General features: G+C 42.5%; 1 protein-coding gene across 2 annotated transcripts; it reads right to left on the bottom strand.

The window, feature by feature from the left end:
* Window positions 1–19,802: 19,802 nt before the first annotated feature.
* KBTBD11 (kelch repeat and BTB domain containing 11) lies at window positions 19,803–57,119 on the bottom strand. 2 transcript variants are annotated; one of them, XM_068281342.1, is made up of 2 exons: window positions 56,417–57,119; window positions 19,803–26,225 (listed from the first exon to the last, which is right to left on the bottom strand). In XM_068281342.1, the coding sequence occupies exon 2, from the start codon at window positions 25,441–25,443 to the stop codon at window positions 23,524–23,526; it is 1,920 nt and encodes a 639-aa protein (XP_068137443.1). In that variant the 5' UTR covers window positions 25,444–26,225; window positions 56,417–57,119; the 3' UTR covers window positions 19,803–23,523. The 2 variants fall into 2 exon arrangements, with proteins under 2 accessions (XP_068137443.1, XP_068137444.1); XM_068281343.1 differs by lacking the exon at window positions 56,417–57,119 and adding an exon at window positions 36,764–36,784.
* Window positions 57,120–72,089: the final 14,970 nt, after the last annotated feature.

Below are 72,089 nucleotides of genomic sequence, written 5' to 3'. Positions count from 1 at the left end.
TATACAATGATACAAGGATGACAGACATAACAAGGTTATACAACATAGAACAAAGTTAAACATGCAAATTGTTCAAAATACATGATCATGCAATATGGGCTGGTTAGGTAGGCCCAGTAATACCAGTACAGGATGTCATAGGACAGGAGCACATGATCCTGTAGATTACACTAGGGAATGGCGGACCCTGCCAGAGGCTTACAATCTAAAGGGTGGGGTGGAAACACTAGGTGGGGCTGTTAAATACTCATTAAAGAGTTACTGTGCGGTAGGAGGTGGGTAGGCCATCCTAAAGAGGTAGGTTTTAAGGGCTTGCTTGAATGTGTTGAAAGAGGGAGCAAGTCTGATGGGTGGTGGAAGGGCATTCCAGAGGGTGGGGGCAGCCCTTGAGAAATCCTGCAGGCGGGCATGGGAGTGTGAAATGCGTGGGGTGGTGAGGCGAAGGTCGTTGGAGGATCGGAGGGGGCGACCTGGTGTATACCTGTGAACAAGCTCCGAGATGTAGGTAGGGCAGGTTTTGTGCACAGATTTATACGCCAGGCATAGAATCTTGAAAGTTATCCTGAAACGGATAGGGAGCCAGTGCAGGGATTCACAAAGGGGAGATGAGGATGGGGAGCGGTGCGAGGAATGGATGAGTCTTGCAGCCGCATTCATCACTGATTGAAGGGGGGCAGTGCGTTTCAGGGGGAGGCCAGAAAGGAGGGAGTTACAGTAATCAAGGCGGGAGATGATTAGGGCATGGATGAGCAGTTTGGTCGTGTCTGGGGTTAAGAAGGGGCGGATCTTGGAGATATTACAGAGGTGGAAATTGCAGGCTCTGGTGATGTTTTGGATGTGTGGGATGAAGGAGAGGTCAGAGTCCAAGGTGACACCCAGACAGCAGGCCTGGGAGGTAGGGCGAATAGTTGTGTTGTCGATTGTGAGGTGGAAATCTGGGAGGGGTGCAGCAGCATGCGGTGGAAAGATCAGGAGCTCAGTTTTGTCTAGGTTAAGCTTCAGGAACCTAGCTGACATCCAGGAGGAAATTGCTGAGAGACACAAGGAGACCTTGCTTATGGTGGTGGATAAGAGATCGGGGGTATGGAGATAAATCTGAGTGTCATCTGCATAAAGGTGGTAATTGAAGCCCAGGGAGGAGATAAGCTTGCCAATGGAGGAAGTGTATATGGAGAAAAGAAGGGGGCCTAGTACAGAGCCCTGGGGGACCCCAACTGCGAGGGGGGCAGGGGTTGAGGAGGAGCCATTGAAGGAAGTGGTGAAGGAGCGATTGGATAGGTAGGAGGAGATCCAGGCCAAGGCAAAGCCATGGATGCCCATGGACTGTAGTGATTGGAGGAGGAGGGGGTGGTCAACAGTGTCAAATGCGGCGGAGAGGTCAAGGAGGAGCAGGATGGAATAACTGCCTTTGGCCCTGGCAAGGATAAGGTCGTTGACCACCTTGGCAAGGGCTGTTTCAGTTGAGTGTGCAGGTCGGAATCCAGACTGTAGGGGGTCAAGTAGGGTATTGGTGTTGATGTATTGGGTAATGCGTTGGTGTACCAGACGTTCAAGGAGTTTAGAAGCATAGGGAAGGAGGGAGATTGGGCGGTAGTTTGAGGGTAGGGATGGGTTGAGTGAGGGTTTTTTCAGCAGGGGAAGTACAGTGGCCTGTTTGAATGGTTTGGGGAAGGTGCCTGTGGAAAGGGAGAGATTGAACAAGGAGGTGAGGACTGGGGCCAGGTCAGGGAAGTGGGGACGAAGAGTATTGGCAGGTACCGGGTTATAATGTGGGTTGTTGGCAGCTGGTAAGCCCCTCTTACCCTTCTGGGTGATGGACAACCATGAGATTATACACTATTGGAATTTCACTGTGGTGAAGTCAGGGCCCGTCCTAGACTTTTCACTGCCTGAGGCAAACTTGTGAGGATACCCCCCCCCCCCCACCCACACACACACACACACACACACACACATTTTGGAATGATTGCACAGCACCCGACAATTTACTCTGCTTCATTTAATGTTCTCACATGATATGCTGCAGCTCAACACAATAGCACAATGGCTAGCTGTGAGTCTGTGACAAGCAAACTGCTCACCCTCAGCCACTCCATTCCTACTCAGTCTGGACAGCAGTGCCACCTTCTCCCTTCTGCTGTGCAAGTCAAATGAAACACTGCTGCTCTCCTGCCTCCCCCCTCCTCACTCACTGTCAGACTCCTCACACAGCACAACAAGCTGCTTTTCCCCAATGATGACCTCCTCTTACTTCTCCTCCTACTCCGACTGCATGCTGTTAGTGTAAACACAGTACAAACATGCTGCTCCTGTAATCTCTGCCACCTGATGCAAATGTTTCACCTTGCTTCATGGGAGAACCACCAGCCCTGGGTGAAGTCCTACAGATTGTATATTATAGGATTTGCCTTATGATCTGAGCTGATTTCTTCTATTATTACAATGTAACATACTAGTGTTATAAATATAAAATATCCTGATAAAGGGTACCTGAAGCAAAAAAAAAAATGAAATCAAATACTTACCTCAGTAGTGGGAAGCCCCTGGATAATCTAAAGGCATCCCCTATCCTACCTGACTCCACCATTCCTGCAATGACGACCCTCTGAACATATTTGACAAGGGCTTGCTGGCCATGCTCCTGACAGTTTACTAAGAGGTCGCTCTTTTCCTCCATGCATAAGCTTTTTCTTTTGGCCTTTTTCCTCCATGCATGAGTGGATCTGAGTTCCTTACACCTGCACAGGCCATACTTGCACCTGCACAGATGGACTGCGCTTTTACACGAATGGGAGTGTGACCACAAAGATGAACAGGGTCCTGGCAAGCAGCGTTGGGATAAAAGAGGATCGGAAAAGCCTCTGGATCATCCCTCTACTGGGGTAAGTATCCAGCTTTTCCCTTTTTCCCCCCGCAGGTTTGCTTTAAATAATGCATTATCTGAACCTCTAAGATAGTCCCTTATTGAAAAAAAGCTATGCCAAATACAATTTCTTCCCTGTAATAGAAGATGCTTAAAAGGATTTAGCTACAAATGAGCAAGGATTTACCTCTGTGATGCATCTGTAGGTGAATATGCAAATATACAAAAAACATAGTTCAAATTACAGGCAGCTGTTTCAGGTTGTTTTGTCTTCATCATTGATGAGGTAGAGGCTTTACACAGTACCTAGATGAGTTATGAAGAATCAGAACCACTAACATTTTGCAGCGTACCAAATGAATTATAAAATCCCCTTGAAAAAGCTATGCTGACTACACTTTTACTTTCCTAAAAAAACATATTTGAAAACAATGAGCTTTGTAAGTAATTACCCTCATGATAGATCAATTTAGGTCAATGAATAAAAAATATCTTTTTCCCACATTTCTATCCCTGAAAAGTACTTATAGCCTATTTCAGGAGATAAGATAGGCAAGACTCCCTAACACTGCTACTGCCTATAGAGCGCGTCCTAGTGGCTGCAGCTCTGGCGCTTTGAGTCCGCCAGGAGAAAAGCGCGATATAAATGTTCTGTGTTTGTTTGTTTGTACAGTGGTGTGAAAAACTATTTGCCCCCTTCCTGTTTTCTTATTCTTTTGCATGTTTGTCACACTTACATGTTTCTGCTCATCAAAAACCATTAACTATTAGTCAAAGATAACATAATTGAACACAAAATGCAGTTTTAAATGATGGTTTTTATTATTTAGTGAGAAAAAAACCTCAAAACCTATATGGAGCTGTGTGAAAAAGAAATTGCCCCCTGAACCTAATAACTGGTTGGACCACCCTTAGCAGCAATAACTGCAATCAAGCGTTTGCGATAACTTGCAACAAGTCTTTTACAGCGCTCTGGAGGAATTTTGGCCCACTCATCTTTGCAGAATTGTTGTAAATCAGCTTTATTTGAGGGTTTTCTAGCATGAACCGCCTTTTTAAGGTCATGCCACAACATCTCAATAGGATTCAGGTCAGGACTTTGACTAGGCCACTCCAAAGTCTTCATTTTGTTTTTCTTCAGCCATTCAGAGGTGGATTTGCTGGTGTGTTTTGGGTCATTGTCCTGCTGCAGCACCCAAGATCGCTTCAGCTTGAGTTGACGAACAGATGGCCGGACATTCTCCTTCAGGATGTTTTGGTAGACAGTAGAATTCATGGTTCCATCTATCACAGCAAGCCTTCCAGGTCCTGAAGCAGCAAAACAACCCCAGACCATCACACTACCACCACCATATTTTACTGTTGGTATGATGTTCTTTTGCTGAAATGCTGTGTTACTTCTATGCCAGATGTAACGGGACAGGCACCTTCCAAAAAGTTCAACTTTTGTCTCGTTGGTCCACAAGGTATTTTCCCAAAAGTCTTGGCAATCATTGAAATGTTTTTTAGCAAAATTGAGACGAGCTTAATGTTCTTTTTGCTTAAAAGTGGTTTGCGCCTTGGATATCTGCCATGCAGGCCGTTTTTGCCCAGTCTTTTTCTTATGGTGGAGTCATGAACACTGACCTTAATTGAGGCAAGTAAGACCTGCAGTTATTTAGATGTTGTCCTGGTGTGTTTTGTGGCCTCTCGGATGAGTTTTCTCTGCGCTCTTGGGGTAATATTGGTCGACCGGCCACTCCTGGGAAGGTTCATCCCTGTTCTATGTTTTTGCCATTTTTGGATAATGGCTCTCACTGTGGTTCGCTGGAGTCCCAAAGCTTTAGAAATGGCTTTATAACCTTTACCAGACTGATGGATCTCAATTACAGTACTTTTGTTCTCATTTGTTCCTGAATTTCTTTGGATCTTGGCATGGTGTCTAGCTTTTGAGGTGCTTTTGGTCTACTTCTCTGTGTCAGATAGCTCCTATTTAAGTGATTTCTTGATTGAATCAGGTGTGGCAGTAAGCAGGTCTGGGGGTGACTACAGAAAATGAACTCGGGTGTGATAAACCACAGTTAAGTTATTTTTTAACAAGGAGGGGCAATCACTTTTTCACACAGGGCCATGTAGATTTGGAGGTTTTTTTTCTTACTAAATAATAAAAACCATCATTTAAAACTGCATTTTGTGTTCAATTATGTTATCTTTGACTAATAGTTAACGGTTTTTGATGAGCAGAAACATTTAAGTGTGACAAACATGCAAAAGAATAAGAAATCAGGAAGGGGGCAAATAGTTTTTCACACCACTGTAATTCAATATGCAGACAGACAGCTGTTTCAGGTTGTTTTGGTCTTCATCAGCACAAAATATAGATTAATATGGCTGGCTGGTTCTATGGCAGAACTTGTGATGTAAAGGTGTTACAGAGTGCTTAGTTAAGTACACACATAAATTACTCATACTAAAAGATACAAAGCATCATACAGGATTTTTTTAGACTAGTTGAAATTTTCCTTTAATTGTTAATTGTGTCGTTTCATTTGTGTGACATAATGTTTTGCTCATGTTACAGTAATATCAACTGATGCAACTGAGAAGGCCATGGACGAGAAACAAGTACGGAACATCAGGTATGTCCCTGTGGGAAAAAGTCCGTTGGGAGAACCAAGAGGGAACTTTATAAGCGGGTGGGCGAGCATTTTAATAATATAAAGAAGGGTTGGGAGGAACACCCACTATCTAAACATTAAAAGATGGCATGACCGCCAGTTAAAAGACATTATTTTCTTTGGGGTGGAAATAGTTTCTAGGGACCCGAGGGGAGGGGATTATATTGCCAGGATGTCCAGGGTGGAGAGTAAGTGGATATTCAATCTGGACACCCTGGCCCCCAAGGGCCTGAATGAAGAGATGGAACTTTTTGGATTTTTGAAATAGTCAACTGAGTGAGTGTGCAGCAATGAGGGGATATTTGGGGAAATTGCTGATGAGCAATGGAGCTGCTTCTGATGTAGAAATAAATTGTATTTTTTAACAATGTATAATAATGTTTTATTATATTTTTAATGTTTTAATTTTAGAAGTAAGTAGGCATATAACGACAACTGGATATATATAATGCAAAGAGAGGTCTACAGAAGTTTATGTATATATATATATATATATATATATATATATATATATATATATATATATATATATATATATATACACACAGTATATATATAGATAGATAGATAGATAGATAGATAGATAGATAGATCACTGTGAGGAGAAGTCTTTAATTTGGAGCGGAATTATATTGTATTGTGTGGAAAAAGAAGTGAATGATGGAAATGTCCAGGAGTGTTCTGTGACTTTAAGGAAGGAGCGAAGGGAGGAGTCTGTAAACTATAAAAATATGGTGATCATTGTTCTGAACCATTCCAATCATTCTGATGAAGACACCTGTGCGTGTTGAAACATGTCAATGTGATCACAGTGGGGCATCCCATAAGATCAATTGGAATACGTTGTCCCTTAGCACAACATTTTCAAGCAGGACCAGTGGATATCGTATGACTGGTGGCAGCTGGAAAGCAGGGAAACAGTGGTCAGATGCACGGAAGTGACGTCTCTGGTCAGAACTTTGAACCGGAAGTACTACTGGTGACTGCCGCGGAGAACGAAGAGTGACGAGCGGCTCTTAATCAGGACCGGCCACCACCGACTGGCGTATCCATCGCGGCGAGGGGAGACGGGTGTGTTACCCTGCAGCAGTCCCTCTCCCCTGCTTCATTTATATTGCCGCAGAAGTCATAGGTTGGTGCCGCAACTTGCACTGTATGAATGAGCCGACTCGGGGGAAACTCAACAGTAACCAGTAAGATCCCAGGACATTAAGGGCTGGTTCAGACGGACGTTTGTGCAGCGTCTACTGCCAGCGTTTGGGGCTTGGCGTTAAACGCTCCCATTCAAGTGAATGGGAGCATTTGTACCAAGCTTTTACGCGCGTTTACACGAACGCGGCGTTCGGGTCCCGATTTTCCCTGGCGTTCAAGGAGCCCCTGGAAGCTACATGTAGCTTCCAGGGGCGGTTAACCGCGACGGGTAATGTCCCCCTAGGGAAAGAAAAAACGCGACCGCATGCGAACGCAACGTGAACGAAACGCGAACGCTGCTGAAAGCCTGAACGCATCACGAACGCAACGCCAACGAACGCAACGCCTCTGAACGTCCGTCTGAACCAGCCCTAAGACCTCCTTGGATCTGCAAATTTAATAGGAATAAGTTAGGAAACTGACTTTAAGCTATAGGATAAGGTGCAATTGGAGATTCCTATATACCCTGGTTATTGTTAAAACTGAAAAGGCGATTGTTGAAACTGAAACAGGGATTGTCCAGTTTTTATGCATATACGCTCTTTTATTCATTGAAAGTTTTTTTATAAATATTCCTATTTTTTAGGTGCACACATTTTTGGAAAGCTCATCAGCATACTCCCAGGGCTGTGTATGGGTGGATGTATGAAAAGAGTGTGTGCGAATATCATATGAATTGCTCTTTTGGTATGCCAATTTTAATACAATTTGATTAAAAAAGGAATATCCTTTTGTGGAAACTACCAGCGCTTCTCACATAATGTGATATAAGGTTGTTTAGGTGAAGTTGGGGATAGGGGTACCCCAACACAGTGAGGTAGCAGCAGGTAAAAAGAGGAAATCCCTCCTTTCCGCCCTCCTTTGTCTGTTTTCCATAAGCGCCACCTAAAGTTTTGATAAAAGTACGGAACATCAAGCTACTTACCTTGCACTTAATTTATAGATACTGCATATTATTTAATGGAACCTGATTTTTTTGTTTGACTTTTTTGGTCTGGCTTTTAAGGTCAAATCTGATGTGAGCCAAGCTTGCTAATTATCTGTTAAAAACAGTGATCTTCTGGTCTTTTACATGTCTGTGTCCAATTCTTTACACTACACTCAAATGCCTGAAATGAGAGGGATATGCATTTCCTTTTAAACAATACCAGTTGCCTGGCATCCTGCTGATATTTCATGCATCAGTAGTGTCTGGTTCACACACCAGCATGCAGCAAAATCAGTCAAACCTCTGATCTGAATGCTTGTTCAGGATCTATGACAAAATATTGGAGGAAGAGAATCTGCAAGAAAGCCAGGCAATTTGCATTGTTAAAAATAAAACAAATATGGCAGCCTCCATATCCCTCTCACTTCAGGAGTCCTTTGAATGTAGTATGAAGAATTGGACACGGACATGGAAAAGCCCGGAAGATCACTGTTTTAACAGATATTGCGCAAGCTGAGCTCATGTCAGATTTGATGTTAACAGGCAAATTATCTTTTCTTACCTTTGTGTGTATTTCTACTTCTTCAGCATCATTCTTCCAGTGCCATGCACCTCCATACACTATAAGACATTAAATAATGTCCTTGAAGCCCGACTACACACAGAATAGTAGTGCATGATATTTCCATGATAGAGTTTCCTAAGCCATGACTCCAGACAGAAAATGAAATCTACACACAAGCAGCTTTAGATGGCTGTACTGTGCCTACACAAGGGTCGTTCACACCATACAGCATACAGCATTTTCTAGGAGTGTGCTGTCGCACATACTGTATGTACCATGGTGCTCTGTGGTTGCATTCAGCCTTAACTGAAAGGCACTTTGTATCACAACACATCAACATGCAGCATGCAGGATTTTTTTATTCTTACAATAGACTGCATTAAAGAGTAACTGTCAGGCTGCAGAAGCTAATTTAAACCTCTATTCTCCTGTGTTAAACAGTTTAGAAGGAAGCCCAAAAGCCATTAGTGAAGATAAAAATCTCAGTTACCTTTGATGTGTGCTTATCAGCAAGGCTGTTAAAACCCAAGAGGACGCAAGCCACATACTATACTGCAAAGCATTCTGGGGCCCTCCCCTCGGCTGCTAATGAGACGTTACAGCAGCTTGTAATCAGTCCAGCGCGTAGCACTGATAAATCTCCGGGCAGAGTACACTGCAGGAGTCAGCTATTGTTCCTAGCCACATGGCTCATTAATATTCACTGCACACTGTGTTGTTCAAGTAGGAGCTTTTCTGTGATCAGGAAGCAGGCAGGACATGACGACACATTTGACAGAAAAACATGGAGCCTGCCATGAGCTGTCAGGAGCATCTATCTCTGCATATACTATATACAAATTCTGTGAAATCCAAACGTGGACAGTGAAATGCATATGTAATGTAAGTACAGCCAATCTTAAGCTACTGATATATGTGTTTATTTTCTCTGAGACCTTATACCTAACAGCTCCTCTTTAAGGCCATGAATCAGCATTACAATCAATATAATGCTGTATTTTGGCATCTCACCACTTGCTATAAAAATGCTAAATTAAACTCTACAGTTATGTCTCGGTGATAAAGCTCATTGAGTATCCTGAAAAAAGTGGCTTTAAGTTATTAAAAAAACTGTGTGCTACTAAGAGTGAAGATTTTGTCACATCACCACTGTCATACCAGGACAAACCAAGGGTTGCTAAAAGGAGAGTGAATTAGTACATGTAAGATTGCTGTTATATGCATGTGCTCACCAGGGCCGGCACTACCATAGAGGCAAAAGAGGCAGCTGCCCCAGGGCCCCAGAGCTTGTAGGGGCCCCTAGTGGCTACAAAAAAAAATTCAAATCGACCTTATAGTTTTTGAGAAAACTGATTTTAAAGTTTCAAAGGAAAAAAAATACACATTTAAAAACCCGCCGACTTTAATGGTTAATTGCAAATCCACCTTAAATGCTAGAAACCCTACATTTGCAGGATATGTTAAGGAGATCATTGGGAATAAGAGGAAAAAAACAATTTTTCAAAAAGACCTTATAGTTTTTGAGAAAATCGATTTTTACGTTTCAAAGGAAAAAAGTATACTTTTAAATGCGGTAAATGTCACTTTTAGTAGCAAACCTAACGGTAGTGTAATTTTACATGCATCAAAAGAAAGCGCAGTAAATTTCCTGACGGGGTTTCCAGGGGGCCCATACGCAGCCGCAGCGCTTTCGCCAGGGATCGCTATACAGCCGCAATATGGCTGTATGAAGATCCCTGGCATTTTTTCCTGTTTTCCCAATTTTTTTTATGTTTAGAGTGCGGGAATTTTTTTAAAAAAAAAATTATGTGGGGTCCCCCCTCCTGAAACTTTTTAACCCCTTGTCCCCCATGCAGGCTGGGGTAGCCCGAATGTGGAGCTCCAATCGATTGGGGACTATACCAGCTGCAAAAAAGGTCCCTTAATGCCGATTTTTGTTCCGGGGTATCTGTTGGGTGGGGTGGGGGGGCTGGTTTATTTTGCCCTGGGGCCCCATTGTTGCTTAAACCGGCCCTGGTGCTCACAGCAAGAAAATCCCAGCTGTCATAGGGTTAGCATAAATAGTTCTTGCAGAAGTATACGTTCATATGACTGTAACTGCAGAAATGTAAATTCACTTTCCTTTCATCAATATTTGCTGTGGTCTGCTGTGAGATGTAGAGATGATCAGTCTTTGAATAGCTTATAGTGGTTGTGTGTCAGTTCTGCTTCCTATTTTAGCTCAGGGCCCATACGTACGCCTGACTTAAGTCGGCTGAGGCGTCTGATAACAACTACCTCAGCCAATAATCAGGGGTGTGTATGGCAGACCCTGACCCCAACCAGCGAGTGAACTGCCCCGCGGATCTATTCATGTCCAGTGATGCCACACATATTGTTTGCGCCATCTTCCCGCATAGAAACACAGCGCATCATCTGCTACACAGCTGACAAGCGTGTGTGCAGCCCGGCCCAGTGTTGTCACCCAAGGGGATCAGTTCCTGATCCCTGACGGACGACATCTGTCAAAGGTATGTGCGTACCTTTACACATGAAGCAACAGTGAGACATGATCACATGTTTACCTAGCTATTTAGAGGTGAACAAATCAGTCACCTAACTAAATTGCTTAAATACGTTTTCATTAATTATTCTCAAGAAGAACTAATCATCTCTAGGTCAAGGTGAGTTTGAACCCATTTCCTTTTAAAGAGGACATGACATTACACATAAAAAAAGTTTGATACTTCAAGGAAGTAAGAATTGTGCATGCCCAATAAAACGAGGCGCTCATGCATGGAGGGAAAAAATCCATGCAAGAGCGGCTTTGTCCTACTGGGCATCCATGGACCTTACTCATGCCCAGTACAGATGTGCCCATCCACAGTCAGGAGTGTGGACAAAAGATGAAGTGTGACCCTACACTAGAATGGTGTGCTCTATGAGAAGCCTCTGTCCCATCAAGGGGCTTCAATCTACTGAGGTATTTAACTACTGAGGTATGCTGCCCCCACTACAGTTTTACTTTAAAGGACAAGTGAGGTGACGATATTACATCTAGCTTTACCTGGGGCTTCTTCCAGCCCCTACAAGTCACGCGTCCCTCGCAACAGCTCCAGTCTTCCTTTGTCTCCCGTGGGAAGCTTCTGAAGATCACCGGCTCCTGATGGGTCGCGCATCTTCTGCTTCTGCTGATCTTCAGAGGCTGCCAGCAGCAGACGGGAGAAGACCAAAGCTGCAGCGAGGAATACATGTGACTTGTAGGGGCTGGAAGGAGCTCCAGGTCCATAAAGCTAGACATAATATCGTCACCTCGCTTGTCCTTTAACAGCAGAATTTGCATTCAATCTAGTTATCTTTGTAGTAAAATCCCAGTGATCTCTAGTGCCTTTATAAAATAGGACACGTGTATGTGCTCTATATTCACTTGTCAAAAAAAAAATGTACACACACAAGCGATTTTTTTTTGAACACTGTTATTTTAATAGTATAAGATCATCTTTAACTTGTAATAACATTAACCAGCATGGAAATTAACAAATAGAGAAATAAAAGCTGGAAGTTGAATCTTGCAGAGCTTGCAAAGTCCATGACTAGTAACTGCATACATACTGATTACTTTAATCCACATAGTAAAGCAATACTGAGATATCCTTGGAATGTAAAATAAGAAGTGTGCTAAAGTGTAACTACAGCAAAGACAGGAGACAGCGTAGCTGTCCCATACAAAAACAGAATAAAGAATCATTCACAATTTTAATCCCCTAGAGTTGGAAATTACCTTTTAAAAAAGCACATCTTTTTCAAGGAAAGTTTTAATAAGTGAAAAGCAGATACAAAGAAGAAATACAATGCATATTAAATGCTGAACTATTATTAAATGCATAGCATTGTGCAGCTTCACAGACCAGTAGAAATACAGAAACATGCCAAAAATGGCTACAAGAAACAAACTTACCCCAGAACAAATCTAGATAAATAATTCAGAATTATTCTTTCCAGTTCACTTAAGCTAAATCATCCCAGAAATCTACATTTTTTTAAAAAAAGGTGCACAGAATTATAAAAAATGTCCATCACGGAACAACTTGAAATGCATTGCTGTAAACAAGAGCTTCAGAAGTGTGGAATGAGACAAGGACAGACACTTCACAAGCAAATATTACGTACACAGTAAAGCATCTGGTCATAGACAGCAGGACGGAATGTCAATCTACTTTCAGAGGGAACTAGTCACTCCTGGAATTGTGTAAAAAACAAGAATAGGATTCTCCTGCATGGTTTATGTTTAGCCAGGTTTTTAAAAATCATTTACTTTTTACCTTACTTAGCCTGGAAATGGCCCTGAAGTTATAATCATGCTCTACAGCTGTCACTGCCCTTTTAACTGTATGACTTCATACTTTAAATTGGACCTGAACTCTTGCACAAGACATAGACATAGACAACAACATACACAAATGTACCCTGTGTGTATTTAGAGAGTTTAGCCTGTGTAAACCCCCCCATCTGTGCACCCTAATTTGATCTTTCAACTGTGTTAGCGCAGGAATCTCTTCTGCCACAGCAGAGCAGCTAATTTGTAACCACAGGATTTTAACCCTATGTCTGCTTCCATGAAAGCAGGAAGTAGACACACTGCAGATTTATTGCAAGACTTGTATCAGTTGTAACAAATACATGTTTGTTTATGTTATTATGCTGTTGCTTATCTTTTAGAGCTGAGAGGGAGTTCTAAGTTCAGGCCCACTTTAAAAAATACAGGGAATTATTGATTAAGACAAGAACAAGAAACAACAATGCAAAAGTGGAGCAGCTGCCCAAAACAACTAATCTAAAATTGGTTGTTGATTGAAGGAAGAATTTTGAGTGGCTGCTTAGAGCAACTGGTCTTTTTGTTGCTGTTTTCATTCAAATCTTGATAAACCAACCCTCCTGTCTAACAACTTTTGCATGCACACAAGGGTTGTTTCTCACTATGCAAACAAAGCAAGATAGAGTTCTCCTAAAGGTCCGTACACACGCTGGACTGGAGGCAACGACGGGTCCGTCGTCACCTCCCGCTGGGTGGGCGTTCCAACGACAGTCCGGCGTGTGTAGGCACTGTCGGCGGACTGATACGGATGTTTCTGAGCGATCCGCACGGTGGTTGCCTCCAGTCCGGCGTGTGTACGGACCTTAACAGTGTGACACAGACAAGCTCAAAACTTGTTACATACTTCTCAAGAAAAAACATCACAAAACTGATATTTTTACAAGATGTTGAGCCCAGACTGGAAGCATAATCTACATAAGGTCGTGCATTGAAAAGAGAAACAATAGTTCTAGACAGCTGAGGGCCAGTTTCAGCTTGTGTACATTGGCATTTAATTTCAATTAGAAAAATGTTTCTCTTACAGATGAATAGGTGTTTCATGTCCGATAAGTGTTTGACTTGCATATGAATAGCTTTTGGTCATAGCGACCCTCTCAATTTAATAAAGTCTGCTAAGCACTTCAAATGAAGGATAGCCTGCATTAAGAAAAAAAGAATGCAGAACAAAGATCTATCTATATGCTGCAGAAATGCAACTCAGGCATAAAACACAAAGGCCCATGTACACAAACACTGCCTTCAGGGACATTTTCAGACAATAACAATAAATTTCAGTTTGAGGCTGAATATATATATATGTATTTTTAACAATGCCTGTGCAAGCATAACAGCTTAAAGGAAACCTGAGATGAGTAAATTTAAAAGTTTTATACATACCTGGGGCTTCCTCCAGCCCCCTCCGCATGGTTCGATCCCATGCCATCTTCCTTCGCCTCCTCCTTCTCCCGGTAAAAGCCCCGAAAGTTTGGCCAGTGAGGGTGTAATGTGCATGTATGGCCCAGCTGCGTGCGCACACCTCGCACACGTGCTGACTTTTCCAGACTGGAAAAACCTACGGGACTGATTCCGGGACAAGGAGAAGGCAGAGGAAGACGGCGTAGGAGCAATCCGCGTGAAGAGGGCTGGAGGAAGCCACAGGTATGTATAAAACGTTATCTTTCTGGTACACTTTAAGAATTATCATTGAATTTCCTGCACATATACCTAATGAGCACCAGTTCCCTTTAAGAAAGAGATTAATACCAAGCTTGTATGCATAACACTGATTTCTATACAGGCAGGCTGTTGTCATGCAGCAGGCTGCAAGAAGACAAACTTTAACACAGAATCTGTGACATTTAAACTTTGTACAGTCCAAAAGATTGCCTAAGTGAAGTATCTTCAAAACACACTGTAAGCACCATGGATTGTGAATGCATGGAATTCTAATGAAAAAAAGGGATAGTTAAAAATACCATCTGCCTTTAAATTAGGCATAAAATACATTACAAGCCATTAGAAATATAATGCTCCTAATATGGATTGATGCACCAAAATGTAACAAAAGGAATGCAAGTTACACAAAAGTGCCAATAAGATGATAGTTTCTACTCCTCGTAATTGCACTATAAAATGTCAGTTGGAAAAACGCCCTTTTTTTTTTCATTTTTGCCCCTCAACATGTGGCAGTAAGTGACACCAGATGTTTCTTTTGATCCACACTTTTTTAGCTTAACCTTCAGTGTCCCGGTAGTAGTCGAGCATTGGAGGTCCCTCTTTTGGTAACCTGCCAGCTGAGAATATTTGGCTTACACATGCCTTTCTGTGAGAGACAGTGCTGTGCTCATACAAGTCACAGATTTCTCTGAAACCACAAAGTTTGATTTCTATGAAAAAAGAGCGCTGTTAAAAAAAAAAAATGCAAGAGGGAAAGTAGAAACTGCTGTGCAACTAATACACCCTTTCCACTGCCCCCACCTACATTCATTCTTCTAGTTAACTTTGAGTTTTGCCATTGAGGCCCGCCAGTCAAGCAAAGTTTGTCTCTAAATTGCGAGTGATAGTTTCATATTTCATAGACCTTTCTGTGAAGCAACAAATATAATTTATTTCCTAAACAACAGCATTTAGTAAATAGATTTTTGAGTTCACCTCACGGTCATTCACGGTATCTTTTTTTTGGTAGAAATTAGCTCCATTCTTCTTAAAATGTTAATAATTGCTTCACATTTACAAAAGGACAAGACAACTAATTCCTCATGACCTTGTCATACCATGCAATCAAAGCCAATTATTGTCAACGTTTGGTGCACTGCCACTCTGCCAACGGGCCACCTATTTGTGTTTCCAAAGTGAGCCAAATGTCATTAGACCTCCCATGATTCACATTTCCACATAATACTTCTCTGTTCTTAGTACGCAAGCCAAAAACATAACTGCGTGCAGAATAGTATATCAGAATGATCCAGTGCCACTGGAGACAAGTCATAAAGAAATCTTGTTACTTTCAGCAGACTAAAAATAATCTCCTTTTCCGTTTCACAATTCCCTTGATCATGATTAAGGCATTGCTCTGGTAGAATCCAACTGCACAGCTATATCCAGTCATAGCATGCCTATACTCGCAAATGGGGATTAATTACATCCTCCAGTCTCAATTCCAGGTATAAAAACATTTTGTCATATACATAAAACTATCACAATTCACCGGGAAAGTTCCATACACAGAATAAAATATGAAGCACAGGGCTTTTATTGGCCTCCTCACAGAAAATATAAAACTCTGCAGGGGGGATGAAGATCATAAAAAATATCCTTGGCAGCAGTTTATAGCAAGTTTTAATCATTTTATGGCAGACAGAGGAAGGGTTCTCTGATTATGTTATGCACACAACAGACTGTCTGCACCAGTGAGGAACAAGTAGAGCCATTTCTACAGAAAAGAAGAGATTTTTACAGCTCAGATTTGTTAAAGTGCGATCAGCATTTTTTTTTCTTTTTATAAAGCCCTAAAGCCATACAGTTTACTACATAGAAAAGCCATGTAAATTAATTCATGTAAATAAGCTACTAGAATGTTCGACAGGTAAAGGACATTCTCCTGAACAAAAGGTGTTTCCTTCTGCAGTTTTATAAAGATGAGATCTATTGTTTTAGTCTCTGTAAAAAAAGTCTTATAAACAAAGAGATTAAAAAGCAACTCCAGGCAACAAATGTTAACAGTGCATGGAATGCCATTACAGGAACTAACTTCTACCCAGGAAACATTGCCACAAATGTGAAATAAAAAGTCCACTCAAAGGATTGTACCTCCAAATGGAAAGAAGAGGTATTACCTCACCTGCCCTCACTTCCTGTTCCAGTGCTCTGACAGGAAGTGATGTCAAATCTTACTAACGTAGACATGACATTACAAGCAGGGCAGATGTTCTAACCCTTTCCTGGTCTATCAAAGACAAAAAGAAAATGTGTGACTGGAGTTGAACTTTGATTACCGTTATTTGCTAGAGTATTTGTGCCCACTGGCCACATTTATGCCATGCTATGCTGGAAGAACCCCCCTGTCAGGGTCCTGCAAAGGGAGGGGAGAACCCCCCTCTCCCTCTACGTTGCCTAGTGTGACAATACACAATTGTGCAGCAAGAATTGTAATATTACCTGAAAGTCGGGTATCTAAAGATAACCATACATAGGGTGATAGTGGCCTCATCTCGAACATAATGAATTACTTCTTAATCAGAATTAATCCGTTGATGTTTCATGATATGGGGATTTTCAGCTCCCAATCTCCTATTGCTACAGATTCTCTGCCCCTCCAGCTCACACCCTGCCCCCTTCCCCAGTGAATTGTCAAAAAAAATACCTCCAGGTGGGATTATGCTTTTGGAGATGCTAAACAAATGGACCCATTTATAGTGAGCTTTCGAATCTCCACCACCTATCACATCTACCATTAACTTAGCTGATGCCAGATTGGTTTTAGAAGTTACTACACTTTGCGCATCATGACTGCTTTGTGCAGTACCTGACCAAATAACCCTGCTAATGTTAAGAATTATCTGTAGCTGCAACATACGCTAGTGAAGATTCCAACATCTTCAGGCATAACACAGAAAAGAGAGCAGTGTCCATGTAGAAACCGTAATAAGTAATATCAACTGGTCCATTTTGGGTTTACGATAGTCAAATTAGTTAAACATCAAATTCTGTTTGGCTGCTATAGGTTAATGCACTTACCCCATTGGCCAATTCCCTTATTCACATGCAAGTGAAATGGTCACTCATTCATGTATGAAATAGTAACTGATAAAGGCATCATTAATATTTCATTTTTCTTGCAGTCGTCAGTGTAATGTTACCTCCAGATAATGTATATTGCTGGATTGCTTAATGGGAATGATCCAACATAATGTAACCGCATGCAGCTATTTTCAGTGCTCTGTCCACCCTGATTTCTTAGGACACAAATCAGAATATTACAGCATGCAAGTATAAAACAAATGTTCCTAATGTTCCAGTGTGGATAATGCAATATAAATTGTTTTTTACCTGATAACCTTCATAAAGTAAATCCAGAAGTGAAATTAGGAAATATTCATAAGTCTAAATTGATGTATTTTTCCAGCCCCATTAAGTAAACAAGAGCAAATTGCTTTGTAATGGAATGTCTGATTGATTTTCCAGTAAAACTGTTTCCACAGTGGGGGCTTTTCCATTTCAGTTCTTCCAGCATCTACAAACAAGATCGAATGCCTGCACCCCTTCATGACTATGTGCAGTGCTACTGAGCAGCAATATCTTCCAGAACACAGAAAAGGTTATTCAGACACAAACGTGACTGAATAGGAAATATGCAAGTTGATCATTAAAGTGAACCCGAGGTGAAAATAAACTGATGAGATATCCAGTTTCTCCTAAAAATCACATTTTTTTAAAGATCTTCAATGGTTTTATTTTATATTTGAACATTTACAAAGTAGATTGAATGTTTTATTTTCTCTGCTCTGCGGAAGCCTATTCAGTGTCCCAGAGTTAATATACATGAACTACTGACCCTTTGCTATCTCTACCCTCCCCTCAGAAGTTGTATTCTGCCAGGAAAACTTGTATGGCTGTATTTTTTTTTTTTATCAGTGAGCTTTACTATATTCCACACAAGATACAGACAAGACAAGCTGTCGCTTGCATGCCTGAAAATTAAGTTTCAGGCAGCAAGATAAAAAAAAAAAAGATAAGCAGCCTGGATATTAATCTTTTTTGCACTACATTCACCTGTTTATCTCATCATGTGATATGTTGCCTCGGGTACACTTCAAAAAGCAGAAATCATACCAATAACTTGCCCTGTACTCATTAAAACCCTTATGCTGTTAGCTAGCAAAGTGTAAAAGTGATTGGTCAATTGTCTGCATGTGTCTGAAGCAAGGAAGAACTTGTTTTTAAGGTAGATCTAGATTGTCCTGGAGTTAGTGAGAAAAAAAGGTTCATGCTGTGACAGCAATGCTTGGAGCGCCAATCGCTCAAACACTAGTTCAATATAGTTCAATATAGTTCAATAACTTTTCAGAAACTCACATTTCCAGTTATGAAAACTTTTACCAGCAAATAGCAGCCCATTTTGTAATAAATCTAGGCCAGTTCTGCAGGATCGTTTGTGTTCTTCAGTGCTTTAAATCTGTGGAAAACCTAAATCAGGTCCACAGCGATTACCGGTACATTAGAGCTTTCCACTATATATTTCAGCCAGGTTATTAGAATAAAGCACTGCACAGAGATGTGGGCTATGTTATGTAACAACCATTATTCTCCATGATGGAAGTGATATAAGCTGGCCTCCCAACGCACTTCTCCCAGGTGAAAGCTGCTTCACAGCACTCCTGAGTGGAATAGGATAGGTTAGTTTATATCTGTAAATGTGATTCTTCGCATTCCCAGACACATTAGCACCCTCTATGCTGCTATATGGTATATGATATATGCTATAAGTAGCATAGATGGCGCTATTGTGGCCAGGAACGCGAAGAATCACTTGCGTCCCCAGCCTGTCAGCTCCTGTCACCGAAACAGGAAGTGGCTGCCGGTGGGGCCAGGAGGATCGGAGGGAGACGGCGAGGGTACCGGACAGCTGCAGGGGGCTATTGGAAGCCCCAGGTGAGTAAAACTCATTTTTTTTGTTTGACTTAAGTGTCCCTTTAAGTTGAACCTCCACATGCGTTTTTGGCTCAACTCTATAAAGCCGACCTCCTTACAATCAGGTTAGTGCAGTGGTTCCCAACCTTTTATGAGGTATCGCCCCTTAGGGGAAGACGACTCACCCCTGTCGCCCCCCTTCTCTTAGTACGGTATACCCTTACGCCAGGTGGTGGTGCCAGTAGAGGGGGTAGCGCTGTGACCTTGCCAGCTAAAAATAGCCGGTGACTCAACTACTTTGCGCCAATTCCTTTACTGGTGTAATGTGAGCTATTGCAGCCCCGCACGTTGTGCAGCCCCGCATGCGCAGTAGGAGCCTGCGTCCCATTAAATTGTGCAGCCACGTAAAACGTCCTAAATATCTCCGCTTCCGCACCACGTACACTCCCGAAATTTTCAGGGGAGGGAGGGGACCCCCAGATCTAACTCTGTGCCGAATTGCAGGCCCCGAGCCCCGCTGGTTCCCGAGACTGATTGCAGCAAACCTATCTCGGGAACTAGCGGGGCTCGGGGGCTGCAATTCGACACAGAGCTAGATCTGGGGGTCCCCTCCCTCCCCTGAAAATTTCGGGATTGTACGTGGTGCGGAAGCGGAGATATTTCAGGTAAATAATATCTAACTTCCCACTGAGCATGCGCGATACTCAGTGAGGAAGGCTGCTTCCGGGCTGCGATATCTGACATTACACCGGCGCGTGACCAACGAGCCCTGAGGAATTACGCAACTCTATCATGCACACTTGCATATTTTATACAGATCATATTTTTTGCCCATAATTTTCTTAAAAACGAGTGAGACTGCGACACTTTATTTTTTCTGCCTTTTCATACTGATCGCCCCCCTGTCGCCCCCCACAAATTTACCGCCCCGCTTAGAACCCAAATCGCCCACCTGGGGGTGATCGCCCCCAGGTTGGGAACCACTGGGTTAGTGCTTTCATTTTGAAGATGACAGCAATTCATTTTTTCCAGACAATGATGTTACATACAACAGCTTATGGACATGAAACTGGTATGGTTGGTTAGTGCCACATTTGTGCTGCAGAGATCATCTTTCTGTCTTTTTGAAATATTAAAGTTTTTAACGGTTTATCCAGCCCCGCTACAACAGAGCTGGGTGTACTTTGAACCTTTATAAAAACTTAATGACCTCAATAGCTATTAAAGATAGAATGATGATTTTTGCAGTAGAAATGGACACAAATGTGGCACTAACCAACCATGCTGGTTTCATGTCCGTAAGCTGTTGTCTTTTTGGTATTTTTTATTAGAACACTGACTAAACAGGTCCATCCAATATAATATATCTATTTAAATGAAAAATATATATTTTAGTGGATAAGTCACCTGCAAGAGGTGTATAAGAGTCTTGTTCCTAGTACACAAGGAACCAGGAGAACGGGCTCCATAGAGAAAATCTATCATTCACCATGTAGACGTGTAAACTTATTGGCAGCCAAGATCCTGCTGCTTCATCCACCTGGCTAGCATTATTAAGCATGTTGGTAATTGTAGATGGAAGGTCCTGTTCACCTGTATGGACTAACTAACTCACATTAAGTACTCACTTGTGCTGGATTGATCTGGCTACTCATCTCAATAGCTAAGCAGTACATCTATGGCTAAAGCCAAGTTTCACTGTGTGCCCGCCCCTAATCTGCATCTGGTTAGCTAGAGCTAAAATATCACCTAACACCATGCATTATCATCAACAAGTTTGTGAATAGAAGCAGCATGAGAATTTGGTCAGTTCAGCAAGGCAGTATATTTTTTATAACAGCCAACACTCAGCAATGAAAATATGTCAGGTGTAAACTTGTTCATATATAGAATGTCAGTCAAGGATTAATCACTTATGCATGCATTTTATGTATGCTATTAGTAAGGATCATTGTGAGATGAGGTTAGAGTCACTCCAGTCTATTTAATCCACATTACAGGATTTAGCAGGTTTTATCTTATTTGATTCATTCACATTATTTACTGCAAATGGAGACCTCCATAACAGCTCATTTCAGACACAGAACCAACCTGCTGCATACAATCTTCAGATAAGGGTTTATGTGCTGGTTTGGACTTACAAGATGTTTCAGAAGAAAGGAATGCTTGTTACAGATGTATACATGGGTATTTCTATTAACTGTACAGTGACATGCTTGATATGTGGTAATATGAGCTTGGCATACATATATTTGTCATCTTAAAGGGAAACTTTACTATTCTTAATGCTTTATTTTGAAATATACAATTAAAAGTGCACTGATTCATATAACCCTAATAATCACGGTGTGTTCATTTATTAGAAACCCTGTTTTTAAAGGACAACTGTAGTGAGAGGTATATGGAGGCTGCCATTTTTATTATCTTTTAAGCAATACCAATTACCTGGCTATCCTGCTGATGCTCTGCCTCTAATACTTTTAGCCAAAGACCGTGAACAAGCATGCAGCAGATCAGGTGTTTCTGACATTTTTGTCAAATCTGAAAAGATGAGTTGCATGCTTGTTTCTGGTGTGATTTGGACACTACTGCAGCTAAATGGACCGGCAGGGCTTGCCAGGCAACATGTATTGCTTAAAAGGAAATAAATATGGCAGCCTCCATATACATTTCACTACAGTTGTCATTTAAGTATAACTTGGAAAATTGCATTTCAATAACCATTAGGATCTTAAAGGTACCCCATTACTTTCTTGCCCTGTAAAGACAGGGACTTTGATCGGAAGATAGGAGTCTTTTACTGACCACTGCTCTGAGATAATTGCATGTGTGCATTGTAAGCACAGGCCAAATAGCACCCCCACAAATGGTTTGCACCATGGCTCAACATGCTGTAGCGGTTTTAAAGGGGGTTGTGACAACCAAAAATTTAAAAAAAATGCCTAAAAATAGTTAGTGCTCCAAATATATATGTAAACCCCTTTTTTCTCCTAAATCCCTATATGTCCTCTAATTTTTTTTTTTTACCTGATCTATGTGCCACTTGCTGAACTGTGCAGTCCCAACAGGTTTGTGGTAAGTTTTTTTTCTTTTTAGCTACAGTAACAAGCTTATTTCAAAATGCAAATAACAGAAACTTCCCATTTCAGATAAGATAAGGACACTGCTTATGCTTGTAATGCATGCCCACATACTTTAGTAGTACCTGCTACTCCATAGCATATACTGCCTTCACTTACTGACCTGGGTCCCTGCATATTTTTGCCTGCTTAAAGGATTAGGCCTTTTTCACAGTGGGACATTGCGTTTGATACGACGTTAAAGTCGCACAACGTGCCCCTAACGCAACGCATGTTGGTTTTGAAGTTGGACGTTATTTTAAACTGCGTTATGTGTCTCTTGGTGCGCCGTTTTCGTTGCATACTGATGGAACGAAAACGGTGCATGCGTCACATTTAAAAAAAAAAAAAAACATTGCTGAGCATGTGCAAACAGTCCAACGCGGCTAATAACGCTTATTATTATGCGTCCGTGCAGCCACTCACTGATGATATGGTCTATTTCACCTGTTCACTTTCCCGAGCCACTGCGCCTTACTGTGCCTGTGTAGCCTTGTGTTCGCTCCCGCTGACATCCCCGGGAGCGTACTGCGCCTGCGCAGTATGCTCAAGGTGATGTCAGCGAGAGAGAGGAGGAGGAGGTTGCGCAGGTGTAGTGGCAAATTTCAAAAGTGAACTGGCGGCGGTGAGCGGCTGCGTGGGCACAGGACATCTGCTGGGGACCATTAGAAGCCCCAGGTAAGTTCAACTATTTTTCCCCTTTGCCCCTACAGTAGGCCTTTTAATGCTGTGCTTGAGAAAGGGTTTTGAAAGGCCAAAATTGGATTGATGCCACTGCAGTATGTAGCAAATTGCTATTTCCCCGCAGTTAATTTGCAGACTTATGAAATATAATGGCTATTGTATTTACTATGATTCAGTAGAGGGAGTGTTGATCACACTTTGAAGCGTATTGGTACATTTGGCAGTGCTCATGTATACCAGTATGCTTTAAATAAATTAATTACATAATATGATTAATCAAAAGGAAGGGGTTGCATTCATAGTGACTAGATTGTCATATTTTTGATAAATCATGTTACGTAATACAACAATGATTTATATAAAGGTGGGGTGGTGGTAGACTCCTCACTTACAATCAAAACCAATTAATTTATATAAATATGGCAGCCTCCATATACATTTACAAAGGTTCAAGACAGCAACAGAGTTCCTTTAGGCAAAATGTGTGCTCACTAAGAATGCACTATAGTTTCCCTTTCATAAATGAACATTTACAACATGCTAATGGAGACCACTAATGGACTGCCTTGCTATCAGACAAGTACAGAACAAATGGATACAAAACTCCCTTCGCTTCCTCTGGGGAGTGTAAGAGATCAAGCTCACAACTCTGCATCTCTCCTCCACTCCCCTCTGGAGGCAGTGGTAGTTTAAAGGTGATAGCTCGATTTACACAAAACATATTACTTCCCATCACTGTGCATCGTAATGGTAAAGTAGAAGGTGGTGGTCCAGGACCAAGACGTAGGTTGACCCCTTCACTCCAGTGCCTTGCCATAGAGTTGTAGGTAAACACACTAAGACCATGCTCCCGGCTGACATCAAAACGATATATACACCCTTTATTGGACACCATACCAGCAGAGCGTCGACGGCTGTTGTTGTAAGGGCACTCCTGCCATTCATTACGTTTTGGATCATACTTCAGTAAGCGGTAAAAAAGAGTCCCACCAGATACATAAATCTCACCATTACAAGTTGTAGCTTCATGGGCTACAGCAAATGCACCCTTAGGCAATGGTGCCACCGAGCTCCAACGGTCCAGACGAGGATCATACTTCTCCACTGTAAAGAGGCACTCACCCCCAATAGCATAAAGATAGCCATCAAGAGCCAAAAGTTTCAGCTGGGAACGAGGTTGTGTGAGTGGGCGGATCTTTTCCCAGGAATCAGTTAATGGGTTATAGCAGAAGACTTGGTCAGAAAGTTTTGCCTTTTCACCACTTCCTTTAATACCACCAGCAATAAATAGGTAGTTATAGAGAACACATACCCCACAACCTTTGGTATTTACCTCCTCTGGTAACTTAGTCAAAGACCTCCAGCCCCCAGTATTTTCATTGAAGCAGTGTACCTGATACGTAGTTGCATCATCTTCAATTGACACAATTGATGAGGGACTCTGGGGTCTGCTGCTCTCTCGGCTTTGGGGTCTGCTACTACTGCTCAGGCGTTCAAAGGCATCATTAATTTCTGCCACAACTAAATATCGCTTTCCATCCATTCTGCGTTGCAAAATCAGGTCTCTCTCTGCGCCTGTGAGTCGGCCATAGACTGCGGGGTCTCTCAGAACCTGTAGGAAATTGTCACTCATAAACTTGTAAGCTGCCTCCTTTAGCTCATTTAACCTCTGTTTTTTGGCAATGTAGAGTACCTGATAGCAGTTCTTAAGTGATATCTGGGATCTCATGCTATCCATGGCACACTGCACAGCACAAGGGATCTGGAGGAACTTTGCCCCGCTTATTACTTCTACTACATTATCTTGCCTGACCTCAAGCTTCATTGTGTAGATATAATCCACAAGCAGCTGTAAAGTCTGGTAACTTACACCCTTGATCTTAAGAATGTCTCTCGAGGATCGGGCTCTAAAATAATCACTTTTGTCAGCTAAAACAGATTTGTGAGCTCGGATCCGTTGCCCTCCAGTCACTTCAATCACCAGGTCTGGCTCTCCTAAGGTCTCAGTGGATCCTGCTGGCAAATTCTTTTCCTGGTTATAACTAGCATCATCGTGGTTAGTACAACCTCCCCTCTTGTTGTTTTCCCATCGCACTCCTTGCCCCTGGAGATTATCGCTGATGGAGACAGATTCTGATATGCTCCTTTCATCATCTTCAAACTCATTGTTCATGTCCCACTGGCTCCCACTCAGAACCATGCTCCCTTCACTGATTGGTTCAGAAACAGATACGTCCTCTGCATCATTGTAAGATAATTGTCTGGGACTCTCTGGATTAAGTATGTTTTTTGGAGAAGGATCAGACTGATGACTGTATCCACCATTAGTTTCATGGTGCAGTGAGCTGCCACTGGCCTCCACCCCATCACTAGAGACAACATACTCACATGTCATCTTTGGAGAAGTCCCAGTTTTCACATCATTTACATTCAAGTCTCCAAGATAAGGTGCAATAGACATGGGGTTCTCCATGTCCTGTGGCTTCTTGAGGCTGAAATCATATAATCAGCAGTATTTCCTTGTGGATTCTATTGCTTTAACCTTGCCTCACTGGCATGAAACCAGAGAGGGTTTGTTTTGGAGCTGCACCTTTCTCAAACTGCTGATCCGGCTGCTGAGAGCTGAGGGGTGTGTCAGGACTGCAGCAGTTACACATAACACTGAACTCTTGAACTTCGCTAGATTTTCAGCCCTCTAATGTTTGTTCAGAAAGGATTGTTTTCTTTTCATTGCTCTCCTATTCCAATTAGCAATGCTAAGACTGCACACTGTGATCACAACTCCTCTGGAATAGATTTCACATACAAAAGAAATATAGTAGAAATAGAACTGCAATCGTTTCCAATGTACTTTTCACCTTAGCATACGTGCTTCAGTGTAAAATATAAGTCAGCTCTGATCTAGGTTAATTTTGAATCCGTCTTGAGCTGCAGTAGTGTTCTGAATCTGTAAGTAGGAACATTAGCTCTGTGTCTTTATTATATTCAATGACTTGCGTGCCACATGCCCCGTTTCAGCTGTAGAAGTGCCCAGCGTATGAATGGCATTTGATTATCTTTAAGGTGACACTGCCTGGATGGATATAATTCTCTTCAGAAGTTAAGCAGCTTTCAGTTGTACTTGTCAGCATGATCATTTTCTGAGGTCAAGTTCTTTGCCATGTATGTTTCAGTCCTCAGTACTTGGATGAACTTTTCTGATGCCCTTGAAGTCTTCAAAGAGCTTTCCTTGGACCTCCAAGTCTTTCCCAGGCTCTGTAACAAAAAGAAAAATAAAGTCTTACTTTCCTAAAGTAACAGTAGAGACTATGAATGCATTATTTTCTAGTACAGGGGTTCTCAAACTGGGTACCGCAGTACCCTGGTGCGCCTCAAGCACCTCCCAGGGGTGCCTTGGCATTTATCCCCATCCTCTCTGCATTGCCATCAGGTAATGCAACCACATATTGATATACAATGTGGCTGCATAAACTGCCAGTTAACCTTTGTGTTTAAGTTGAACATCAGAGGATAGGTAAGGAAATGTTTGTCCTGCTAATGGGGGTTACTTACAATCTGGAGTGGGTGCTGCCTAACAAGGGTTATAACAGCATTTTGGTAGTTGTTGTTGCCAAGGGGTGCCTTGAAAAAATTTCAAAGCAATCAAGGGTGCCCTCACCCAAAAAAGTGTGAGAACCACTGTTCTAGTAGGTTAGCAGGTAGGCACAATAGGACTGATTGTGCAATCTTCCTTGGTGGCATTAATGCCAGCTTTAGCTCGGTATTTAAGGAATTTGCTGTCTTTACTTTTTCTCCCAATTCAAAAGTATTTGCACACCCATTAGCAAAGTTTTGAGTTAGTGTAAAGCCTCATTATGCATTCAGATAAAAATATTGTGTATTCCTAAATCAATGTGTCTTGTATTATAGAGAAAACCGTTTGCCTTTCATTCATGGCTTAGGGCTTGGAAAAACTCTATGCAATGCTGTCAGTTCTAATGAAATGCAAAAATACATTATGCTTTCACAGTAAGCACATTGCACTGGCCGTTAACACAATGCTTAACCAATGTGCTGCAAGGGTGAAGGAATGTATGCAATGATGCATTTTAGCTAAGAATTTTTTCACAATGCACTGCTACACTCATTTTTATGTACATTGTGTTAAACCAGCCCCTGGAACCAATAGCCCATGTTAACTTATCGTGTAATGCAATTTTGCATGCATGTTAATTTTATATTGTACACAACAGTACACAAACGTTTTCAAGCTACTCGCTCTACCTCAATTGTACAACAAATAACAATATAGAAGTTCAATTTATACAATATCGTTCCCACAACCACACCCATAGTTAGGGTTCACGCCCTAATCGTGACTTAACCCTTAATTGCTAAAGAGGGAAGCAAGATGGATTCACAAGTTGCAGTGTGTTGATCCTGGAAGAATTAATGGGAAACTTAAGTTTTAAATGCTTTCTGTAATATGTGGTTTGTTCTCTTCTTTTCAAGGAATATGGCAGAATCAGGGGCAATGAACTCCTTGAAAGTATGCGGGTGGAGATATAACTGCAAGTAAATTTATGTAGAGGTTTGATTGCAAGCAAATTTATGCAGAGTGAATACTGTGATAAGTGATTATACAAAAGTAAATTTATGTAGAGTGAATATTGTGATAAGTGAGTATATCAAGATTGATTTATTGGATTGCATATATTTGCATTTTCTCAGATGCAGATTTGTGGGGTAGACACTAAATGTGTTGTTTCCTTACTGGTTACTTTGTATAATTAAAGGTTAAGTCACGATTAGGGGATGTACCCTAACTACGGGTGTGGTTGTGGGAAGGATTTGTATAAATTGCACTTCTATGCTGTTATTTGTTGTACACTTGAGGAAGAGTGAATAGCTCAAAAACGTTTGTGTACTGTTGTGTACAATATAAGATATATTGCCAAGCAAGAGTGCTTCCCTCATTTGTTTGAATTCAACACTATAAATCCTACCATAAATAAATAACCTAACCTCTATTGTTGGGAACCTCACTGGGCCATGGAGCTTACCTGAAGAGTTTCTATGCCCACCAGCAGTGGGTGTGGTGTTCTAAGAGGAGAAGAAGGCTATGTCACCCTTCCTCTGAAGGGTACTAAAGCAGGTTGATAAACGGGTTGTGAGGCATAATCACACTTATGGGGTTTCTCATTGCTAATTACTGGCTCCTATAGCTGGAGGGTAAGGCTGGTATAGGTGGTCACTTAATTTTCTAGTCCTTCCGTGAAGCTGAACACTTTCAGCAACATAGAAAGCTTCTTAAAGAGGAACTGTCGCAAAAATCTTAAAATTTAACACACAAACAATTAATAAGTATATTTCTTCCTGAGTAAAATGAGCCATAAATTACTTCTCTCCTATGTTGCTGGTATTTACAGTAAATAGTAGAAATCTGACAATACCGACAGGTTTTGGGCTAGTCCATCTCTCCATAGGGGATTCTCAGCATGGCCTTTATTCTTTATAAAGATATTCACTGAAAAAGATTTATACAAAGATGCCTACCAGCCTCCCTGCTCACTGTACACTGGACAGAGCAACTGCCATTCAAAGTGCATTTTGAAAATAAAGAAATCCCTGTGAACCCCCCATGAGCAGATGAGCTAGTCCAAAACCTGTCGGTTCTATCAGATTTCTACTACCTACTGTAAGAGACAGCAAAATAGGAGAAAATTAATTTATGGCTCATTTATGGAAGAAGCGTACTTCTTAATTGTATATGTTTACATATACTGTATTTTAAAGGTTGCTGTGCAACTGACAGTTTTTCTCCAGTCGCACCTCACTGATAACACATTACAGCCATAAAACACTTTCCTAAGCAGATAACTGACCTTATGACTGCAAGGGATAGATAAAACGATCAATAGTTCATGTATTTTGGCTCTGGGACTCCTAAGACATTGCAATTGATCAGAGACAATAGAGCATTAAAGGAATACTGTAGGGGGGTCAGGGTAAAATGAGTTGAACTTACCCGGGGCTTCTAATGGTCCCCCGCAGACATCCTGTGGCGGCGCAGCCACTCACCGATCCTCCGGCCCCGCCTCCTGTTCACTTCTGGAATTTCAGACTTTAAAGTCTGAAAACCACTGCGCCTGCGTTGATGTGTCCTCGCTCCCGCTGATGTAACCAGGAGCGTACTGGGCAGGCCCAGTATGGTCTGCGCCTGCGCAGGCCCAGTATGGTCTGTGCCTGCGCAGTACGCACCTGGTGACATCAGCGGGAGCGAGGACACGGCAACGCAGGTGCAGTGGTTTTCAGACTTTAAAGTCTGAAATTCCAGAAGTGAACCGGAGGCGGGGCCAGAGCATCGGTGAGTGGCTGCGTGGGCACAGGAAGTCTGCAGGGGACCCTTAGAAGTCCCGGGTAAGTTCAACTCATTTTCCCCCGACTCCCCTACAGTATTCCTTTAAAGCTACCTTGTAAATGTTTATACAGAAAATAAAATTGCAGAATTCTAAAAAAAAAAAAAAAGTAATTTTAAGTAGGAGGACAGATCCAATTGTTTATCTCATCAGTTAATTTTAATTTTGGGTTTACTTTACGGCAGGACTTTAGACTATACGACAACCAAAGGACCCCCATTATATCTGAAAACCAGCTTATGTTAGAAGGAGCTCAGCAATCTCAGCCTCCTTCTTGACATTTTAACAGCTACAAATACAGCATGTGGTAAATTTAAAGGGACAGCACCTCAAAATCATCAATTAAAGTCTCTTGTATTTAGTGACAGATTCATGTTGCAGAAATGTATTGAGTAACGTGATAGTAAGCCTTAGCAGACACATTCCCATGAATCAAACTATTGAGTGCACATAAAAAGAGGAAGTTTGCACATGAAACTGCCCCTCATTGATCTAGCTAGCGTGTCTCTGTTCTGCATTATCACTGGGAAAAATGCCTTTCTTATTATATAACAGGAAAAACATATGACATACAGAGACATTTATCTCATTCTTATCTAAAGAACACAGGTCAAATTGGTTTTAATAGAAATAAATCAATCTACCAGCATGTTTCAGCACTGACGCACATAATGAGAACGCTGCATAAATGCCAACATGGTCTATTTCCTTCAGTCCATGGGGAGAAATGATGCTGTCTAAACTGTAGACAGCTTTGACCAGAAAATTAATGGAGCTGAGAAGGTACTTTGCTACATTTTGAGAAGGCCGGGAAATATATTACAGATGTCTAGTAAGTGCATTTAGATATAGAATAAGTATCGCATCAACTCAATTCATTGTATCAAATGTAAACACCATTGAATCTGGCACTAGCTCCTTTTTACAGTAGTGACTGGGTCTCTCAATTACCCTCCTCTGAGTGATTGACTGGGTGAAACTATTTGTGCGGATAAGCTTCCCAGTTACATCACAGCTATTGGTTGAGCTGCTAAGCACCGCCCCTTCCCTACCCCCCATATTGTATGCTGTAGCTGTCATGAATCTGATTCATCACCATCCATTATTTTCAGGATATACGGTAATCAGCAAGCCCAGCAGTGACTTGAAAATGCCATTTTTGCAGGCAGCACACATTTGTAACAAATTTAACTTGCAGAACTGATCAGGTTCTTATTCTATATCGCAATGCATTTGGAGTTATTTTACTAGGGTATGTAAATAATCCCTTAGAATGAGGGAAAATAATTGTTTCCTCTACATTGAAATTTCAGTCAAAGTTCTCCCAATGTCCTCCTAATTGTTGCTAAACACACATGCATTTAAGTGTTGGTGGAGGAACAAAATCTCCCCCCAAAAGTGTACTAAACAAAGCCTCCTGCAGTGTGTCCCCACTTCCCAGTGACTCCTGCACTGTACACCAGCCTTCCTGTTCTGTCTGCAGCATGCCCCCACTTCCCAGTGCCTCCTGCAGTGTGCACCAGCTCTTCTGTTCTGTCTGCAGTGTACCCCCACTTCCCAGATCCTCCTGCAGTGTGCCCCAGCTTTCCTGTTCCACCTGCAGTGTGCTCCCACTTCCCAGTGCCTCCTGCAGGGTGCCCCAGCTTTCCTGTTCCACCTGCAGTGTGTTCCCACTTCCCAGTGCCTCCTGCAGGGTGCCCCAGCTTTCCTGTTCCACCTGCAGGGTGCTCCCACTTCCCAGTGCCTCCTGCAGCTTGTCTAAGCTTTCTAGTGCCTCCTACAGTATGCCCCAGCTCTCCTGTTCCACCTGCATTGTGTTCCCACTTCCCAGTGCCTCCTGCAGTGTGCCCCACCTTTCCAGTGCACCCTGTATCATGCCTCAGCTTTTCAGTGCCTACTGTAGAGTGACCAAGTTTTCCAGTACCTACTCTAGTGTGCCCCAGCTTCCCAGTGCCCTCCACAATGTACACCAAATTTTTAGTGCCTTAACCACTTCACAACTGAGGGGTTTTCCCCTTAAAATCCAGAGCATTTTTCACTCCTCCCAGGCAGTCTTCATTCATTTATTTATTAGGCAATATGATTGATTATTGGGGACTGGGGTCACCAAAACCAATCATTGGACTCAGGCATGGTCGGAATAGCCAATTTCCGATTCCGTGGTAATTCCGCATACCGCCACTACCGAAATTCCGCTACCGTTTCATTCCGAGGCAATTCCTGAGCCGTTCCGCGGAATTCCGAGATACACGGAATTCCGTCAGAAAATTTTAAAATCCCTCCTCCTCCTCCACCTTTTGATGTGATTCCGGAAAATTCTGTCGGAATTATAAATTTCCGCGGAATTCCGTTTGAGATATATAGAAATTCCGTTCCGACTAACAAAATCGGAATTATTAATTCCGACCGGAATCACGGAATTAATAATTCCGCGGAATTTTTCCGACCATGCCTAATTGGACTATGGAGCTGGTGTGCACGCGTTTGTTTACAACTGTTGTTATGAATGAAGACTGCCTCAAGCAGAGGCAGTCTCCATTCATTTATTTGTCATGTGGTATGATTGGTTATTGGGGACTGGGGTCCCCAAAACCAATCATTGGACTGCAGGGGATGTGCAGGTGGGTGTGTGCATGCGTGATCGCGCGCACACGGACACAATAACAATGTGCCTGCGGTTTGTTATGAAGACTGCTTCTGTTTGAAGCAGCCTTCATGCATCAATCGGGGACTCTAATTGGATTTAGGAACACTTGTTCCTAATGTCCAATTAGTCAACTGCTGTGCGGGCTGGCTAGAGTGTGCGCACGCGTTGCCCCGCCCACTCCCAGCATGTAAACAGAAAGATACGCCTTTCTCCGTCCCTGGTGGTGAAACGGTGTGCAGAGGGACGGAGATAATTAGCACTGCGGGGGTAAAGTGGTTAAAGCAGTATGATTAGCCATACTATGCCAGAGGAAAAAAACACATATATAAGTAGATAAACACTTAATCTACTTACATAACACATGCAAGGTACTGTCCACGATTTGATCTTAGTGAATGTTATATAGTAAATGAAGAGAATTCTGTTCCTGGTGGGGGCCATGTCTTTTGCCCACAGTTTAGGCTAACTCGTGATGTCATTTCTGCCCTTTACTTTTTTTCTTTCCTCCTCCAATCGCTGAGTCACCTTAGCTTCGCTTGTAAACACAAGTGAGCAGGGGATCAGGTTTCAGATAAGCAGCTGGCAGGGAAATAAAGAGAAGAGGAGGAATATATTATAGATAAAAAGAACCCCCAGCATGCAACTGTTTGGCACTGACTACTAAAGGGCCAGTGCTCTTTAAGTATGTGATAACTCCAAATCATAACAGCAGAAACAGTTTTGAAAGTTTTGAATGCAGGATTAGCATCTTTATCACTTAATACACGCAGACCAGTTACTGTTGAAATTTTTATGGTGACACGTGCTTTCCCACAGTGTATCCTACCTTTGTAGAGCCCTTGCAGTGTGTCCCAGATTTTTACTTCCTCCTATAATGTTCTTCAGCTTTCCCATTGCCCCACAGGTTGCCTCTAACCTTGCAGGGCCCCTATAATCCATACCTACACTCAAAGACTGAGACAGAACAAAGACACAAGTGAGCAAGAACTTCATCTGATCTCCATCAGTGCTCTGGGGCAGAAGGGCATGTGACATCATAGCCTAGGCTAAACACCACTGAGAGGAAGGGTTACATACCAAAGTAAAGCAATGTATAGTCATAAGAAGCATTTCCGATTCTGAAAACCAGGATAATTAACATAAAATGTCCTAAACAATTTTTTCTTATGTTCTGCTATGAGTCGTTCTCTCTAAAGGGAACCCAAGGCGGCATGAAAAAGAAAGTTAGATACTCACCTAGGCAGAGGAAAGCCTCTGGATAGTCCAGAAGCTTCCTGTGTCCTCCTCACCCTCACTGTGGCCATGCATGGATCCTCTGAACATATCCAACAACAGTCTTTCAGACATGTTCTTGTGGCCACACTCCCTGCCATGTATGAGTGCGGTCGTTTGTGAGTACGGCCACACCTAAATATCGCTGTAAGCAATTTGGTACACCCCAGTTATCATTCATGGTCAATCAGTTGAGTTAGGTTATTATAGCAATCAACTACAGATTTTTTGCAGTTTGAATCAAACTGTGTACACTATTTAAGGATCATGATATTTTGTTTTAAGGTTATTTATATTTGCTGTTTGTGGCATTTCTACTGCAGTTAGTGTGATCAGTGATTTTGGATGAGACTGGGGATATTTTACATTGGATTTACAGTAATTTGGTGCATGGGATTTTCTGATACTCTGCATAATCTACCCTACACGACAGGCCCATCTTTTCTCTCACTGAGTCTGTGCTCCCCTCTGAGACCCCCAATCCAGAAAAGTGCAGTCTGGCCTGGTGAAGTAAGTCATTTGGCCGCTGGAGGCACTGCTGTACTGCTGGAGCCGCCATAGGCTTCCATGTTAAGAGCCGTGATTAGCGGCCGGCTATAAGTGGTAATGTGGTCGCCAGAGTTGCATGATAAAATAGCGGGCAGACTACAACTACAAATAGCAGCAGCTTAGCTAGGGTTAGGTATCGCTTGGGGTGGTGGTTAGGATTAGGCATAGGTTGGGGGTATGTATTAAGGTTAGGTATAGATTGGTGGGGTCTGTTAGGCTTAGGCATAGGGTGGGGGTCATTAGGGTTAGGCATAGATTGGAGGGTTGGTTAGGGTTAGGCATCAGTTGGGGGGTTGGTTAGGGCTAGGCAATAGTTGGGGGATCAGTTAGGGTTAGGCATTGATAAAGTAAGGGTTAGGCATTGCTAGAGGGAGGGTTCAAGTGTGAATGGGGTTAGGTTAGGCAGTAGTAAAATATTTAATTACACAGTAGAATATGGCGCCTTGGGGCCCTTTTTAAATGTGTGCCAGGCCTGGCCCCTTCTATTCTGTAACAGAATTCTTGCGTTTAGAGAACTGAAGAGTGGTGACATGCATCTAGCTCACACCCAGTAGCTCTTGCCCATAGATACATGGATATGTAAAAGTACTGCTGCCAGGAATGATTGTGAAACCTTACATTTCACTGTGAGGCCGATGATGTAATTGTTTACAGAGATTATCATTCATTTCTTGTAGGCTACAAGGACATGTCTTTGTCAGGATTCCCAGAGTTCGACTTTAATTAAGAAATGATTGGAAGCAATCTGTGTTGTTCTCTATTTCAGCACTGGCTGATTCTTGCTGCGTTACAGGTTCAGGCTTCTATGGCAAAGTCATAAAAATGTAGCATTACATGATTGTCTTGACAACATTTTTATTAACGAAAGTTGAAACTACAAAACACAGCTCAAAATACAAAGCAAAATAAGAATAAAAACCCTGGTTAAAAACATGCACACCTTGTATTGATGTCTGCCTGACCTATAGGCCTCCATTGCACTAGTATTAAATGGCTGTTCGATGCCCTCTGGCCACGTTACACAACCTCTCACTTATACCAATCATATTTGCCAAGTAAACCATGTGTTTGCACAAATGTTACTGGACTAATATTCTACAACCATAGCAAAATGCATTTCCTCCTCTTACCTAATTTAGGAACCTTCCTTCTGTATGCCAATTATTCAGGAGTGAAACATAGTTCCTGCAGCTTTTTTTTAAGCATACAGCCCTAGTCTTTGGTTAGTAATAAAGCCTGTGGAGTGCGTTTGCCTGGACGCAGGAGCAAGGGGAGCGGAAGTGTTCCTGTATAGTGACATCATTCGGTGCAGGCACAGGGGAGAAGAAAGGACATACTGCGCATGCGCAACGCAGTATGGCTGGAAGCTAGGCTATGCAAGTCGCCTGGGTTGGCCAAAAGAACGGGGATTACTGCAGGTGAACAGCGTGTGACAGAGGGGAACAAAAGGCGCAGTAAGTATTTTGCTTTTACGACCCTACCCACAGCATATGCCTATTTAACCACAGTAATTCGGCCCAGGTATCCTTTCAACTGCAATGACAAAATATAGCAATTCTGCAAGGAAAAAAGGACTAGTTACAATAAATCCTATTGACTATATCCAATAAATTCTATTGACTATATCCATTGATTACATCACAGATATATCATCACCTGCATCACAAGCAACCCAACAACACTAATTATATGACACATAGATCAATACCTTGGACATAAGGTTTTCCTATGAGTCTGCACAGGATATGTTAAAGGCCTTATATATTTTATTGCAGGGTAAACTCCAGGAAGGCTTTGAGAGCTAATTTAATCTTGATGGATGCTGCCATCCAATCTATCCGCATAAAGTAGTCCCAGACCAAGGCCGGTACTAGACCTTCTGCTGCTGAGTCAAGCTTTGGAGGATGGTCTCGGGTGGCTCTGCCACACTCAGCACCAGTCTGGTTATTCTAAGAGAGTGACTGCCTCCATCATAATCTAGACACCAGAGTGGAGTTGGGTTTGTGAACATCCAACTGCTTCAAGAGGTTGATTGCCCCTTTTGCAACCTATCTTTGTGAATACTACTATTCATTTCTTACACATCTTCCAATTAAGTTAGATATTGCACTATTTGAGCTCCCGTTGTCTGTGTGTTTCCTTTTCAAGGTGTACAGTTGCCGCCATTTTATTAGTGCAAGAGTTTTGAAAATCATTTAACTTAAAGCGGAATATAACCCTTCATTTCAACTTTGCTCTAAAACATTATTTACAGCATATTATATGCAACCAGCATTTTTTTTTACTAGACCAGCATTGGAAGGGTTACACACAGAACTTTAAAGTTCCATGGAGAGAACTGCTGTCGCAGCCAAAGTTTAGATAAATACATTTAAGTAAACACAATGTAACAAGTGTGGGATGTGACTCACACTCTGACTGTGCAGGAGCTCACAGACACCCAGAGAGAGAGTGAGTCACGTTCCTCACTTGTTACATTGTGTTTACTTAAATGTATCTATCTAAACTTTGGCTGCGGCAGCATTTCTCTCCACGGAACTTTAAAGCTCTGTGTGTAACCCTTCCAATGCTGGTCTAGTAAAAAAAAATGCTGGTTGCATATAATATGCTGTTTTTAGAGCAAAGTTGAAATGCTGGATTATATTCCGCTTTAGATTAGAAGTGTTGTGACACATTCTTCATACGCCTTCTTTTTCACACTGATTTAGGTTTTGCCCTGCTTTCAGACAAACCGGCTGTAGCCAAATTCAGCATTATACAGTGAACCATAAACCTCAATGCTCACTAATGAATATTTCGGGTGACAAATATTGAGTGTGTGTATGCGCCTTAAAGTGGCTGCATCATCATGACAGGGCAAAGTAACAATGTTATTCTTAGGTCAGATGTTATATGAGATGTAGGATCTACTGGTATAAACATTTTACCATGTCAGTGCATTGTTACTCTGTAATCCTGTGTACCTAAGCCGTAATAGTTAACATTTCAGGCTTTCCAGTAAAAACAGATTTGAGGATAATGAGCATTGCGGCAGGATGGCAGCTCTGTCTCTTCAGCAGCTAGCAGTATGCTGCCGTTGCTATAGCAGCAAACCTGAACCAGTTCTGCATTGTCATTCAAATATATAACATCTTCACCTTGTCGGGAAGAATTGCATAGCCTTCTGAATGAGAAAGAATACTTCCCTGTGGGTGATGTCTCTAGCAACAAAATATTTATTTTACTATGTTAAAAATGTATCCTTGGTGTTAAGTCTATATAAATAGTAAAGTAATGAATGCTGATGCAACCTAATCAATCATTTAACCCAGCTGCCAGTTGTTAACAAAAAGGAGATGATAGCTTTCCTACTAGGTCAAAGTGGTCAGTGTCAAACAACAGAGGAGTTTGGTATTCATTTAGATTGCTACTTGATTTTGTTAGTAAGAACTGTTTATTGTTATGTAAATTTTTCAGAATAGTGTAACCTGTATGTTACTTCTAGAGAGGATGATTATAATGTATTCGGAGATATATTTGTTCCTGTCCTGATAGCCTTGATGATGTAATTGGCTTGTGCACTCTAGGAAATGATGGTGATAAAGGTCTGCTGAAGGAAGGTAGGTAGGGTAGGCAATGGGAGTTGTGGGGAGTTGACAATAAGATCCAGCCTCAAGGAAGGTGGGTAGTCTTTTAAGCAAATTTAACAGTATATAAAAACCCAAAAGATGCTCTAGATGCTTTCCTGATCCTCCATGACGCCCTTCAGTGCCAGCAGGACCTACTTTTTTCTTCGGGGCTACACTTATCTCCATGGACGTTTTTGGCCATACTGCGCAGGTACCAGTAGCGTTTGCGCCTGTGTCATAGCATGAAATCACTCGTGCATGGAAGAAAAATCTGCATGAGCAGCTAGGAGCTACCGTGTAGGCACAGGCCGTACGTTCCTTCTTCACAGTGCAGTTTGTGCAGTTTCATGTCATTTGAAAATCAATCGGGGGGGGGGGGGGAAGGGGGCATCAATCGGGGGGAGGGGGGTCTAAAGCTATGGGAAAGTGGCCCCCCAACTACTAGCCTCACCTCCCTTTGATACAGAGGTCCATCCTCCAGATCAGGTACTTTTGTGGTTACACTTGTTATGGGTGTGAAGATCATAAACATCACATTTGTTTTATGACCATTGCATGATGGATCAATGAGCTGTGGGAGCCACAAGGGAAGCAGGGGGGGGTGTGAACATTAGGGAGCCCCATCAAAGTTTTGCTCGGAGGCCCCATCGTGTAGTTACATCCCTGCCTTTAGGGTTCATGTCCATTGACCCCATCCAATCCTGTGCTATAGTTGCAGCTCTCCTCCTCCTATATGTCTCCCTCTTCTACCTACTATTTTAGGTGGAGTGCTAATAGGTGGAGCTACAGGTATATACATGTTTGTACTTCTGTGCCACTTTGGCTACAACTAAGGACCCATCAGGGTCAGAAACACGTGAGCTCTTGTAGCAAATAGTTAGATGCTCACCTATGTCTATAGAAGGAAGGCTCTGGGTCCCATAGATTCTTCCATCATCTCTTTGTGCTTTTTCTCCACTGCTGTCCCCCAGTTAAGTTCTTCAACCGTCTTGGTTGAATACATCTTCAGCCCTCCTTGGGCAGTCTTTGGAAGTACTCGCATCCCTGAGTACTTCCAAAAAAAAGTGATTCTGTACTGCGTATGCATGAGTCTGAGCTTGTACATGCACAGTACAGATGCACCCATCTTCGGAAGCAATCGGGATGCAAGTGCTTTGAAAGCCTTCCGAAGAGGCCCAAGGCCATGTAATTTTAACGGGGGACAGCAGTGGAAAAAAGGGACAGAGAGAGGACTGCAATGGCTCTATGGGATCCAGAGCTTTCCCTCTACATAGGTGAGTTTCCTTGATTCAGGTTAGCTTTAAGATCATTGCATTAAAATGTACGGTATCAGTTTATGCCCATCATTTCACCAATGAAAGCACCTTATTGTCCAACCAAAGAAATTACACTTTCCTGGCTGAAGTTCAAAAATTATAGGGACCCTGAACAGAACAAATAAAAATGCCATACTGAACTTACCTGGGGCTTCCTCAAGCCCCCATTGGTCCCTCGGCGGCTCTGTGGCCGTGATGCAGAAAACAAATTCATAAACGCTCTAACCCCTTAGTTGGATCTGGAGAGAACTATGACTAAGGGCAGATTGTAAGCCTGACACGTGTCAGTTGATTATGTGGTTTTATTGCATCATTGTCATGTGGATTTTTTAATAAAGAATAGTTATTTTTTCATCGAACCAGGTCTGGTTTGCGGATTCTTCTTTGCTTGCTTCTGTGGCCGTGAGTTGTGTGCAACTGTACTTACACAGCCCATCCGTGCGCCCGTCTCGCTCGTGCAGCCATTGCTGTGAGTGTTCTGCGCTTGCGCAGTTCATTTTTCCAAGAACCGTGCGCGCTCAGAGTGAGAGGGGCGTGCGGACGGCCATGCATGCGCAATTGCACACAGCTCCTGGCTAAGTCGCGTGCTTGAATGGTCTCAAGTGGTCTCTTTCAAGGTAGGTCTTTTCCAAATTACCCTACACTGCTTTTTTATTTTTTATCCTTTGGGCGCCTCCTACCTGTTAGCATTCAACAACACAACAAATTACAGCTGAATTCAATGCAGGTGCATCACAAAACATGTACCAAAGCACAATAAGACGGACTTTGCAAAGGATGGGCTTTAGCAGCAGGAGACCATCAAGAGTGACTTTGGTATCACAGAAAAATAGGAAAAGACGCCTGTTGTGGGCCCTTTCCACCGTGCTTAATTGGTCTCAAATTGGTTTGAGGAACAATCAGAGTTTAACCTGCTTCCATGGCCAGCTCAGTCCCCTGACCTCAATCCTATTAAGCATTTGTAGGGCGAAGTTGAAAGATCACTTCAAAGCTTGGAAATGCCACCATTCAATCTGATCCAACTTAGAGCTGTTATGTCAACATGGGCCAACATTCCTCAGCAGCGGTATAATCATCTTGTTGAGTCCATGCCAAGAAGAATATCGGCTCTGATCAGAGCTAAAGGTGGACCCACTTGTTATTAAGGTAGATGGTGTGTCTAATTTTTTGGTCACTCATTGTAGATCTTTTATATTTCTATAACATACTATACCAGAAAAACCGGGTACCCGATTTCCCAGTGTTTTTGTTTCCTTTCTTGTCCACATGTTTCTGCTCTCTCCATTTCCTAGCAAATTGTTACAGCACAGGTTAAACAATGCCCATATTTGTAAGCCCTCAGCAAATCTTCTTTATGGCATGATGCACACGTTACTGACAGAACAGAAAACAATAGGAGAATAAACCTTGTCAAGAGATGAAGAGGAGGTATAGAGGAGATGATGAGATGACACAAAGTTTTACATCTCCTTTATTAGATGCACTGAATGTTGAGATTGAGTAAACAAACACACGTCGGAGATGCAGAATTGGCTGTGTCATGCTGTTACTGAAGACTGACATACTGATTTCCACAGTTTGCTGCTGCTTCTGTGGTGTCTGCTGACAGAAAGTATTCTAAAATTCCTTGACTTGTGCTAACAAATGAGATTTGGACTGAATCAACAAAACTTGCTAGGAAGATGATCTTTTCAGTTTCCTACACAGGAAAGAACAAACCTCTTCAATCTCTGATTGCGGACAGAATTGCCCACTTCTTCAATAGAAACAGAGAGTCTCTGTTCCTTGCCCACCTACACTGAATAGCAGTCATTTTGTTCTAGACACACAATAGCTCAGGAAACTGGTGAGAGACCAACTCCGCATTGTAAATTCCAACTGAAAGGAAGGGACTTCCAATATTTCTCCTATCCCCATTCATCTATCACACGACCAATCAAGCCTACAACACAAAGGGTTACTGGTTTATCAGTAACCAACTGTGCAGTGTAAAGGAAAGGTCAGATGGACTCTTGCTATTTTGGGAAATGTGCATTATGCCACTTGATGGGAAAGAAACTGCATGCTGTTCATGCTTTAATGCAGTCTTTAGTTCTGCATGCAGAGTAAAGAATGATGTGATCATATTATTGCTACAATATGTGTAAACATACCTTACTAGGGTTAAAGAGGAAAGTTATACTTATGTGTGAAAGTGTTTATAAGCTGACTTTAGTGAAAGCTGTATTTTTTTCTCTTTCTGCATATTTTTAGTTCTACTTTGATGTCCTTGTCACTGCATCAGTAGCAGCAGCTGGTTCCACCTGAAGATCTCTGTATCTCTATCTACAGTTCAGCAGTTCCACTACCAATGTCTATACATACCATGGTCCCTTCCAAGTGCAGCTGCGCAGCACAACAGAAGCCCTGAGATCTGTGGATAAGCAATCCGTTATACCTGTGAATATCACTCCAGATGCTGACTCATCCCTTGAATAGCACTACAGTCCTTCTGTACATTACTCTGAACTCCCAAGTTTGGCTGAGCTACCATATTCTAAACCCCCCTGTACACCATGCAATTTAATGTGCGAACTATCGAATTCGATTGAATCGAATTTAATCAGATCATATAAATCCGACATGCCCGATCGGGATTCGATTGATCGTGTGATCGATTTTGCATTGAAAATTAACTAAAATCGTGTAGGATGTCACCATTTTATCTATGATTAATTCAATGGGATCACCTCAAAAACCACTTCTAAGGTCCGTTTAATACTACACGCGATTTTTCGTATTTTCCAATTCCATGTAAAGCCCGAAATGCAAGAACATCAGCAAATAAAAAATTCACAGGAAAATCGCAACAAAATTGCAGTGGAAAAATCACATTTACAATTATGTTTAGTAATTTTCAGTATAAAAGAGCATTAGTGATCCAGGTGGACGTCTTAAGCAGCCGCTTGGCATTTAGTGCAAATGCTTTTCTGCAAGCATGCAGAAAAGCATTTATTGACGTTTGGCGGCGCTTCCCAGCAATTGTAGTTCACTGCCCCAACAGGTTGCTTTCAGGGTTGCCTCAGACAACGGGGAAAATATGGAATCTAAACCTGGTATTTGTGCAAACGAAAGGCCAGCACTGAACAACGAGCACCGCGGCCACAGGCAAACAACATGCAAGCGTCCGTGTGAAGAAGATTTTTTTCCATCGAAAATCACAATCAGTATCACAAATGCACTGAGATACCGATCATGATTTTCAACATTTAAATCGAGCATGTTTGTTGCGGTGATTCATGGCAAGTATTGAAAAACCTAATACAGGTCAATGGCAATCACACAGAAAATGCAGCATGCAGTACTTTAGTGACTGGCCAAAAAACAAAGTACAGCTGTGGAAAAGTGGCACCGCGATTAACATGTTAATAGTGGTGACTTTGCGATCTGTAAATCACCTGACTGGTGGAAAGGGGCCCTTAATCTCTATCGTTGCAAAAGTCTCTTAATCACACTTAGTCCTCCACCCTGCATTTTCACCAAAAGTGTATGGGATGAAGCATGCAATGATTTTTTTGAGGAGCGGTTTACATTATCCTCTTATGAACATGTACACAACAGACTATCCTGACTGGAATTATTATTTTTTCCCACACTAGAGCCATTGCCATTTATTACTCAGGAGTGGCTGCAAATCCTGCAACGGACCCTGATGTAGACATGGTACTCCTCTGGCTGGGTCCATTACAGTGTGACTCTCACCTCAGAGCCCTTGCCACAACTCAGCAGCACACTGTGAGGGCTTTTTCACATGATAGGTAGTGTGACAGCATGTGGTGTGGCTGCCTGAAAAGTTAAAATGCATTTGCATATGTCCATGGTTTGATAGATTTGCATCTGTAGAGATCTTGGAGTTATTTTCAGATAAAAAAAAAATCAGAATTGCATGAGGTGTGCAAGAGGCCAAAAAGTGTTTGTTCAGATAAATATTGTTTTGCAGAAATACATCTACAATATCAGCTTATTAACTGCTCCTTCTATCTATATCAGGAGTGTCAAACTCAATCGTGCTCGGGGCCAAAATCTAAAACACTGTCTAAGTCGTGGGCCAAATTTTTCATTAAGATTTAACATTTATTGAACAGACTAAAACTAAGTAGCGTAACTATAGCGACTGTGGAAGGCCTGTTCTTCCTCCTTCTACAGAGTAGTGCAGTGGAGCAGCTTAATATCTACCTGTTCCAGTGCTGCTTCCAGTCTCCTCTGATCTTCCTGACAGCCAAAAGCTTTATGCTGCAAACCTCTGGCTCTGAATGCATGTCACATGATCAAAAGCTGGTTGTATGCAGCATAGACAGTGCAGTTACTAGGAAAAACAGAAGAGACACAATGCAGCACTGGAGCAGGTAAATATGACACTGTTCTGCTGCGGTCCTCTGCAATGTGGGGAGATGGTGTGTGTGTGTTGGGAGGGTGTCCCCTGAGTTATTGCCTACACGGGTTACACGGGTTTTGTGTTACACTTGTGATCTAGATAGTTGCTAAGATCCTAACACGGGCTACTCTCAGACCCAAAAGAGGTATTTAGCATCTGGATGCTCTGAGTTTGTATTAAAATTCACAAAATATAATTTTAATTAATTAATTTGTAGTGACTTGCTCAGCTTAATAGCAATGACTTTTCAAATCTTCTGAATATTATTCCATTTACTCAGTTTTGGTTGTAGCTAATTAAGCTAATCAGACAGACAAATATACAATTTTAAACAAAGTGTAAAATTCCCATCAATGTTACAGCTCACATTAAATTAGCAAATTAGCAGGGACGGATTTGTACTCTTTACTACCACCCAAGGCCAATGTCACCAGCTGCCCCCCTTCAGTATAGGTAGTGAGATGACCCCTCCCCCCTTCCCTCTAGTATAGGTAGCCAGATGACCTCCCCCCTTCCCTTCAGTATAAGTAGCCTGATGATCCCTTCCCCTCCAGTACAGGTAACCAGATGAATCCCTTAAACCCCCCCCCCCCCCCCACACACACACACACACACACACACACACACCACCACCACCACCACCCCTTTCAGTACCTCCACACTGCAGCAGCCATCAGTGTCACTCACTTCTCTGCTCGTCTCCAGTGCAGAAGCTTCCTCTTCCCCTCTGTCTCCAATGCTGCCTAAGTCCATAGCCACATGCCACAACGCCAATATGCTCAGAGAGCAAGGTGGCCGCTGCACAGGTGGCTGGCAGCAGGAAGATCATGCGCTCTCCTGATCTCCCGGAATTGCAGCATTTGCAAGCTTGCAAATGCTGCACCAGTGAGTCTGCTGCTTTGGTGCCCTTGTTCCTGTGGTGCCCTAGGACATGGACTAGGTGGCCTAGGCCTAAATCCGGCCCTGTAAATTAGTAATAAAGTATACCATCCACAGGTTTTAAATTTAAAGTGCTTATCCCGAAGAGGTACTTTCTTCCCATGGGCCACACCCTCTTATAGCTCTATAAATAAATCAGAAATCATCCTTCTCAATATGACTGCCACACTCCTGTGATGCTTTAGTTATACTGCATATATAGCGTTTACTTCTGCTTTACTCTGTTTATCTAATTCAATCCTAACACAATTTATGTGTTTTATGATAAGCAACTGAAATTCATAACCCCTCCCCAACTTCTCTGTTACTTCCTCTGCTATGCTAACTGAAGAAGAAACATGAAAGCACCTTTGTAAATAACAGTGAAGCCTGTCAGCAGCAGATTGTAGTGAATACAGGTCTGTAGATCTGCCTGATTTTGCAGGGCCCCTGTTTTCTTGACCTTAAAATTTTGGTTGAAGATGGTCTGGAAAGCATTTGATTGTATTAGTTGAGGGAGATCATCTTATTGATCTTCAACTTATTGAAGAAGAGTGGGCACAGTGAAGCATACCCACATCCCCCAAGACCAACACCCTCAATGGAGCATCCCCACATCCCACCCAGACCCAGTACAGTGGAACCTACTTCAGTAACTATTTGGAAAGCTTGGGACTGGCTATGTTTTGTGTTCCCCTCCACCCCCCCCCCCCCCTTTGTACTATTAAATTACAATTAACTATTAAGCTACAAGTAACCCTCTGGATATGTGTATATCCCTGGGCCATGCAATGCATGCTGAGGATGTGCGATGCATGCTGGGGGTTGTAGTTCCCATTGAAGTGATTACAGATGTAATCGCAGCTGCTGGGACATAGGACAAATCTGCTGGAACTTGTTACTCTTCTGCATGGGGGAGAGAAGATGGAGGCCTCCAAATAGACAAGGCGGGCTACGGAGCAGTGCCCCTAGGTAACTAAATGACTGCCTTATTACCCACAGCGCACACAGCTTACAAACCTCCCTTAGGGAGAGGCTCATTTAACAATTTTTCTGAAGCTCGGGGGACACACAGATGCTCAGTTTGCTTTAATGGATGAATTCTAAACAGCAATCATCTTAGTGTGGCATAAAATGTCAAAAGAAATAATAGCCTTTTTAGACTTTTCAGCCTGTTATCAGTAGGGTTTCCTCAGCCAAACAGAAGTGTACACACAACGAGTATAGTGTAAGGCATTGCATGTAATGTATTGGTAAGACTGTACGCACTTTATTCTGCTTATCGCAGCTTAGTGAATAAATCCATGTCACTTGTCAGTTCAGATGCTAAAGTATCTTCAAAGTGACTACATAAGTGAACCTAATCAGGAGAGGGTCAAGGGTGTGTTTTAATTAAAGCCTTTGGAAAGTTGATCCAACAGCATGCTGGAGAATGTGAGGACAGTGTGGTGGACAGGCAACCACCAGTCTCTACATACAGTATATCTGTTTGTGTCTTATAAACCAGTGTGGGATGCATAAAGTATAAAAAGAAAGAACAGAACAAGTTGGAATGTGTATTAAGCAACAACAGTCTATTATGTGTAATTTCTATGCATCATAACCACACACTGTTTCTGTCCCCGCCATCCTCCCTAGTTACAGCATCCTTGGCACATCCTGGTTACAGTGCCTCTACCATGTGATCTGCAGCGCACGTGTGCTGCAGGTCACACAGCAGAGGCACTGTAACCAGGAGGTGGCAAGGATGCTGTATCTAGGGAGGATGGTGGCGGAGTGTTTACACCACATGGCTGTAGTCTACATACGAAAATTGCAGTGAAGAGGAGCGCGGCAGCTGGGACCCAGAAGAGCTTCATCCTGGATGACGGAGCACCCTCAGATTACTGCAGTGAGACGGAGGAGAGGATGCGGTAAGTATCCCCCCCAGTTTTGCATCTTATATTCTGAAAAATACAGTAGTTGCTAAGAAATTCACTGTGTTTGTGTTTAAAGTGAGCAGCCTGTCTAATTAGCCTTTATCAGCAAGCTATCAGCAACTGTGAATCAGGGTTGTCAGCTGTGTTGCAGTGTGTCACTAGTTCTGTGATAATATGTAAACACTAAGGCCAGTTTCACACTGTGGATTGGCGGTAGTGGTGCGGCCCAGGGTCACTGCCAATAGCAGGCCTTCAGGGATTACTGCGTTAGTACGCAGTAATCCCCGTCTGGCAGCCGGCCAAGCAGGAAGTGACGCTCACTTGCAGTGGCTATAGTGATCACATGCGTGGAAGCATATTGCTAAAATATACTTCTGCGCATGAGCAACGCGTAAAACTTGTGACGGGAATTTTAACAAACATGCATCGCCACAGACTTACATGACTTCTGGTCCACTGCACGCTGCTGCAGGTTGCATAATAACGTAGGTTTGCCCTTGCTTTAGGGATGCGGCAAAAATGTCACTTCCATCCCAACGCGCCGCACCGCATTGGTATGAAAGGCCCCATAGACTAACATCGCCCTGCGGTGGGGTGCGGTAAAAATGCTGCACTGCACCAGTGTGAAAGGGCCCTGAAGGTTAACCCTTTCTGTGCTCCCAGGAATGTCCAGGAAGTTAACACTGCGGGGGATTTTTTTTAAGGATTACAATAACTTGTAACAAAGAAATGTATTTTTTAAAGGTTATTATGTGGTGGATAATCTTTTAGAGCAGAGAGGAAGTTCTAATTTTAGGTCCGCTTTAAAACAAAAATTACAGATTTCGAGCATTTCAAGATATTCTTCAATACACCAAGAAATAGTTCTAAGAACTGTAAAAGAAGCTGATCCTCGTAGATGCAATTTATAGCAGTGGTTCATTTTGAAAATGACGCCGTGGTTAAGCCATACACACGTCAACTGTTTACTCACGGAGGACTCATAAGTATGTATAACACACACCACGTGTTAATACCTGCATGAATCAAGCACTGCCTGCATGGAAATTGCCATCAGCGCACTCTAACCTATAGCAGAGCTCTTATCACTTCCCACTGAGCAGAAGGAAAGGGGTATATTTATTCCAGTTAGTCATAAGCTGTCATGATAATCATTTTATAACAAGTGCTGCTTATCTAAGGATTTTCCCAGCTGCCTACTATAGTATGCCTATTATGGCATTGTCAAAGGAAATATGATTGCAACGACAGCTAATTAGACTTCTTTCCTTTGCAGTGCTGGGCATACAGAACAGCTAAACAATCTTGCAAGGGCTTCTATAACATGATCTCACAACGAGCCACAGATATACAACATACGTACAGTCCATTTTAATTCTATAAATCAAAATTGCAGCACACATAAAGACCACACAGGTCAGGGGTTTGGTGCAAGGTTTTGGTACAATAAGACTGCTTAATACATTGTAACATTTTTCCTATGAAAGTATAAAGATAAGGACCCTTTTCCACTTAAAATCTTTATCTCAAAAGTGCTGGGATCACAATTTGAAATGGAGCAGCTGACTACGGATATTCAAATAGGTTACCACTTGAGAATTTTGGCTCCTTTTCAGGTGTATATTGCTGGCGCAGTATGTGGCTAAACTTAAGGGACCCTGAGCAAGACCCAAAAATGCCATAATGAACTTACGTGGGGCTTCCTCTAGCCCAGGGGTAGGGAACCTATGGCTCGGGAGCCAGATATGGCTCTTTTGATGGCTACATCTGGCTCACATACAAATCAGTAGGGGTTGATTCACTAAGCTACCCTGCTCAAGCAGCGCAGCTTATTGTGGCAGCACAAATAACATTTTCAAAGTAGGTATGCTACAGCTGTAGCATACACTACTAACTCGCACTAGCTGCACTAACTCATGCTACCCCAAAATGAATGGCTGCTCCAATTGTCCCACGCTGGACCCTGTCAGGCCCAGTAACTTTGTAGTACAAGATCTCCGCACTTTGATTGGCCCAATAGACTGCCTGTCAAGTTTGGCTCAATAGGCTGCCTGTCACTTGACACTGTCACTGTCCCAGTTTGAAACATATTGTATGGCTCTCACAGAATTACATTTTAAAATACGTGGAGTTTATGGCTCTCTCAGCCAAAAAGGTTCCTGGCCCCTGCTCTAGCCCCTCGAAGTCCGTGAGGTCCCTCTGCATTTTGGGTCCTGATCAGGGTCCCTTTAGCAATATTGCTATGTCCAGAAAGCAGAAACCTGTGCTCAGACTGCAAGTTCATTTGCTCCTGGTCACAACTGCTGAGTTTACAAAACATGGCAGTGGCCTTAAAGGATACCAGAAATTAGTTACAGAAACAGAGGAAACAGGCATATACTATTACCTGTCCTGAAGCCTGTCGCTCCCCCCATTCTCCTTTCTGCCCCCCACATTATGCCTAAATGTCCCCCGGGAACCTCTTCCAGGTCGCCGGAGTCAGGCTTTACTGCACAGGCGCTGGCCAGGCTGCACACGTCCTACAGCGCACGCCTGTGGTCGGGAGTGCTATGTGCATGATGTCATGTACATGACATGGTGACATCATACGCATGTGCAGCGTGCTCCCAGGCATGTGTGCACACTGTAGGATGTGTACAGCCTGGCTAGTGCCTGTGCAGTAAAGCCCAACTCCGGCGACCCGGAAGAAGGTCCCGGGGGCTTTTAGGCATAATGCAGGAGGCAGAAAGGAGAACGGGGGGAGCGACAGGCATTAGGACAGGTAATAGTATACACCTGCTCCCCCCATTACTGTAACTAATTTCACATGTGGTATCCTTTAACCCCCTTGGCTGTATGATTCTTTCCAGATTTTAGGATCTAAAAGTGGTACAATTTTTTTGCACCCTTTCAGACCCTAGAACCTGGAAAAAAATCATGCTGCCAGGGAGATCTGCACAGCCCCAGCAATCACTCACCTCCCTGGGCTCCCACACTGCAGTTCAGCCTCCATCCTCCGGGAGCCGATGCAACTCTAAAGTGAGATTGCCGGCTGTCGTCATGACGACAGCAGGCGATCTCACCAGGAGGAAGCAGAGCACCGGAGGACTGAAGAAGAATGGCGTCCGACGTCAGGATCCCTGGGAGGTATGTAGAAACGCTCCCGCTGTGCGCTATACTCTGCATAGAGCCTCCGGCGGCTACCCCGAGCAGAGGTCGGGATTACCGCTCTGAGCTGCGGTTTTCCACCCCGACCTTAGCTTGAGGTTACCGCCAAGGAGGTTAACAGGTGCCAGTAACAGAAGAATGACATTGTTGGCATGTTTTTCTCATCAGAGTCTTAAGTGTTGTGATTAGAAACAGTGGCCTTTATTCAATTCACTTTTTCTCTTAAGTTTTCTCCTAGGTGATATTTTCACACCTTATCAATAAAATGCCTTTTAAGCCGCCAGCAAGCAAGAAATTACTAAGAATAATTTTGACAGTACTTTTTCACCTACTTTTTGGTACTTTTTCAATTACAAGGTGCAGAAAAGTTAATTTATACAGAAGAAGATGGAAAAGTATCTCCTAGGAGACAACTTAGGAGAAAACTTGAATTGAAATAGGGCCAGTATGGCTTCTGTCCCCACTACAATCTGTCCATTGCTCGGACCTGTAATAGCAGCATTGCAATTACGGTGTGCCCGACTTCTGTTTGGTGTCAGTTAAAGTTGTGCAGGTCAGGATTTGCTTTCCACCACTGCATTGGATGCCATGGAATGGACAAATTTGAACATATCTGAATGAATTCTATGCTTGTCATAGGATCAGTCTGTTCCTCCATTGAGGTCGAATTTGGGAAGCAGACTGATTTAGGCTGTAGTGTGAACGCAGCCTGACCCTTAACCACTTGATGACCCAGCCTTTACCCCCCCTTAAGGACCAGCACTGATTTCTAAGTTCTGTGCTGGGTGGGCTCTACAGCCCCCAGCACAGATCAAATAACAGGCAGAGCGACCAGATCGCCCCCCTTTTTTTTCCACTAGGGGGATGATGTGCTGGGGGGGGGGTCTGATCGCTCCTGCCTGCGTGTGGCTGGCGGGGGTGGGGGGCACCTCAAAGCCCCCTCCACCGCAGGATTCCCCCTCTCCCTCTCCTCCCTCCCTTCCCCGGAGATCGGAGGCTGCACAGGAACGGATCTGTCCTGTGCAGCCTCTAACAGGCTCCTGCCTGTCATGTGACAGCGATCCCCGGCCGCTGATTGGCCGGGGATCGCTGATCTAGTATAACGCTGCTACTGTTAGCAGCACTGTACAAATGTAAACAAAGCGGATTATTTCCGCTTGTGTTTACATTTAGCCTGCGAGCCGCGATCGGCGGCCCGCAGGTTATTCACAGAGCCCCCCGCCGTGAATTGACAGGAAGCAGCTGCTGGTCCTGCAGCTGCCACTTTGCCGACGCGCGTTATGAGTGCGCGGTCGGCAAGTGCTTAAATGTCAAGAGAGATTTGTGTCGTAAAAAAAGAGGTAAATGTGAAAATGAATATTAATAGTAAATATATATATATATATATATATATATATATATATATATATATATAGTGGGATGTGAAAGTTTGGGCAACCTTGTTAACTGTCATGATTTTCCTGTATAAATCGTTGGTTGTTATGATAAAAAATGTAATTTAAATATATCATATATGAGACACACACAGTGATATTTGAGAAGTGTAATGAAGTTTATTGGATTTACAGAAAATGCGCAATAATTGTTTAAACAAAATTAGTCAGGTGCATAAATGTGGGCACTGTTGTCATTTTATTGATTCCAAAACCTTTAGAACTAATTATTGGAACTCAAATTGGCTTGGTAAGCTCAGTGACCCCTGACCTAAATACACAGGTGAATCCAATTATGAAAAAGGGTATTTAAGGGGGTCAATTGTAAGTTTCACTCCTCTTTTAATTTCCTCTGAAGAGTAGCAACATGGGGTCTCAAAACAACTCTCAAACGACCTGAAGACAAAGATTGTTCACCATCATGGTTTAGGGGAAGGATACAGAAAGCTTTCTCAAAGATTTCATCTGTCTGTTTCCACAGTTAGGAACATACTGAGGAAATGGAAGACCACAGGCTCAGTTCAAGTTAGGGTTTGAAGTGGCAGACCAAGCAAAATCTCGGATAAACAGAAGCAACGAATGGTGAGAACAGTCAGAGTCAACCCACAGACCAGCACCAAAGACCTACAACATCATCTTGCTGCAGATGGTGTCACTGCATCGTTCAACCATTCGGTGCACTTTACACAAGGGGATGCTGTATGCAAGAGTGATGCAGAGGGAGCCACAGCACAAACAGAGCTGCTTGAGGTATGCTAAAGCACATTTGGACTTCATTTTGGAATAAGGTGCTGTTGACTGATATAACTAAAATTGAGTTATTTGGGCATAACAAGGGGCGTTATGCATGGAGGAAAAACAACACAGCATTCCAAGAAAAACACCTGCTACCTACAGTACAATATGGTGGTGGTTCCATCATGCTGTGGGGCTGTGTGGCCAGTGCAGGGACTAGGAATCTTGTCAAAATTGAGGAACGCATGAATTCCACTAAGTATCAGCAGATTCTGGAGACCAATGTCCAGGAATCAGTGACAAAGCTGAAGCTGCGCCGGGGCTGGATCTTTCAACAAGACATCAGCCCTAAACACTGCTAAAAATCCACTAAGGCATTCATGCAGAGGAACAAGTACAACGTTCTGGAATGGCCATCTCAGTCCCCAAACCTGAATATAATTGAAAATCTGTGGTGCGAATTAAAGAGAGCTGTCCATGCTCAGAAGCCATCAAACCTGAATGAACTAGAGATGTTTTGTAAAGAGGAGTGGCCCAAAATACCTTCAACCAGAATCCAGACTCTCATTGGAACCTACAGGAGGAGTTTAGAGGCTGTAATATATGTAAAAGGAGTATCTATTAAATATTGATTTAATTTCTTTTTTGTGGTGCCTAAATTTATGCACCTGACTAATTTTGTTTAAACAAATATTGCCAGTACAAAATATACCTGGTCTCCCGGAATGCGCTCACAAATCATATATCTCCCAAATGGAAATACATCTTAGGTCATGAGCTGATTATGTTGGTTGATGCTGGGCTCTCCACATTACAAAATTGATTCAATAGCAAGTACAGTTGTAATGTAGAACTTATAAAACTGTTCCAGTTGTTCAGTAGTCAGGCCCCTTCTGCAATTGTTGCTGACCACGTTTTCTGCAATGCACAGTGATGCGATCAGCAGGGACATCAGAAGTGAATAGACTGCACTGTCTGTTCCCATCCATTGTGATTCACCAAAAAGTCCCAAAGTGTGGTTGCCGACAAAAATATGCAAACACATTGCCATTTCTATTCATTATAATGAATGGAGTTCATAACCGCATTGGGTAGAATCCCACTGCAATGCAAGTGCCGTGCATTACGCCTTATTAGGTGCACAGTTCTTAAATTGTTTGCAACCAGGAGCCTGTCTGACTCACCTACTTATTAAAGCGGATCTGAACTCACAACTTCCTCTCTGCTCTAAAGGATACGCAACAGCATAATAACCTTTAAAGAAAAACATTTCTTTGTTACAGCTGATACAAATCCTGCAATAAATCTACAGTGTGTCAACTTCCTGCTTTCATGGCAGCAGACATATTGTTAGCATCCTGTGCTTGCAAATTAGCTGCTCTCCCATGGCAGTCAGCTGGGACGGCTAAGAGATAAAATTACAACCTATGATAAGCCACAGAAGAGAGGGGATTAGACAGGCTAAACTCTCTAAATACATACAGGGTGTATTTCCTTATGTTTTCCTTCTGTCCTGTGCAAGAGTTCAGGTCCACTTTAAAGGAGTTAGGAGATAAGCAGAGAAACAAGTAATTTGCATTAAAGCTTCAAGGACAATGGTAATATCTGAAATACAAAATGAAACGCGGAAAATCCTTCATGTCGATTTAAGGTGTACTGTTCATAATTATATATGTGCCAACGGGGATTTTAGTATGAAAGAAATTGAGAAAGTCTGTAAGACTCCGGCTATATGCAGAGATCACCGCATCAGATTCGTGGTGGTGTGATTGCTGGACTTCTGGCTAAAAATACGGGATACATTTCTACCAATTACAGTTTACACTTACTACCTCTAAGCAAGCCCTACTCCCTAGAGCCAAATTAATCCATGCCATGCACTGATGAGGATCAAACAATCCGAAACAGTCTGTATGCATGTTGGATTATTATGGCTCTGTACAAATTAACAAACTGACACATCATTGCATTCCAGCGGTTCTGGAGGTGTGTTTAGCTTCTAAGGGTACAATGGTTAATTTGCATATATTCAGCAGTGTTGCTCTGGGAGACATCTCAAGCTCACTCCAACCTGAATTATCGCAAATTCTTTCTGTTTTAGGAAAGCAATCTTTTGTTTTTCTTACCTCTAAGCAGTGTCACTTGTAAACAGCCATCTATTCATTTTCTGTAGGAGATTCTTAGCTGCCGCAGAGAAGAAGAAGCTGCCAGCTCTCTTCTAATACATCAGCATTGCACAAAAGTCAAATTAAGCTCGCTAGTCTAAAAGTGTAATATTTACTGGGATTCCTTTATACTGTACTTTACATTGATCACTTCAAAGCTCTGTGGTTTCCATGGCAACCTTCCCCCAGCTTGGTGGCATGACAGCTACTGCAAGAAGAGCCTGTGTCAGTTGGTGAAGACAGAGGTATCACATCACCATGGAAATTGCAGCTTCTCACTTATAAATGTGCTTTCCCCATCAATGCCCTATTGTATAAGGAAGATTTCCCTCTCACAAAGGCCAGACCCCAATAAAGTGAAACTAAATGGAGTGATTACCATTGTTGGGGCCAATAAAACTACATTCCAAGTGCTTTTACTCTGCTTTGGGAAGCAACTTTGCTTGCTAGTTAGATTGACTTACGTTCAAGCATGCATAGATTCTTAATAATCATTTATTTTTCACCCTCCTATATTAAATGAGTGAATGTAGCTGTTGAGATTAAATGATCAGATTATGGAGGCTGTCATTTATATTCTTTTTATTTTTAAAGTGGAGCTGAACTCTTGCACTGGACAGAAGGAAAACATAGATATGCCCCCCTGTACTTAGAGAGTTTAGCCTGTCTAATTCCCCCTCATCTGTGTCTAAGCACAAGTTGCAATTTGATCCCTTAGCTGTGTCTGCTGACTGCCACGGCAGAGAATTCATTTGTAAACACAGGATGTTAACAATATGTCTGATTCCATGAAAGCAGGAAGTGGACAAACTGCAGATCTTCCTCTATATTCTTATTACGACCAGGCCAGAGACTCAAAGATTATGGTAGAGAGAGGATAAACACAACCTCCTAGTAGAGACAGCAGTCTCCAACCAAAGGTTTACATACTGTCACAACAGAAGCTAGGCCATCACTGTCTAACAGATTGCACTGTCCACTGCCGAACAATCTCCAGAGGAAAACAATCATTATACAGCTTCTAGGTGCATCTCCAATTCTACAACAGGACTGAAAAACATACTATTCTTTATTCCAACTGGTTGGTTATTTCATTATAATAATAACTGAGATGTTGACAGACATGCTGGGAACAATCATCACACTCCTCAATTCTATCCAATGATCCAATTATTTCTGACACGCGTACGCTAAAACAAGTCATCCATATTTAATGCCTTTGCATACTTCTTACATCCCATATCGCACAGAAAAAAAGAAGGCAAATACAGGGCTGGATATCTGTTAGGGCCACGAAGGCCCAGGCCTTGGGCGGCTGCTGCCCAAGAGGTGGATGGATATGGAAAAGGTGTTGCTGAATATGGAATAAAAGTGTGCAAATGAAAAAGATAGGTTGCAAATATGGAGAAAAATATAGAAAAGCAATGATGCTGCTCAGAAGAACTGTACATAAAACAGAGGGACTGCTGTACATGAATGTTACATACAGAAGAGAGGGCTGCACATGGAATGGGAGGGGCCTGTTGCACATGGATAGTGAGGAACACGGAAGTTGGCATAAGGTTGCAAAAAGTACCTATCCAACCTAGAGGATGAATATACATATGTACCAATGTTAGCAATATTTTCTGAGCAAACAGAATAGTGAAGTTGTTAAACAGTATGCCTGTAACTGTGCCCAAGATATCACAAGGTTATGTAACTGTGTTACTACTGCTTTAAAAAGGAAATGCAATGTTACAATACATCCAGATTATTTATGTAACAGAATGTTGCAATTGTAGCCTAGTTACAGAAGACCACTCAATGAAAGTTAGGCATACTTTCAAAACAAGCCAGGTGACACAAGTGATGTCACCATGGAGCTAGGAGATGGGAAAGTGCTTGTATATTTATATATAGATTGCGTGTACACACAACCAGTACTGTGTAAAATGAGTCCTCTAGTTATACAGAAATATGTACAAGAATGCTGAACAAAAGCAATATAACTGAAATGAACGGAATGTTACTAATTAGCATACATAGTAGAACCAACACCCATGCCATGCAGTGGTTAATACTCGGGTACAGAGTGCTGTGTGCTTCTGGCAGGGCAGACCCTGTAAGCTCCTTTGTGTAGAAGTCACAGAACAGCCAGCCTGCGTTATGATAATGCATCCTGGCACGTCTGCGGTTTATATAGCCAGCTCTGACTGAGAGGAATATGCTGGAGCTGAAATCATGAGTATTATAGGAGCACAGACTCACTGCTGCTTCCTGCCTGCCTGCCCAGCAGGGAAACGTGGAGGGAGGGGAGCAATAGCAGCAACAGAAGCTGGGATGGCTACACACATTTTAACGCATGATCAATAGAGTGCTTTTTACAAGGCTTGTAATGTAAGGACTATACTTACCCAAGCATGTTACTGAAGTTATGCCAGCAATATACTTCATCTCATCAAGGAGATCTATACATTAATGATAGATAGATAGATAGATAGATAGATAGATAGATAGATAGATAGATAGAATTAGATGGTATTTATTTATATTGAATGCCCAATCCCAACAAGGTACCCTAAGCAGGTTTCTAGTGCCTGGCAACTGCCCAGGGGTCTGGCTGTCATCTGATGAGCCCCTATTCCCCCATCCCCTAACATCTTACCAAGAAGGCCAAATGGAAAATGGGAATCAAACCTGCTACATTGCCTAGGACCCATTCGGCTATCTGTTGAGCATGTCTGTGCTGTTATCATAATAATCATAATAAATTCACAAACAGAGAGAGATCACAAATGCAACAGATCACATCATAGCATGCACATCCTACAGGTCAGTAGGAGACAACAATTGGGTATAGTAATTGGATGTTCTATCAATAGCACTACAAGTCTTACTGAGCTCTGAGCACACCTAGCTGTCATGATGGATTGTCACTGTTACCTTGTTGTTGTCCTCAGCTCATTGGGATTCAGCTGTCATCTGGAGGGAGAGTATATCCGAGCCCCGCACTACAGCACATGGGACTGCATAAATGGTTGGGGTGGATCAGATCCGAATCCCTGGATCATCATCACGAGCCCCCTCCTTGGAAGGTCTTCTGGATCCCCATTCCAGCAGATCAGCAATGATGAGCGGCGGCTCCCCACCTCTCCACTTACATTACGTGCTGCTAATGACAAACCACCACCGAGTCTTTTGTCTCCAGGCTCAGCAGTGCAGATTCCGATCAAGAGGATTATGCCCAGCAGCAGCCCTGCTCACTGGGAGGCTGTCAGACTCTTGTGTCGCTATTACAGGATGGTGATCACAGAGCTGCACTACTAATCACAGCGTGCAGACACAATATCCTCTTCCACAGCTCATCTGTGCATCTATTGTCTTGCCTTGTCTTGGAATCACGTTATATTGTTGTTGTGGCTAAAGTGCATGGGAAGAAGGGGGTGTGTGGAGGGAAGGGGAGCAGGATATGATCACGCAGGTGCTATACAGTGATTGCAGGCTATCCTTTCCTCCCCTTCTAGCTGGGGCTGCAGGGAGAGCTGGTGAGGTCATAGGAGGAGGGCAGCAGAGAATGGGCTGCTTGTTGTTCCAGCTCTGCCTTTTCTGCTGCATGCATCCTAACCATTAGGAGCCACAGCCAGGGGCTTCCCACTGCCAGCTGATAGAATGCACACACTAGTCAAATATTAGCTGATGAGGAGGAGGAGAGGCAGCCACTGCATGCAGAATCTGTTGCCTGGGGTAGCATCTCACTGGCACAAGGGCAAATGTTGGACAAACATGAGAGTTTCACTACAGCTCTTTTTGGCAAAGTTCGGTGTGAGCTGTTGGGGCATGTCCTTCTCCAGAACTGTATTTCTTCATTTGTTGCAATAAATGTATACTGCTTTTTTTTTTTTTTACTTTTTCAATAGCTGACTTTTACTTTTGACAGGCTTTAACATGACATAAAAGAAAAGAAGAGAAGAGAAACTCATTGCGAGTGCACGCTGTATGATTAACTATGCTGTGTGTAACTTGTCATATGGTATGAACATTTGTACGCTGGATTATTTTCAGCCTATATAGTTCATTTTAGACTTTACTTTTCAAATAACAGCCCATACATAGGAACTCTGCAGTTGACCTATGTGTAAAAGGTTGCTACTTTTTTCCAGTACAAAAGTTTAGCCTAAGGGCCCTTTAACACTTAATACATTAGTATGCATTGTTTTGTTTTTGTTTTTTCTCCATAGCAGTGCATTGTGAAAAGCTTCAGCTATAGTGTGAATGAGGCCATAGGGAAACATAGACTCTGGACTGCTCAGGGCCGGTTTTGTACTCTTTACCGCCCAAGGCCACTGTCACCAGCCGCCCCCTCCAGTATAGATAGCGAGATGACCCCTGCCCCTTTCCCTCCAGTATAAATAGCCAGATGACTCCTCCCCCTTCCCTCTACTATAGGTAGCCTGATGACCCCCCCAGTATAGGTAGCCAGATGACTCCTCCCCCCTTTACCTCCAGTATAGGTAGCCAGATGACTCCCTTAATACCTCCTTTTCCCACCCCCCTTTCAGTATAGGTTACCAGCTCACCTTCACACCGCAGCAGCCATCAGTGTCACTAATTTCTACACTCGTCTCCAGTGCAGAAGCTTCCTCTTCCTTTCCACATGCAGTGCTGTCCAAATCCATAATCACCGGCCACAATGCAAAAATGCACAAAGAGCAAGGTGGCTGCTGCACAGGCCGCTAGCAGCAGAGTACCGTGGTCAGGCGCTAGCCTGATCTCCCTGCATTGCAACATTTCCAAGCTTGCAAATGCTGCACTAGTTCAGCCTGCTTTGGTGCCCTTGCTCCTGTGGTGCCCTAGGCCATGGCCTAGGTGGCCTTGGACTAAATCCGGCCCTGACTGCACATCAGTTGTCCTTTCAGTTACAACTGACAGCAACTGATATAATGTAAAAAGACCCTCAGGCCTCTTTTACACTATACACTGAAACACTGATAAACTTTCCATAACAGTGCATTGTGAAAAAAAAACTTTCAGTTAAGGCTGCTTACACACCACGACGTTACAGGCGCACGTTAATGCGCCTGTAACGCTCCCCCAACGCACAGCAATGTAACACAAGTGGGCTGTTCACACAGCCCACGTTGCGTTACATGTAACGCTGCACGTTCTCCGCAAAGTGCAGCATGCTACGGCGTTGGAGCGGCTATAGCCGCGTTAGACTGTTTGCACATGCGCAGTGGGGGGCAGAGAGGAGGCGGGGAGAGCCAGCTACAGTAGCCGCGCACATGGCTACTTAATATTCACTGCACTGGCGGGCGCTGATTGGCCGGCGGGACCACGTGATGCTGAGTGTCTCGCTCCGCATCACGTGGACCCGCTGGCCAATCAGCGCCACTCTAGGAGACATTATAGGAATCGAGCCGCCTAACGCGGCTCACTCTACCGTCGGCTCTTGCAGCACCATACGTTGTGTTAGGTGCACGTTATGCGACCTTAACGTAGCACCTAACGCAACGTCTTGGTGTGCAAGTAGCCTAAAACAAGTATTGTGTGAACTGAGCCCTAGGAAAATATGGACATTACTTTGAAAATCAGTTGTCCTTTCAGTTATAACTGAGAGCAACTGATTAAGTGTGATGCTGGGAATACACAATTAGATTTTTCAGTCTATTTACTGTCCCATCTTATTTCTGATCGATTTTCTTATCTTTTCTTATCAATTTCCATTCACTTTTATGAGAAATCTATCAGAAAAACGATTGAAAATAAGATTGGACATGTCCGAAATTATCTATCGAACCATCTATCTGCTGAAAAAACATATGGTGTATTCCCAGCATGAAAGAACCCTTATGGTACAAATGTACTTGTACACAGATTACCACAAGGCCTCATTCCCACCAAAACATATAGAAAAATGCATGCATTTTTCAATACATTTTACCATCAAAGTCTGTGCATTTTTTGTGTATTTGTGGGTCAATGCAAATGGATGTAACGGTCACTTCTATTAAGCAGCATGCGGCTTTCCTAAACTGGTGGAAATAAAAATAATAGGATCCCACGGAGAACCGTAAACAGTGAGAATCCATGACTGCACAAGGCTACAGAAAACACACTGCTGCATACATGGCTCAGGCTCTGAAGTCTTTGTACATGTTCTGTGACAAGCATTGGGAGCCAGAGGCATGCTACACAGTGGTCACTGGGTACTCCTGTTCTAAGTATATTTTTAAAGCAAATTTGTGACTTTAAAAAGGAAAAAAGTGAGATACTTACCTCAGTAGAGAGCCTTTGGATCCTCCAGAGGTTTCTCTAATCCTTCTTGAGGCCACCGCTGGTCGCCGGGACCCTATTCTTTGTGGCCATTCTCCTGTAAAGCTGGGGGGGTACTTTGACCACCCAGAGCAACAAGGCTAAGCCGCTAGATAATGGAAGAGCTGCAACTGCAGCTCTGGGCTTCCGATATCGCTACAAATAAGACACAATGGCAGCGCAGTGCAATATTGTGCTGTCTATGGTCTGGGTAACCAGACAAAGAACAAACAGACAGACAGAACGCGAGCAAGACTTAGCGCTGGCCTTGCGATAGCAAACATTCAGACAGATACAAGACAGGACTATAGATTGAAGCGTAACTAGTAGCAACCGCAGCTCACAGTCTCGTCCACAGAAGCAGAGCAAGCAGGTTAACAAGCAGTCACCAGCAAGCATTCACACAAGCAAGACTACAGGAAAGAACGTAACTAATAGCACCTGCAGCCTATAGTTACGTTCCTAGAAACTAGAGTAGCTGGAATACTAGTGGTGATGGCAGAATCCAAGCTATCAGGATAATGGACTTCACTGACCCACCACGGATGCAGCGAACGTCCATCAGGCATGGAAACAAGGCAATACACAATAATACAGAAAAATAACAAACGGCTCAACTAACAGATAAATATATATTATCAAGTCTGCATATATATTTATCAAGAAACTAGCTAAAGCACAAGTAATAAGCTCGCATTGAACTACAATAACAGATCTTTTACAGAGTGACAACGTGCCCAGCAGACCAGCGTACTGACTGCTATGTTGGGCAAAGTCTAAAATGGGAGGCAGACTTTTATGCCAGCATCAACCAATGGATGCAAGTATGCAAATTTCCACACAGCTGAATGGTAATCATTCAATCCTGAGCTGGCTTGATTACCATTTGCTAGCTGGCTGTGAATGCAAAAGACTTTCATAAGAAATACATGCAGTATTATGTAACAACATGCATGCAGGAAATCCAGGGCTATCTGGCCGCAGCTCAGCTGCAACAAGCAATTGGTGGAATGATGACAGCATCCTGAGCTGCCCAGAACTGCAGAGCGATTGCAAATGACAATGAGACTTATTGCGAATGCACAATCGAATGCAAGCAGATAAGCCAGAACTGTCCATTTGCAGCTCCACTGCGACGGACAGAACTTGCTACAGGAGGGATCCTGACATCTCCCATCTCTGAACAAGTGTGGAGTAGCAAAGCGCATGGAAGAAAAAGTCCAGCACAGGCCATCAGTGCACCTACACACAACAGCCATGTTCATACATGGATGGGAGCACAGCTGCGCAAACATATTCAAGCAAGCTCTTATCAAATTGGTTCAGAGGGTCCCAGCACTGAAATAGCGATCTCAAGGAGGATGGGTACAAAAACTCAAGCCACTGGATCTGATAGAGGCTTCCCATGCATCCTCCATTCCCCCATTGTCCAGGGCAACCCTTCTGGAATATTCTGACAAGGGTTTGTCGGAGTTAACATCGAGGCCCTGCTCCTCTTCAGACATGAGCACGGCTGTACGCACAGTACAGGCACACTGTGAGTAAGCTGAAGCTGCTTGTGCATGAGCTGCTCCTTGCTACTGCGCAGACGTAGCCATGCTCATGGGGGTGTTGCATGGCCACACTGTCGAGATTTCCATAAGGGGGAATATCATTTTTCCAATAAACTGAACCGCATATGATCAGATACAAATCAACCTAATTAATTTCCTTCCCCTAAGGTACAGGAGACAAAGACTTTTTAATGTATGGTGATTGTAGGTTAATATATACATTGATCATTGAGAAAGGCAGAGCATATTTTCATATGGCGATATAATATTGCCAAGTAATACTGAATTGCACAGTATGTGTCCCTCTAGAAAGATTAGTTGGGAATAACAGGCAGTCAGCTGAGTGCTATTTGCAATAGGTAATCTCATTCACCTTACTTGAACAATGGAAGCAGACAAGTACCTTGTTTGACCAAACAATTGCCAAACAAGAAGAGTCTTAGGACAATGAAAGAGACAGACCAGACCTTAACTAGCTTTTGTCGGTAAATGAACCAGTTTTTGTAAACAATGGCTCAGACCTGGCTGTATTTAATGCATAGAAGCCTTGGATGGGGGTTGTTTTCCTTTCACAATGTATGTGTTTCCAAAGTTCAGACACAAAAACAAAGCTTGGGAAACATATTGACTGTGCTGTCAGCAATAGTTCATATTAAAAAGCATAAAGTTATATTACAATTCCCCATCTAGGTTAAGAAAACAGACAGCACATGTATGCATCATTGCATAACAATTAAGAATGAATATAAAAAAAGGGTTATGGCATTGTATATGTATTAATATAAAGTTTATTTGAATGAATATATCCAGGATGATATAGAGATGCTATATGTTTACCAGTGTTGTATGTTAAACAATGATGTTAGAGATATAAAACTCTGCAGACATTTACAATGTGTTATAAGGAGGCTCATGGTGGTTTTAAACAGACCATTATGATTTTGGGATCACATCAAATTAAAGCTATCTTGGATATTATAGAATAGGTCACTGTATGCCAAATAATAACCAGTGATTCCATCAAGGTCAGCTATCCATAGAGGAATTATAACATTGATTTATTCACTGTTGGGTTATAATAAAACATGATTTTTGTTTTTAGTTTGCCAAATATCCCAGTAAGTCTGTGATTAGTTAGCCAACAGCACCTACAAAGGGTGAAAGCCAGTATTACACTTGGGTTAAAGATTAGTCACAGAAAGCTCCCATTGGTCACTCCCACTGCCCAGTGATAGGCTAGAAGATTTAATCTCCTGGGCAGGACCATAGGTAGTGAGGGGAATAAGATGAGAGGGGTCATTCAATAGGAAGGATCAGACCATCAAGAGAGCTGAGCGGACCAGGACATAAGGGATCCCTGCCATCCGAACGCAACCACGCCTAAGAGGAACACGCCCAGAGGCCATCTTGGTGACTATACTTGAACCCAGTTCTGATTTTCTTGTTAGTTAGACGGCTTATTACAGCGCAGAATATCTGAACATATGATGTATTGATTGAATTTCATTGGTTGATATTTTAAAAAGGGGTGAGCTTTTCCAAAGTTGCAAGTTGGAAACAACTCACCTAAGTTCTACCATATGTTCATTGATAACTGGCTGTTTAACTCAGTCTTGGATAAAAAACTAGACCTTTCAAGCTACCTCCTCTAGATATTTTGATACTTTGCCGCAGCATGTGCAAGCCACACCTAACCAAGCTTAGGACGACTCAATAGATATTTTATTCCAAAATTATATGTATTTTACCCGCCTGCTCTGTGTAGTAACACAGGCCAGCGGAGGTTAAAGTGTAGACAGAGGGAAAATTCCTGTCATTTATAGTTGATTGCATAGCGATTGTGGGGCAACGCCCAGTCGTCAGATCCACTGAGTCATCCTAAATTTGTTATATTGAATGGTATATCTGACATCAGCCAGTTTATTTTGGATAGCGCATTCAATTTTGATTTTTGATAGCCACCATTTTGTTTTTGATAGCCACCATTTTGTTTTTGATAGCCACCATTTTGTTTTTGATAGCAGCCATTTTGATTTTGATAACAGCCATTTTGTTGTCGTTCAATTTATCCATTTTGTCTCCAGAGACCCTGTGGTAAATTGAGTAACAGGGCCGACGGCCATATTTGATGAGTCATATCTCTGCACTGTATTTGAGTTGACTGCTAATTGGTTTAAGCCTTTTGTATTGGTGAATAAGTATAATAACATTTTGATGTTTTACTGAAATTATTATCCAGCTCATTGCTTATTATAAGAATGACCTTATGAGTTTTGTTTTATATCAAAAGTGCAATATTATATTGTTTTGATATTGTAATATTTATTCGATATTAAATTGATATTTTTATAAATTGGTCTACATTTATTTGCATGTTTAAACCAGTACTGTAAAACCTCGGAAAACAAGCTCACACAGTTAGGCGTATGTTTGTATTTTAGCTCCTCCTATTTTCCCAGGAGCATTACATTTACATTTTTGATTTTATATTTATTTTTAAACAAGTTATACAAACATTGACAAAACGCCCGACATAAAATTGGAGGCCCTAGTGAGATCCGTTTACTTTCCATTACTGGTTTAAACAGTGTAAAAACGTTTTATTGAGCTGGTTTTATTGCATTGGCTATTGAATCATGAGTGCTACAGGTAGTGATTCAGAACTGCATTTGGAACAGACGTTCCGAAAAATTGTGGAATTTATATTTATACAACTAAAATATAATGAGGAAGTAGATGAATGGATAGGCAGAATGAGGAAAAGTGTAAAACAGGAAGCTGATTGTATATTTCAATCTAAAGGTATGGTGGATCACTATCTTTCATGTATGATCACAATAACCTCGGATTCCGAACTGAAGAAGAGGTTGTTAGGCGCCCTACCCTCTGTGTTATATGGGTTATTAGAGGTAGATATTCTTGCACAATCTAGGAAAAAAGAGATTGTACAGTTGAGATCCCAATTGCAAGGAACAGAGGGAAACGTCCAATCATTGAACTCCCAGTTACGGGATGTGGAATCAGATCTTCAAATTATAAGGGCTGATAGAGACCAATTAATGATTGATATTTCAGACAGGGAGGTAGCGATCAAAAGTCTGGAAAGAGACGCCGAACGGAATCGTGAAGCGCATCGCAGACTTAAACAGGATTTTGAAGAACTACAACAGCAGTACTTCAAAATCCAACAGGCAGGTAGACTCGATAGATCATCCAGCCCTTGCCCGCCAGTACTCACTCCATATGACCTAAAATGGCAAGGCATGTTGGATCGTATGGAGACGGTATGTAAGACTATGAATACCATAATCGATGACAGTACAAGGGTCCCTAAAGATCAACATTTGGATTCCTCTCCAGAGAGAGATATGCAAATGAGGGCCCCTAGGTATGATGATTCCCATAAAGGTCACGACTCCCTTGCTGATATCGATTCAGATGAATTTGAGGCTGATGAAAGAAAGCGGAAATCCAGCCCTATCCCAAGAAGGGGGAAAGGTACGTATAAAGGGGTTTCAAGCAGGGGAAATAATCAGTACTCCCAGGAAAAGCAGAGCTCGGCCAGCATCATAAAATTCTTAAACACCGCTGTGCCAAAATTCACTAAAAAGGGTTCAGCACAAATCGCATCCCACTTGGAGTTATATGAATCCACTATGGATTCTTTAAATCTGTCTGAAGCAGACAGGGTCAGATTTCTCCCATGGGTTTTTGATGACAGATACCGCCACTATTTCACCTCATTTAAGGAGCGGGGTATCATTAGATGGCAAGAAGTTTCACACGAAGTGAAGCTTGAGTTTGGGCCGTATCGCACTATCTCAGAAGCAAAACGAGATGTGTATCGACTTACTTGTCGACCCGATCAAAGCCCCCGAGAATTCCTTTCTGTGCTAAAAAACTCTTACAGTTTGGCATATCGGAATCCTAACTGGGAGTCTCTTGATTTTAAACAGGCATATTATGATGCATTGCCTACCCAAATAAAGTTAAGCATGGCCAATGAGTTAGACTTCGGAAACCCCCTAGAGAAAATGGTTACCTCAGCAACCCTGCTGTTCAATATCGGTGGGAGTTCCAATGTAAGAAACAACAAAAAGTACCCAGAACGCAGAGTAGATGAAACCAAAGTGAAGACGGACCTAAACCTTGAATCCCAGCAGAAGAAAATACCTCCCGCAAAAGTACCTATCCAGCAGGGCCAAAGACAGCAACAAAATCCAAATCAAAATAGGCCCCAAAACCCTAAAGGGTCAGATAGGGAGAGCTCAGGCTCTGGAAACCAGGACTACCGTCCTCGGTTTAATCGCAGGTATCAAGGATACCAGGGTTACCAAGGAAACCGGGGTGGCCAGGGGTACAGAGGTTACCAGGGATATAGAGAACCCCAGGGGTACAGACGTCCCCAAAGATATAGACAATGGGATAACCGACCCAGGCAGCAGTGGGAAAGGAGACAGCACCCACCTAATTCACCTAGGGGTAGATCACCACCTAACTCACCTAGGAGTGGATCACCCGCAGGGAACAGATATGATCCCAGGAACCAGAACCCTCGCCGACCTAATAGGTTTGATCAGCTTGTTGATCAAGTGAACAAATTGAGTGACATGATGGGTAAGTTGGCTCAGGGATCTGCAGGAAGACAGCATGAGGATTTTTTAGCTGGGGAGGCAGGGCCCAGCTCTGCCAATTAAAGGAAACCGAGACAAATCACTATACGGAAATGGATATGGCAATATTAAATACGAGTAATGAAAATGATGTGCAATGTACCGACCTACCCCAGGTCGAGGAAGGGAAGTCTAATGTTCTTGATATTTCACCACAAATGGGTGATATGGTGTCATTTGAGCCAGAGCGTGAAGTACCCTCTGTTCAGATTGTCCCATTGGTAGAATCCATGGGAACCCAAATGCCTTGCAGGCAGAATCAGGAGGAACAAGTTCCTAATACCCTGACGCTACAGAGAGATCATTCTCTGAAGCAACAAATAGAAAAACATTCCAATTTTCTTTGCAATCTTGAACAGGTAGATGGCCGGTATTTTATCGATACCCATCTACAAGATGGATGTATCGGACCGATCCCAGGTTTACTGGATACCGGTTCCCAGGTTACTATTCTGTCTTTTAACTATTACCAGCAGATCTTGGATTCATCACAAAGGAAGCCAAGATTAAAAGCCTTTGACGGTGCGCTGATAAGCGTTGGTGGTAATAGTTTACAAGTAAAAGGCACATCCTGGCTGACATATAAGATCGGTAAAAAGATCATTAAACATCCAACTTTGATTGTTGATCTTCCATATGATAGATTGATCATTGGAATCGATTTGCTCAAACGACTAAATTCCATAATTGACTTCATAAATGAAGCAATATGGGCTCAAGTCAATACTCCAATTGATTTTGAGCGCTCCAGCAATGCACAATTGCAACGCAGCTGCCATATGATTGAGGAAAGGCCTAACTCTGTTGAAATCCATTTCCGGAACAGTCAGATACCAGAAGTCACGATCCTGAAAAACGGTAAACCCGAGGAAAATGCTAACACTGCTTTTCACATCATAAATATCCGAAAGGATAAGATTGAAAAGATAGTCCTTGAAGAGGATGTGTTAACTATTTCCTTTAAAGGGGGAAACCAGGAAGTGGCAGGCATAACCAAGCATACACAGGCATTGGTTGAAATCGAGAAAATCAATGATAATGTGCTGGTTCCCGTGCAGGTAAATAGTATTGCTCGGGTAAAATATGCCAAGTTGGATCTCAAATCTGAGGCCAGCTACATAAGCCTAGGACTGCTGAAGCAGGTTACCGACCCTCGGGTAATCAAATTTATCTCTACACAGGAATGGATCCACGATCTGGATAACGATAACCAGAGTCATAATGTAATTGCAAAATGCATCTTATCTGTGTCTCTAGGAAACAAATCTGCAAAACATGTCTTCAGTGTGTTAAAGGAACCACAGTACCAAATGTACTTAGGAAACGACATTATTCACCGATTTGCCATACAGGTTGATCTGGTCAATAATGTTCTGTGGTCCAAATTATCCGGAAACCCAGAGGAATTCCAGGATAGAGAACAAGCCCTGAGATGGGGACAGCGAATACCATATGCAGTGGATATCACTGTCGCTGAAAAAGTAAAAGTCCCTGAAGGTTGCAAATCATTTCTTTTACCCATTCAAGTGAAGAAGGGGCAAAAGATGAGAAATGCAGATGCATTGATTTGTTTATCCAATCGGATGCAACAATTGGGGTTGAAGGTAAAACCAATTCCCCTAATAAATATTCATCAGGAACCATTATACATGGTCATGCAAAACATGAGCCCTCATAGTATCACGTTACAGGAGGATACAATGATTGGCTTAGCCATTGACTCAGAATATTACACTTTTGGATTCCAAAATGAAGTCATTGGATTAATACCTGATGAATATTTGACAGAAGAACAAATAGTGGACCAACAATATTTCTCATCACCTGAAGGATTGTTCAGCATACATTCTGTTTATCCTTTCAGTCCTGAGGAAGGTACATGTCATGTCGAGGGAACATCGTTGATTTTTAACCATGAAATCAATGAAAGTGAGTATCAATCACTCCAGCAGGGTAAGGATCAAGCATGTTACACCCCAAATGACCTAACTAATAGGCTTGAAGAAGCTTATGAGGTAGGTCAACCTGAGATTTTTCCAGAATTTCAGGAACGGGTAGAAGAACAACTCTCTATAGCTGATGGATGTTCTAATGAATCAGAACGACAGCAGCTAAGGCAACTATTCTGGGATTTCCAGGACATGTTTGCCAAGGACTCTTATGACTGTGGGGAAACTAACCTGTATGTTACAAGAATCCTGACTGATCCAGATGCACCCCCTGTGTTTATCAAACAATATCGACTCCCGCTAGCAGCCTACGAGTCACTATCGGAAATTGTTAAGAACCTGGAAAAGAAAGGTATTATCCGACCAGTACACAGCTCCTTCAATCATCCAGTACTCGGAGTTCTCAAACCGAATGGTCAGTTCCGTTTATGCTCAGACTTGAGACAGTTAAACAAACGTGTCTACATGTCTGGTTGGCCCGTACCATACATTGACCAATGCTTGGCGCAAATCCAAGGGTCTAAAATATTCACAGCCCTTGACTGCGCACAAGGATATTGGACAATTAAAGTGGATGAAAGGGATCAATACAAACTGGCGTTCACATTCGGCAACAGACAATTTGCGTGGACCCGTACGCCTTTCGGGTACATCAACGCAGGCCACGAATTTGCTGTGTTTATGCACAAAGCAATGCCTGATGCAGCAGAACGAGGTACCCTAACTTATGTTGATGATATCCTTATCAAAAGTACCATCTTTGAGGAACATATTTCAGAATTGAGATATGTATTGAATCAACTAAGAGAAGCAGGTGTAAAACTTTCCCTACAGAAAGCTCAATGGTGCCGATCTAAGGTAAATTTCCTAGGACATGAAATTACTGCAGAAGGAATCAATCCACAGAAAAAGAAAGTGGAAGCAGTCAAAAATACGAAGTCCCCCACAAATCTCAAGGAACTGAGATCATTTCTGGGGATGATGAATTATTCTCGCAAGTTCATAGATAACTATGCTGAGATTACAAAGCCGCTATTGCAGCTGCTAAAGAAAGGAATACAATGGGAATGGAATGAGTGCCATGAACAAGCTGTATCTGAGCTTAAAACAAAACTCATACAGGCCCCATGCCTTGCTTATCCAGAAGGTGGTAAACCCTTCTATGTTGAAACAGGTTTTACCGACAAGAGTGTAAGTGCAGTTCTTTTCCAAAAGCAAGAAAGACTGAATAAAATAATTGCTTATGCCAGTAAATCACTATCACCAGTTGAAATCAAATTTAATAATTGTGAGAAGGCATTATTAGCAACTGTGTGGGCTTTGCAATATTTCAGAAGTTTTATTCAAGGGGAAAAGATCATTGTAGAAACTGCACACCAATCACTACAATATTTGCAAAGTAACCAAATAAAAGAAGGTAACCTGTCAAACAGTAGGATAACGGCATGGACAATGTCCCTAATGGGATGGCCACTGGAAATCAAATATAAACAGGATACTAAAAATCCAGTTGCTCAAGGATTAGCTGAACTCCATGATTGCTCTCATGTGGAACATAAAGATGAGCCACCAGAAAACGATTTTCTGGAAGAGCAATCTCTATCTCCATATAAATCCTATGAAGAGGAGTACTGCAAATCACTACCATGTGCATATGTTGATGGCTGTTCTTTTCACACAGAAGGAGATGAAAAGATGCTGGTTGCAGGTATCGGTATCGTATGGAATAACATATTTCCAGAGATATCTGCGGGATACAAAATTGGTCCCAAAAGTAGCCAGGTCGCAGAACTCGCTGCCGTGTATAAAGCTATACAAATGGCTATCGAACATGACCTTAAGGAATTTGTTTTGATAACAGATTCTGAGTATGTTCGGAACAGTTTTGTGGAATATTTTCCCAGTTGGAAAAGGACTAGCATGACAAGGAGTAACAAAAAGCCAGTCAAACATGGTAAATTGTTTTGTAAAATTGATGAACTGGTTAATACCCACGACCTTACCATTTATTGGAAAAAGGTAAGGGGTCATTCGAAACACCCTGGCGCTGATAAAGATGGGAACGATCTAGCAGATTCCCTCGCTAAGAAAGCAGCCATTGATGGTGAAATCTTCGATATCAATGACCTCATGGGAACTATCGAAGTAAATGTCACCACTAGGGGGCAGGCCCAAAAGGAGTCTCAACCCAGTGTAGCAATGTGGAGTCAAGATTCTCCTAATGAGGATCTCATTGCGAGCCAAAAGGGGGATCCCATTATTGGTTTGTTTTATACACATATTGGAAGTCCACATGATTATCCCATCACCGTGGAAGACTGCAGTGACAACGAAGAATTACGTATTCTGATGAAAGGTGTGTCACAATTTTCATTACAGGATGGATTGCTGATACGAACCTCGAAAAATGGTATTACGCAGTGGGTAGTACCCGCAGCATATCGGGGTTTGATGTTGCAACATGCTCATGATGCCCCGACAGCTGGTCATCGAGGAGAGAAAATAACGTATGAGTTATTAAGGGACTACGCTTACTGGCCACACATGTTACAGGATGTCAGGACATATTGCCAAGGATGTTTGATATGCCCTCAATTCCAGCCACAAGGTCCCACTCACAGGGCACCGCTGATGAAAAGAGGCATAGCCATGCCATGGTCAGACATCCAGATCGATTTTATTGGTCCAGTAACAACATCCTCAAAGGGAAACCGGTATATGTTAACCGTAACATGCCTGTTCACTAAATGGGTAGAATGTCTACCAAGTAAAACATGCAGTTCCAGTGTGTGCGCATCACTGCTCATTAACCACATATTTTCCCGATTTGGTCTTCCACAGCGCATCGAATCCGATCGCGGAAGTCACTTCACCAGTGAAGTAATGACCAAAATGTGGGAAATCCTAGGGGTAAAACGGAAGCTACACATAGCTTACCGACCAGCCTCTAGTGGTGGAGTGGAGCGTTACAATCAATCCATTGTAAATATCCTGAAAAAATTTGTTAGCGAATCAGGTAAAGACTGGGATGTCAAGCTGCCACTAGTTCTTATGGCTATTAGAGCTACTCCAAGCGCAGCAACCAAACTTTCCCCATTTGAGATGCTCACTGGTAGAAAGATGGTGTTACCCCAACATTTGCTTTACAAAACCTCAGATCACAACTTGATGAATGCAACTACTGCACATCAATACGTGGAGAACTTACGCAAACACCTCCAGCATGCCTTCGCATTTGCTCAAAGAAACATCGAGAAAGCCGCAGTCAGTGCGAAAACGTACTATGACCTTAAAACTACACAAAAGGAGTATCAGGTTGACGATAAGGTTTATCTGTATAATTTTGCCAGAGACCAGGTAAAGGAAAAGAAGTTCCTCCCTTCATGGAAAGGCCCATATCCAATCACTGATAAGTTGTCTCCTGTGGTGTATAAGGTTAAGATCCCTAAGGGGGATGATTTCGTTGAAAAATGGGTGCATATTAATCAACTGCGTATATGTCACCCTAGCTCACAGCTACGGAGAATCTAGCAATCTGGAAATGTATGCTAATAAATTATTTTTCTCCTGACAGGTATACCTAATGATGTGTTAATCTCTACTAGAATCCATATGGACACAAAGATTCCAATCCGGCGCAAAGATGCCCCACCTGACGATTGACATCCTTTACGCAGTCCTAATCTTGGGGAAGAGTGCCGAGCCAAGTGTGGTGCCAGATCCAGCATCCGTGATGTTACCGGATACAGCGGAGTTCATCATGACCAGATAGATGTTCCTATCCTAGAGGGTCCAGATGAGCCTAAACCCGCGATGTGTCGTTGAATGACGAGCTGATGTATCCGAGGTCCATTGAAGGGAGATGCAAGTCTGATACCTGTTCCACACCAGATACTCACAGGAGTGAGTTATTCAAATCTTGAAGCAGATCCGGAAAATCCTTTTATTTGAACCAAAGGCCAAAGCAGTTCATCGCTGTTACAGTTGCTGTTTGCTACCTTTGCAACAAGAGGAAACCTGTTTGTTTACAGCCGGAGTATCATTTGCCAAGTTTATTTTTCTTGAAGCGTGAAACATGAACTTCAATGTGACGAAAACAATGTTTAAAGTCCATTTCCCTTTCATACTT

The sequence above is a fragment of the Hyperolius riggenbachi genome, chromosome 4 (genome assembly GCF_040937935.1).
Source record: "Hyperolius riggenbachi isolate aHypRig1 chromosome 4, aHypRig1.pri, whole genome shotgun sequence".
Taxonomy (NCBI): domain Eukaryota; kingdom Metazoa; phylum Chordata; class Amphibia; order Anura; family Hyperoliidae; genus Hyperolius; species Hyperolius riggenbachi.
The sequence above is the reverse complement of the archived record's forward strand: the minus strand, read 5'-3'. Positions and strand labels throughout refer to the sequence as shown.

What these genes read in the sequence shown, in the direction of transcription:
- KBTBD11 (XM_068281342.1), bottom strand. Translation starts at nt 25,443, where the DNA reads ATGGAGAACCCCATGTCTATTGCACCTTATCTTGGAGACTTGAATGTA.